The sequence below is a fragment of the Nicotiana tabacum genome, chromosome 9 (assembly GCF_000715075.1).
Source record: "Nicotiana tabacum cultivar K326 chromosome 9, ASM71507v2, whole genome shotgun sequence".
NCBI lineage: Eukaryota > Viridiplantae > Streptophyta > Magnoliopsida > Solanales > Solanaceae > Nicotiana > Nicotiana tabacum.
This window is the reverse complement of record NC_134088.1, coordinates 84,475,493-84,547,581: the sequence shown is the minus strand read 5'-3', so window position 1 is coordinate 84,547,581 and position 72,089 is coordinate 84,475,493. Positions and strand designations below refer to the sequence as shown.

Here is a 72,089-nt window from a genome sequence, read left to right as displayed (position 1 = left end):
AGATCAGGAGTTTTCTGGGTTTAGCAGGTTATTATCGTTAGTTCGTGGAAGGTTTTTCATCTATTGCAGCACCTTTGACCAAATTAACCCAGAAGGGTGTTCAGTTCCGATGGTCTGATGATTGTGAGTCAAGCTTTCAGAAGCTCAAGACAGCATTGACTACAGTACCCGTGTTAGTGTTACCTTCTGGTTTGGGGATGTATACAGTGTATTGCGACGCTTCACGCATTGGTTTGGGTTGTGTATTAATGCAGTAAGGGAGAGTTATTGCATATGCTTCACATCAGTTGAAGCCCCATGAGCAGAATAATCCGGTACATGATTTGGAGTTAGCTGCGATTGTTCACGCACTTAAGATTTGGAGGCATTATCTTTATGGAGTGTCTTGTGAAGTTTATACTGATCATCACAGTTTGCAGCATTTGTTCAAGCAGCGAGACCTAAATTTGAGGCAGCGCAGATGGCTGGAATTACTAAAAGATTTTTATATTACTATCCTATATCATCGAGGTAAAGCAAATGTAGTTGCAGATGCCTTGAGTAGAAAGGCGGAGAGTATGGGTAGTTTGGCTTTCATTTCAGCAGAAGAGAGGCCACTAGCTTTGGATATCCAGTCCTTGGCCAACAGACTTGTACGACTAGATATTTCAGAGCCCAGCCGAGTTCTTGCATGTGTCGTAGCTCAGTCTTCACTATTTGAGCAGATCAAGGCTCGCCAGTATGATGACCCACACTTTATGGTTCTTCGAGAAACGGTACTATGAGGTGGTGCCAAGGAAGTTACTATTGGTGAGAATGGTGTTTTGCAACTCCAGGATCGTCTGTGTGTTCCTAATGTTGATGAACTGAGGAAAAAGATCCTGGATGAGGCACATAGTTTTCGGTACTCTATTCATCCAAGTGCTACGAAGATGTATCGTGACTTGAGGCAGTATTATTGGTGGAGACGAATGAAAAAGGACATAGTTGAGTATGTAGCTAGGTGTCTAAATTGCCAGCAAGTTAACTATGAGCACCAGAGGCCAGGTGGCCTACTTCTGCAGATGACTATACCAGAATGGAAATGGGAACTCATCACTATGGACTTTGTAGTTGGGTTGCTGCGGACTTTGAGGAAGTTTGATGCAGTTTGGGTGATTGTTGACAGGTTGACCAAGTCGGCACATTTTATTCCTGTTGTGACTACGTATGCTTCAGAGAGATTGGCCCAGATTTATATTCAGGATATAGTTCGGTTGCATGGTGTGCCAATTTCCATCATATCAGATAGAGGCCCTCAGTTTACTTCACATTTCTGGAGAGCAGTACCGAGTGAATTAGGGACCCGTGTATAGCTCAGCACAACCTTTCATCCGCAAACCGACAGGCAGTTAGAGCGGACAGTTCAGATTTTGGAGGATATGCTCAAGGCATGTGTGATTGACTTTGGAGATCAGTGGGATCGTTTCCTGCCTTTGGCCGAGTTTGCTTATATTAACAGTTACCAATCCAGCATCGAGATGGCTCAATTTAAGGCTTTATATGGTCGTCGATGCCGTTCACCTATCGGATGGTTTGAGCCCGGTGAGGCTAAGTTATATGGTACTGATTTGGTAAAGGATGCCTTGGAAAAGGTGAAGTTGATTCAGGAGTGACTTCGTACAGCACAGTCCAGACAGAAGAGTTACGCGGATCAGAAAGCGCGTGATTTATCCTTTATGGTAGGTGAAAAAGTTCTCTTGAAGGTTTCGCCGATGAAGGGGATTATGAGATTCGGGAAGAAGGCAAGTTGAGCCCAAGGTTTATAGGCTCATTTGAGGTGTTGAGACGAGTTGGGGAGGTTTCTTATGAGCTTGCATTACCTCCCAGTCTATCAGGAGTTCATCCGGTTTTCCATGTATCTATGCTCCAGAAGTATCATGCTGACCTATCACATGTGTTGGACTTCAGCACAATTCAGCTAGATAAGAGTTTGGGTTATAAAGAAGAGCCATTTGCCATTGTTGATAAACAAGTTTGCCAATTGAGGTCCAAGAAGATTACTGTAGTAAAGGTCCAGTGGAGGGGCCAACCAGTCAAGGAAGCGACTTGGGAGGCCGAGGAGGACATGTGGAGAAAATATCCACACTTATTTAGCACTCTAGGTATTATTCTAAACCCGTTCGAGGACGAACGTTTGTTTAAGAGATGGAGAATGTAATGACCCAACCGGTCATTTTAACTTTTAGAAACCCGTTCCCTAAAATAAAACTCCCCGAACATGCTTTTATTAATTTATGACTTGCGGGGATGGTTGGTTCGGGATTTGGAAGCCTTTGGGTTGAAATCGAAATACTTGGTTCCTTAAGTTAGCCTTAAAAGGCCAAGTTTGACTTCGATCAATATTTTGAGAAAACGACCCCGGAATCGGGATTTGACGGTTCCAATAGGTTCATATGATGATTTTGGACTTGGGCGTATATCCGAATCGGGTTTTGGATAACCCGGGAGCATTTTGATGCTTAATAGTAAAAATCAACTATTTGAAGGTTTAAAGTTCTTTAAATTTGGTTTGGAGTAGGTTTTTGAGAAATTGAAGTCTGTTTGGAATTCCGAGTTTGGGAATAGTTTCGTATAGTGATTTAAGACTTGCACGCAAAGTTTTGTGTCATTCCGGGTAGTTTAAGTACGTTTCGACGTATTGGAAGTAAATTAAAGAACTTGAAGCTCTTAAGTTTGATTCAATTTGGTTTGGGGTATGATTCTTAGATTTGATGTTGTTTTACACGTTCCGTGAGTTCGAGCGAGTCCGTTTTATGATTTCAAACCTGTTGGTATGTTTGGGCGGGGCTCCGGGGGCCCCGAGTGTTAACCGGACGAGGCTCAGATCAATTTTGCAATTTTGAAGATGAGCTGAAGCTTCCAGTTTCTAGTATGATCGCACCTGCGCATAGTCAGCCGCAGGTGCGAAGGGGAGGATCTGCCCGGCCATCGCAGATGCGAAGAATTGGGCGCAAAAGCGGACGCGCAGGTGCGGTCCTTTGGGCGCAGGTGCGGAGCTAGTCCAAGAGGAAAAATCTCGCACCTGCTTTTTGAGATTTCCTTTGGGCGCAGGTGCGGAGCCAGTCCAAGACAAAGCTCAGTCCATTTTTGTTCATATTTCTTCCATGTTTGTGAGATTTCAGAGCTTTTTGAGAGGAGATTTTAACTAGCAATTTGGAGGTACGTTAATTCTACACCCCTTGAGTTAAATACATAGATTATAACTAGTAAATCTTAGAAATCAAAGGTTTAGGTGAAAAACCTAGATTTTTATTAAAAAAAAAAATTAACCATGAAAATAGTTATGGAGTTGGGTAGAAACTATATATTTGAGTTCTTGAGATTATGGTAACGTTTTCATCCGAAAATTTTCAGAATTCAGGCACGTGGATCCGGGGTGAATTTTAGAAATTTTACCATTTTGGATAGGGTAATTTATTAATAGATGTATTTCGAATTTTTGAACATATATTAATTATTTTATATAACTTTTGGACAGTTTTAGATTTTTCGGCATTGAATCGAGAATTTTACGCGACGTGGTAATCGAAAGTGGACTTTGGGACGAGGTAAGTCTCTTGTCTAATCTTGTGAGGAAAAAATTGAATATTGTTGCTAATTGCGGGGGCTACGTACGGACGAGGTGACGAGAGTCCATGCGTAGCTACTATTAATGCTAAAGTCCGAGTAGTTTAGGACTCAAAGCATGAATTACTTGTGTACATTGTATTCTTTGTTTAATTAATATTAATGAATATATATATATATATATATATATATATATATATATATATATATATATATATATATATATATATATATGAATATATTGTGAATTGTTAGATAAAGATATTAAAGGATGGAAATCTCATATACTTAATTTTCTGTTTAAATTAATTTATTGTTAAAAAAATTGTTCTCCTCCCAAATTTATCTTATAATAAAAATACTCTCCTTCCGGAGGTTCATAAGAAAATGTCCTCCTTTTTTGTGGAGTGGGCCGAATGCCTCGGCAGGATAGATGCATCTATGGATCGCGTCGCACGTCCCTCGGCTGTGTACACGACACTCTGAATCGGGTCATACGTCCTCGGCAGAAATCGTGCTTAATAATAATAATTACACGATACTTTAATAGTTTATTTCAACTTGCGAAACTAATTGATAAATTGAAAAATCCTTGGAATTTAATGAATTATTATTCTTGCTTGTTAAGGAATTAATTGTTATTCATGTAAATGATATTTAATTGATAAATTGGAAATTATTTGAATTGAAGGAATTTAATTAATATATTGAGAATTGTTGCATTTGAAGGAATTTGATTATTTTCGCTGATTAAATAAATTATTTTAAATTCTGTAAATCATGCTGATTTAAATATCCTAGTTGTATTTCAATTATTATTATTGATCCATAGTGAGTGTCAAAGTCGGCCATCTCGTCTCTACCACTTCGAGATTAGGCTTGATACTTACTGGGTACACGTTGTTTACGTACTCATACTACACTTGTTGCACTTTTTGTGCAGGAACTGAGGCAAGTACTAGTGGGGGACCTATCGTCTTACACCCACGTTATCCAGGGGCATAGTGGTTAGCTACTTTTCTGATGCGTTCTGCAGCTACTAGTGTCTCTCCTTGTATTTTTCAGTATGTCTATTTTTATTTCAGACAATATTTGAGGTTTTGTATAATCTACTAGATGCTCATACACTTGTGACACCAAGTCTTGGCACACACATTAGTAGAATTTGGGTTTTATTATTTCTCTTGGTTTTTAATTTTATCAATGAATGCTTAATTTATTAAGTTGGCTTGCCTAGCCATAGTGTTGGGCGCCATTACGACCTATAGGTCAAATTGGGTCGTGTCAGTATCCTGTAATTATTATTATTAAGCATGATTTCTGCCGAGGTCGTTCGGCCCGATCAAGAGTGTCGTGTACACTGCCGAAGGATGTGCAGCACGTTCCATAGATGCATCTATCCTGCCGAGGCATTTGGCCCGCTCCACAAGAAAGAAGGACATTTTCTTATGTACCTCCGGAATAAGAGTATGTTTATTATAAGATAAATTCGAGAGGATGAACAATTTTCTTTTAACAATTAATTAATTTAAACAAAAATAAGCATATGAGATTTTCATCTTTTACTATCTCTCACTAACAATTTATGATATATATCAAATAATGTAATTAAATAACGGATACAATTTATACAAGTAATTTATACTTTGAGTCCTAAACTACCCGGACTTTAGCATTAATAGTTGCTACGCATGGACTCTTGTCACCTTGTGTGTAAGCCCCCACAATTAGCAATAATTAATAATTTAATTACCTATGGGGTAATTTCTTCCTTACAAGATTAGACAAGAGACTTACCTTGTCTCAATGCCCACTTCCGATCACGATGTCGTGTAAAAATTCCAATTCGGTGCCGAAAATCCGAAATTATCCAAAAGTTATATGAAATAATTAATACATGTTAAATAATTCGAAATTTATCTATTAAATAAATTACCCTATCCAAAATGGTAAAATTTCTAAAATTCACTCCGGGCCCACGTGCCCAGATTTCAGAAATTTTCGGAGGGAATCGTTACCCATAATCTCAAGAACTCAAATATACCATTTTCATCCAATCCCATAGTAATTTTCGTAGTAAAAATCTAAAAATACCAATTTCTAAGTTTTTTTTTCAAAACTCCGAATTTCTACTAATTTTCATGAATTCTTTGACGCCTAAATTCGTATATAAACCAAGTATTTAACTTGCAATAGGTAGGAATCACTTACCTTGACATAAATGATGAAAATGGAGCTCCAAAATCGCTCCTAGGTCGGCTCCTATGGAGGAAATGAGATGAAATGAGCCAAACCCATATTTTCAAACTTATACACTGCCCATGTGACCCTTCATCGCGTTCGCGAGACACCCATCGCGTTCGCGATGAACAAAATTCTCTAAAGTCATTTTCAAATTCTTCTCAGACAGGCTCTAGTATAATGGTCATAACCTTTTGTACAAAATTCCAAATCATAAATGGTTTAACTTTATGGAAACTAGACAGTAAGGGCTATAGTTTTCATATGTCTTCAATCTCCCAATACTTTATAGATTGTGATATATAAAGATTGTGATATATAAGATGTCAAAGTCAGCCCTGTAAAATACAAATTTCTTCATCTTCCCGGACAGCCTATAGTATATCAGCTATAACCTTTTGTACACAAAGTCAAATGCTAAATGGTTTACCTTTCTACAAACTATACATAAAGGGCTACAATTTTTATTTTTGGATCATCTCTAAATTCTTTATAGATTGTGAGATATGAGCCTCCGAAGTCAGACCTGCGGAACAGAGATTTTCTTCATCGCGAACGCGAGAATCTCTTTGCAAACGCGAACAACAAAATCCCAGAAGCCAAATCCTTTTTCACGAACGCGAGAAGATCCTCGCGAACGCGAAGAACAACATCAGACACCAGCATCAGCTATTGCAAAATAGCTCGAAATGATCTGAAACCACCCCGAAACACACCCGAGGACCCCGTCCAATCATACCAACCAATCCCATAACATAACACAAACTTTCTCGAGGCCTCAAACCACATCAAACAACATCGAAATCATGAATCACACCACAATTCAATCTTAATGAACTTTAGAACTTCAAACTTCTACATTCGATTCCGGAACCTATCAAATCACGTCCGATTGACTTCAAATTTTGCACACAAGTCACATTCGACATTACGGACCTACGGACATTACGGACCCCGATATCAAAAAGTCCACTTCCGGTCAAACTTCTCAAAAACTTTCAAATTTTTAGTTTTAGCCAAATGACTCCAAAATGACCTGCGGACCTCCGAATCCACTTTCGGACGCGCTCCCAATTTCAGAATCACCATACGGAGCTATACCCATACTCGGAATCCCAAACGGGCATTGATAACCTTGAAATGCACTTCAACCCAAATTTATGGAATTCTTCCAAAATATTAACTTCCACAATAGGTGCCGAAACACTCACGGGTTATCCAAAACCCGATACGGACATACGCCCAAGTCCGAAATCATCATACGAACCTATTAGAACCTTCAAATCCTGATTCTGATATCGTTTACTCAAAAATCTAACTTTAGTCAATTCTTCCAACTTAAAGCTTCTGAAATGAGAATTTTCTTTCCAGATCAACTCTAAACTTCCAAAATTTCTATTTCGACCACGCGTGCAAGTCATAATACCTGAAGTGAAGCTACTCGTGGCCTCAAACTACTGAACGACGCGCTAGGGCTCAAAACGACCGGTTGGGTCGTTACAAAAAACTTGGGTCTTGATAGAAATTTTGGATTGAGATCAAATTTAATTTTTGTAATTTAATTTTTTATTATAACATAAAATTTATGTTATTCTATGATGGTTAAATACAATTTAACTGTCTTTACTATTAAATTATAATGAATATTTCGCAGGTATTACTTAGAAAAATATGAGATTTTTTATTTTAATTTTTGGGATCTTGTAGTTTATCTAATTCTGCATTTACTTATGGTATATAATTTATCTATTGAAAATATCTTTTTATTTTTCTTATTATGATTGGTGGAATTTCCTTATTAAAGATGTTATTTTACTTGTGCAAATTTACTTTTAACATACAAAAAAAGATGCAGTTCCCTAGTAAAAATATTGATTTTACTTGTATTGTTAATAATAAAGGTGTGAATCCTTCTTTAAAATACTAATTATATTTTCTTCTTGATGTCTGAGATATAATTTTTGTACAACAACAACAACAACATACCCGGTGAAATCTCACAAATATATTCTCGGAAAGAGATATTGTAATTTTTTAATTTTAAATAAAAAATATCTATTAATTGCCTGAATAAACTAATAAATAAATAAATCGGACAAACATTCCTAACAAACTATATATTAGTTATTTTAAAGTGTACATTAAAAAAAATTATGGCACCCGCCACCTTCAAATCCTAGATCCACCTCTGACTACAGCCCTGGATTCTTGCTCTATGGAGGATCCGTACAGCATTTTCAAGAGGTTAGTGTTTCTAATTTTCGAATTATATCATTATCTAATTTACATGTATGTGATGCCTGAATTATATGGTTGCTTCCGCTGCGCATGTTCTAACAGGTTTGCCTCTCAGTTACCTTCAAAACTTTATTTCTTTTATAAAAGACTACTTCGTTGTTAAACTAGGGCAAAAACAAAGAAGTTGTAAAACTAGTTAAAAGAAAGTTGACGACTCTTTTCTTTAGCATTTATTATTTATTAGACTAGTCCCTATTTTACGACCTACAATACACATAACTAAAAAATTTATATTTGGGTGTCTACATTGACTCAATAAAAACATAGACACCTATGTATCTTCAGTATGGAAAAAGATCCAGCCAAGTATTATTATCTCAAGTAATGTTCAATAGCCATGTAGATGTATGCCATGTAGACCATAAAATAATCAATGGCTAAGATCAATTTAACTCTTATACTAATAAAAAAAGAACTGGCCAAAAGAACTAAAAGTTAGTCTAACTCCACCGTTAAAAATTAACCCAAATTTCTCACTTCTCCTTTTCTTTTCTTTTAATACATCAAAATATGTCTCTTACTTTTAGCAAAATAAAAAAGTACTCAACTTTTACTTTTACCTAATCCAACTTCATGAAATATTTGCAAGATTGCAAAAGTTCCAAATGAGTGTAGGTCACATTAATGACTTGTACTGATGCTACAGAATGTTTACGAACCGCACATCCAATAAAGTTTACTAAAAGCAATACTTCACTTAATTTCATTTATAAAATATCCAGTATATCGAATATCCCAAAAAAAGTCAACATAAAATAAAAACTGGCATAGATCATAATGTATTGTTATCTTGGAATTTTTTATGATCCCTGACTCTCGAAAAGGTTTGCCTGCAAGACGTAAATAATTTTGAAAATTAATAGCTAATTTTTACATTGAAAATAAAAATAAAAACTTTATCTAATAGGTACCTGATCATGAAACAATGAATAAAATTTTGTGCATGTGCAAAAGTATTAAAACTAAAAGGTTCCTGCACAAATATAAATAATGAAGTTAATTGAAAGTGAAATTATAAGTTTAACTTAGATCAAAATAAATTGTTAATATTACCGTAAGCATTTAGTAAAGCTAAGTGTAACGACCCGACCGGTCGTTTTACTTGCTAGAACCTTATTCCCCTAAGTAAGGCTTTCCGTACTTGCTTTTACTAATTTATGACTTGCGGGGATGGTTGGTTCGGGATTTGGAAGAGTTTGGGTTGAAATCGGAACACTTGGTTCCTTAAGGTTGGCTTAAAAGGCCAAGTTTGATTTCGGTCAACATTTTGAGTAAACGACCTCAGAATCGGGATTTAATGATTCCAATAGGTTCGTATGATGATTTCGAACTTGAGCGTATGTTCGGATTGGGTTTTGGATGACCCGTGAGCGTTTCAGTGCCTAATAGTGAAACTTGGTTCTTGAAGGTTTTTGAAATTCTTTAAATTTGGTTTGGAGTAGGTTTTAGTGATTTCGAGGTCCGAATATAATTCCGAAATCGGAAATAGTTCCGTAATGTCATTTAATACTTGAACGCAAAATTTAGTGTCATTTCGAGTAGTATAAGTATGATTCGACACGTTCGGAGCGATTTAGAAACTTGAAGTTTAAAGTTTGATTCAATTTGGTTATGGGGTGTGATTCTTGATTTTGTTGATGATTTACGCGTTTCGAGAGTTCGAGCAAGTCAGTATTATGTTTATAGACTTATTGGAGTAGTTGGACGGGGTCCCGAGGGGCTCGGGTGCATTTCAGACCGCCCGGAGTTGAGTTGAAACACACTAGATTTTTGCTTCTGGTTTCCTTCTTCGCGAACACGGTCAGACCCTCGCGTTCGCGATGAAGGATTTGGGGTACTATGGGCTGGGGAGCTTTTACCCTTCGCGTTCGCGTGCGCAGAACCGCGTTCGCGGAGGTCTGGGCCCTCTAGCCTTCGCGTTCGCGTGACCTGGCCTGCGTTCGCGTAGAAGAGGCTGAGCTGGGTGGCCGCTGTTCGTTCTTCGCGTTCGCGAAGAAGCCCTCGCATTCACGTAGGGTAGGCCAAGCGAGCCTCCGAGTTCACGTTGCTCCTGTCGCGTTCGCGATGGCTAAATTTTCCTGGGCCTAGGTCTGGGCCGTTTGCCTTCGCGATCGCGAGGCCTCTTCCGCGATCGCGAAGAAGGCAGACCTGGGCAATGAGTTTAAAAATCGGGACTTAGGCATTTTTTGGGTCATTTATTACACTCTTGGGCGATTTGGGAGCACTTAAGGAGGAAATTTCGATCTAGCTTAGTGAGGTAAGTAATTTCTACCTCATGTGAGTTTAATACATAGTTTATGGGTAGATTATAAATTGTAAATTAGTGAAAATCATAGGTTTAGAGGAAAAACCTAGGTTTTTGATAAAAATGGAATTTTACCCAAAAAATGGTTATGGAACTTAATTAAAATCATATATTTATGTTCCTAAGGTTATGGGTAACAACTTTTTTCGAAAATTTTGGAATCCGGGCACGTGTGCCCGGGGGTAAATTTTAGAAATCTTGCATTTAGGGTTGGGAAATTACTTAAATAGTAGGGATATATACTTTTAAGCCTGTATTGATTAGTTTCTATACTATTTGGATAGTTTTGGATTGTTCGGCACCAAATTGAGGGTTTGGATATAAGCTTGGACCGGAAAGTAGGCCTTAAATCGAGGTAAGTCTATTTTCTAACCTTGTAAGAGGGAAATTTCCCCATAGGTGAACGTAATTTATATATGATTATTTGTGGGGGTTACGTACACACAAAGTGACGAGATTCCGTACGTAGCTACTATTCTTGTTATGTCCGGGTAGTCCTAGGCTTACACCATGCTTTGTGGGTACCGTTATCTGAACATAATTATTTATTTGCATTGAATGGAACTAAGTTGAGGATTTCAAGATTTCAAAGGTTTCAAGTAAATTAATATTTTGAAAAGAATTGAGAAAAATTACGTTATATTTATATTTAACCGCGTCGCAAGTATATTCCGCAAGCGGGATGAATATTTTCACTACTCTCATGGAAGCGGGTCGTTCGCCTTGGCAGGTTAATAGATGCATCTATGGTTTGCGCCGTTCGACCTTCGGCAGTGCACAATTTACATTTTTATATTGGATCGGGCCGAACGTCCTCGGTGGAATTTGTGTGTGATAATAGAAGTGGAAGCCTTTTTTTATAATTGGTATAAATTTACTGTTTTAGAGATCATCTGTTTAAAATGAAGGAAGTATTTTGATTTCTTAGACATGATGGAAGAATTGTACAATTATTTCTTGTTTTGAGGTTATTGTTAGTTCTGTGTATCATGCTTATTTAGAATCACATATTATTATATTGTTGGCCTTATTGAGTGTCGAAGTCAGCCCCTCGTCACTACTTCTTCGAGGTTAGACTAGATACTTACTAGGTACATATTTTTATGTACTCACGCTACACTTCTGTACTTGATGGTACAGGATTTGAGGCAGGTGCATCTGGCCACCAGTCCGGCGCGTAGACTGATTTCCTAGCTTGCGACTTCCCGGTGAGCAGTCCTTTTGAGCCGTTCTGCAGCAGCTGGAGTCTCTCTTATGTCTTTTATTTTCTGTCTATTTCCTTTCAGACAGTAGGCTAGCATTGTTTTGTATATTCTACTAGATTGCCCACATACTTGTGACACCAGGTCTTGGCACACACACTTAGTAGACTTATGGTTTTGTTTTGCTCATATGATTACGATTAGTACTAATTGTTTCCATTTATTTATGTTAAAATTTAAACTCGTAAATTTTATTTTTTAAAATAAAGAAAAAGCTATCGTTTACAAATTTATCTAGGCAGGAAGTCACTAGTTGATCAGTGTAGTTCACGTTGGTCTCATAAGTTATGGGCAGGCCTAATAGAGTCTTGCGGATCGGTGCGGAGACGTCCGTACTTATCTTCGAGAGGTTATAGGGTGTTAGGAAACTACTCTTTATTCATCTCCTATCGTGCAGTCGATAGTATACTAAGTTTTCTTCTTCTATTCTCTCACAGATAGTGAGGACGCGTACAACGGACGTTCCAGACCCGGGAGGAGCTGCTCCCCCCGTTGCTAGAGACCGAGGCAGAGGCCGGGGGAGGGGCCCAGCCAGTTGCCGCAGCAGCACCTGAGCCTAGACCAGCTACGGGCGGCGATCCGCAGAAGCTACTGGATAGATGGACTAGGCTACACCCTCCTATATTCGGGGGTGAGCGGCATGAGTTCCCCCAGGACTTCATTGATCGGTGCAGGGACAGACTGCCCAACATGAGGATATTGGAGTCCCATGGAGTAGATTTTACCGCTTTCCAGCTGGAGGGCAGGGCCCGTAGATGGTGGCAGTCTTACCTTCTTGGTAGACCAACGGGTTCTCCTCCCATGACTTGGGATCAGTTTACACGGCTTCTATTGGACAAGTATATTCCACCCTCTCAGAGGGAAGAGTTGCGGTGTCAGTTTGAGCAGCTCGAGTAGGGTCAGATGTCTGTGACCGATTATGAGGCGATATTTTCTGAGTTGTCTCGCCATGCACTTATGATACTTCCTACGGATGCAGAGAAAGTTTGGAGATTTGTTGCATGGTTACACCCAGTATTCGGGCTAGCATGGCCAGGGAGGTTGAGATGGGTACTGATTATCAGCTAGTGGTAGAGAATGCGCGGAGGATTGAGGGCTACCGCCAGAGGGGTAGAGAGCAGATGCAGCAGGACAAGAGGACCCGATTCTCGGGAGAGTTTAGAGGTGCCCCGGCTAGGGGCAGAGGTCAGTTTGGGAGGGGTCAGCCTAGCAGGCCCACATATCCAGCACCACCACCACTTCTTCGAGGTGCTCCTGCACGACCCTATTTCAGTGCTATGCCAGAGAGTTCTTATCGCCCACCAGTTCATCAGGGTTCCTCCAGTGCCTACTTCAGTGCCATGCCAGAGAGTTCATACCGCCCACCAGCCATCCAGGTTTCTTCTAGTGGGTATTTAGGCCATCAGGGTCAGACTTCGGGACAGGAGTCTATGGCACCGCGGGGTTATTACGAGTGTGGGAATCCGGGTCATATAAAGAGATTTTATCCCAGATTTTGGGGCAAGGCAGTACAACAGGTCATCAGCCTATGATTACAGCACCAGCCGTCCGACCGCCTAAAGGCGGAGGACAAACAGGTAGGGGCCGTCCTAGAGGTGGAGGCCAGGTAGGGGGAGGTCAGCCAGCTATTGTTCAGCTATGCGGAGGCCAGCCAGCAGGCACTCCAGCTAGATTCTATGCTTTTCCGACCAGATGTAGTGGCCTCGGATGTCGTGATCACATGTATTATTTCTGTATACGGTAGGGATGCTTCAGTATTGTTTGATACAGGGTCTACCTATTTATATGCGTCATCTCTGTTTGCTAATTTCCTGGTCATTCCTCATGAGTCCTTGGGTATCTTGTTTATGTGTCCACTCCTGTGGGCAATTCTGTGGTTGTGGATCGAATCTACCGGTCCTGTGTGGTTACATTCTGTGGTTACGAGACTAGAGCAGACCTTCTGTTACTTGATATGATCGACTTTGAGGTTATCCTGGGCATGGACTAGTTATCCCCATATCATGCCATCCTTGATTGTCATGCCAAGACTGTTACTTTAGCGATGCTAGAGTTGCCGAGATTGGAGTGGAAGGGTTCCTCCGTTAGTACATATAGTCAAGTTATCTCTTTTCTGAAGGCTCGACATCTGGTCGAGAAGGGTTGTTTGGCGTATCTAGCATATGTTCGGGATACCATCGCAGTCTCCGACGATTGATTCAGTTCTAGTAGTCCGGGAATTTGCCGATGTGTTTCTTTCTGACCTTCCAGGCATGCCGTCAGATCGTGATATTGATTTCTTTATTGATTTGGCTCCACATACCTAGCCTATATCTATCCCACCGTACCGTATGGCTCCGAAAGAGCTGAAGGAGCAGCTTGAGGAGTTATTGGCAAGGGATTTTATCAGACCGAGTGTATCACCTTGGGGTGCATCAGTGTTATTTGTGAAGAAGAAATATGGAAGTATGCGGATGTGCATTGATTACCGCCAGTTGAACAAGGTTACCATCAAGAACAGGTACCCGTTGCCGCGTATTGATGATTTGTTTGACCAGTTGCATGGTGCTAGGGTATTTTCTAAGATCGACTTGAGATCGGGGTACCATCAGTTAAAGATACGGGACTCAGATGTTCTGAAGACTACCTTCCATACTAGATATGGTCATTATGAATTTCTAGTGATGTCCTTTGGCTTGACTAATGCCCCAACGTCTTTTATGGATTTGATAAACCGGATGTTCAGGCCTTATATTGATTCCTTTGTTATTGTCTTCATTGATGACATCTTGATTAACTCGCGTAGCCTAGGGGAGCACGAGTAACATTTGAGAGTGGTACTTCAGACCTTGCGAGAACATAAACTATATGCTAAGTTCTCCAAGTATGAGTTTTGGCTAGAGTCTGTGGCATTCTTGGGGCATATTGTATCAGGAAAAGGTATTAAGGTGGATCCCAAGAAGATTGAGGCAGTTCAGAGTTGGCCTCGTCCCACTTCGGTGACTGAGATCAGGAGTTTCCCGGGGTTAGCAGGTTATTATCGCCGGTTTGTGCAAGGTTTTTCATCCCTTGCGACACCTTTGACTAGATTGACCCAGAATAGTGCTCCATTCCGTTGGTCCGATGATTGTGAGGCAAGCTTTCAAAAGGTCAAGACAGCTTTAACCACAACACCAGTTCTAGTGTTGCCTTCCGGTTCGGGGATGTATATGGTTTATTGCGACGCTTTACGAGTTGGCTTGGGTTGTGTCTTGATGCAGGAGGGGCGAGTTATTGCATATGCTTCACCTGTGCACGACTTGGAGTTGGCCGCGATTGTCCATGCTCTTAAGATATGGAGGCATTATCTGTATGGGGTATCATGTGAGGTTTATACGGATCGTCGCAACTTACAATATTTGTTCAAGCAAAGGGATCTCAAGTTTAAAATGAACTTGAGATAATATAAGTTGTGTGTGATAATAGAAGTGGAAGCTTTTTTTTATAATTGGTATAAATTTACTGTTTTAGAGATCATCTGTTTAAAATGAAGGAAGTATTTTGGTTTCTTAGACATGATGGAAGAACTGTACAGTTATTTCTTTTTCTGAGTTTATTGTTAGTTCTGTGTATCATGCTTATTTAGAATCACTTATTATTATATTGTTGGCCCTAGTGAGTATCGAAGTCGACCCCTCGTCACTACTTCTTCAAGGTTAGTCTAGATACTTACTGGGTATATAATTTTATGTACTCACGCTACACTTATGTACTTGATGGTACAAGATTTGAGGCAGGTGCATCTGGCCACCAGTCCGGCGCGTAGGATGATTTCCTAGCTCGAGACTTCCCGGTGAGCTGTCCTTTTGAGCCGTTCTGCAGCAGCTGGAGTCTCTCTTATGTCTTTTATTTTCTATCTATTTCCTTTCAGACAATAGGCTAGCATTGTTTTGTATATTCTACTAGATTGCCCACATACTTATGATACCAGGTCTTGGCACATACACTAGTAGACTTATGATTTTGGTTTGCTCATATGATTACGATTAGTACTAATGGCTTCCAATTATTTATGTTAAAATTGAAACTCCTAATTTTTTTTAAAAAAATAAGGAAAAAACTATCGTTTACAAATTTATCTAAGCTGGAAGTCACTAGTTAATCAGTGTTGGCTTGCCTAACAACGGTGTTGGGCGCCATCACGGCCTATAATGGAATTGGGTCGTAACACTAAGGTATGGCAATGAAAGAGAAAACTCTAAATTGTGGGATAAGCTAGCACAAACCATAGTCTGAGAGGGACTTAAATTAGAATTCTCAAAAATATTTTCCATTGATGTTGGATCCTACCAATTAATAAAAACATTAGTGTAAGTGCTTAAATATTATAAGAAATGATATATATGAGATACTCTAATAGTTGAAAAATAAAATGTGATATACTTGATTGAAGAATTTTTCATTATCAGATAGAGTTGTATCATCGACTCTCGGTCCATCCTGGTTAGCGTAACTTGACTTGTTTTCTCGAGCTTTCTTGCGATTTGCGTTCACCTCGAGGGAAGTTTTGATCCTCTTTTTATGGCGTTTCCCATCTTTATTTTTATAATTTTTGGCTCGTGTGAGGATATTTATGTTATTATTTTCTTCTGGTAAATCTCTTGTTAAACCACTAGTACAAAGAGATGGAGTTATTGCCTCTGTGATTTGCTTCAATTTTGAACTTAGCTCGTTTGCATATGCTACTGCTACCTTATAGCCGTCATCTGTTTCAGAAGCTTTTGCTACCATTCTAACAAATATAGGATAAAGAACTCTATAACGATTCACAGTAATCAACTTCGGATCCTTGATCTCTATTTCTTGCTCATCAACTTCTTTAATATTTACGCCCTTTTATTTTTTGTCCATCTTTTCAAAATATACACAGTTGGAATTCTACTAACTCCTTGCACGAGTCTTGAAATTTTGCATATTTGAGGTATAGACCTGAAATTTTGCATATTTGAGGTATAGACCTCTCTAGCATGAATCAAAATAGGAACTTGTGCTTTTAATACTGGAATTTATTGTGATACATCACAAGTATCTTGCAGCTCATTATATCTCTTATCCTCAATTGCTAGATCATAATGCTTAAAAAATAGTACTAAATTGTAATCAGATTGCAAATAATCCTTTAAATCACTATCTAAACTCTCACTCAATTGTGTGTTGTTTAAACCACCGGTATATTTTTTTCTTTCCATATACTGCAAATAATTTTTCCCTTAATGCATATATTTCTTGCAACCATTCATTTTCATGAAGATTATATTCATCAAGTATTGTATTCCAAGCATCCATAAATTCTGCTTCATCTTCATACTCATAAATGCATTTTCGAAAATCACCACGGAAAGAAGCATACTTTTTATAAATTTGATTGAGATGTTTAGTTGTATTTTGCTCCATGTTCCAGACGCATAACCTGTGATGAACTTCAGCATAACAAGTGAGATGGCCTTACTCATAGCAGCATCTTGATCTGTAAAAAAAAAAAAAAAATAGTTTTTTTCTAGAAACCGCTCCAAAAAACCTTTCAACAACCACTGAAAAGAATCTGCAGTCTCATCATACATTAAAGCGCCTCCGAAAACAACCATTTTTCTATGGTTGTTCAATCCAACGAAACTAGCCAAAGGTCTGTGCTCTCTATTCGTCTGGTAAGTGGTATCGAATAAGAGCACATCTCCAAAAGTATCATAGTCTATTATCATCTTTGAATCTGCCCAAAATATATTTGTGATCATATCATCAACATCCAATTATACCGCAAAAAAAAAAAATGGATCTTCACTTCTCTTCTTCTCAAAATATTCTAACAGTACTCCTAGACGAAATAAGAAGAAAAAAAAGTTACATTATACTTTATTATTTTCTAATATTAGAAAATTACATTAAGAAGTCTAATAGAAATAAGAAGTGATAATATATTTCTTATAGACATTGTGTATAAGTTTATTTACCTGCTTCCCCTCGTTTCATAGCCTTTTGTCGTTTCGTTCGAAGGTAGTTCTTCTAATCTAACTTGGTATAACCCAAATTTACTCGACCTCCAGCTTGAAGACTCATAAAATCAGAAAATAATCCAACATCCTCTGCTAAATCTATTTCATGAGCTTGAACTTCGTTTATCCTTCGGTGAGATGGCAACATATGAACCATAGTCGGTGGAATAAGTGCATGATTATGTTCCAATTCAACTTTAGTAATATGGTACTTTCCCATGGAGTGACGGGTAACAATAATATGATCTTGACATCTTATTCGAGTTTCTTTTCGTAATTTTTAACTTGATCTTTTCGTTTATCATCCCTACGAAAACCCTCCTCGAAACATGTAACATCACGGAAGATTACTTGAAGTATGTAAAAACTCTTATTTGAAGTATGTAAAAACTCCTAAAATTTAGAAATTTGAATGCAACAAAGAATTTGCTATTTTTTCTCTCCTAAGAGCGTTACTATCTCAACATGACATTATGCATACGATTTTGCTTCTTTTAAATTTTTTTGTCTGTTTCTTTTTCGTTGGAGAGTGTTAATAATCAGTTTAACGAAATCATATTAGAATAATTTTATTAGTTAAAGATGTATACGTATGTAATAATAAATATACATTCCATGTTAGATATAATGAAATTATGAATAATATTTCAAAGATTTAATATTACACTTAACTTTTAAATTTTGAATGTGCTACTATCTTGAACTCTGAGTTCAAATATGAATTCACACTTTTACTCTCCTAGATTTTGTGAGGTATTAAAACGTTTCGACTTATATCAATTAATATATATATATATATATATATATATATATATATATATATATATTAAAAGCACGAAAACCCTTAGCAAAATGTCGTTCGCTTTTTTTACCCTTAAAAGATAGAGACTGCACTAGACAAAATAGTCATTTAATTGATTACCTAATACTTAGAAATAGTCATTTATTATTTTTTTAATATTTAAAAATAATTATTTAATTATTTTTCTAATATTTAAAAAAAATTATTTAATTATTTTTCTAATATTTAGGAATAGTCATTAAATTAATTTCCTAATATTTCGAATTGTACAAAATTTTGACCACTTTATATTCTTTTTAGGTTTTAGGCGGTATTAATTACTTGATGTCTTTTTCTATGCTAACTAAATAAAGATTTATTTTATTGGGTGTTTATAAACCAAGTATATTAACTTTTAAAGTAAATGTAGTTGATAATTTGAGAAGAGTAACCTTATAGCAACGATTAAAGTACTGTACTAAATTATAAAGAAACTTTATATTATTAATGTTTATTTTAAATCCTTCTAAATATGCAGACACATAGTGCAACATCTGTTAGAGTTCTAAATCTTTGATTATGGACACTACTCACTAGATAAAATAGTTATTTAATTATTTTTTTAAAATTTACGATTCTAAAATTAATTAAAGCTTTGAATATTAAATTTTTTATTCAAAAAATATACGAATACCTATTTTTAAAATTTTAAATTAAGTATGATTTTACTTACATATATCCTAATAAGCGTTGAAAATTTTCTCCACAAATAACGGTCAATAGCTTATTTTGGTTCAAAGTTAAAAAAATATTTGAAACATATACGAATAACAAAATAGTTCCCTCAACATTTTCTGGTATCGTTGTTTTCTTACAAAAAATATGTGGAGCTGGCTTCAAATACTAGCTCAATTTAAATGCAAGGCATTGGGCACAAAATATATTTTTTGCTATTCTTTTCTCTTTCTTCACCCTTTTACTTTTACGGCTAAATACTAGCAATTTTAATTCTTTTCAGTTATTCAAAATTATTTGATCATCAAATAAAGGCGTTTAAGCAGAATAATAGGTGTGAAATAACATATGTGCCTAATAAAAAAAATAATGTAATTGCAACATCAAGATGCATAGCAGGTCCTAAACCTTGAAATCATTACAAAAAAGCCATGAAAACATATTTATCAGAAGATGACGAAAACTTTGGCTTTGGAAAAAATTAATTTGTATGGGTTGAAGAATTAATTTTGAAAAGTATATTTTTGCTAATTTTTATTTATCACAAATATATCATTTGAATATACCGTTTCTATTATTTTAAAAGTTATTTTCATTAATATGGGTACATGCGCAACGCGCATATCCTAAGACTAGTCTTACAAAAGGCTTCCATAATCTTTCGCTCCCGTTTGGCTATAGATTTTGGTTGTTTTTTTTAATAAAATTTTAAAAATATTGTTTGTTCATGTAATATGACCAGTTTTTGAAAAATATTTGGAAAACAAATTCAAATTCTCCAAAACTAGTTTAGGGAAGTTTTGGGTAAAATAATTCTCCCACTCACAAACTTCAACTTTGTTTCAAATAAAATACACGTTCAAACATAACTTTAACTTCCAAAAGTTATTTTTCAACATAACTTCAAAAACTCTTTTTTCAAGTTTGAACCAAATCTATATTCAAACACCTAGCCTCGTCTCAAGTATGCCCCTCCAACTATTGGTTTCCACCGTGAAAAAATTGGACTTAATTTGACTAATATGGTAGAAGCGGCATAAGAGTATATTTGGACCTTTTCAAATTGTTTAAGGTATATTTGGACCTTTTCGAATTGTTTCAAGTGTATGCTTAATATTATTACAAACCATATATATATATATATAAATCAATTTAATTTCAAGAACTTCTTCCAAGTACCCATCTTTTGCAAAATGACTTTTTTTAAATGGTAAAATTGTAACGACCCGAGCGGTCGTTTTGAACACTTGCATTTCGTTCAGCTGTTTGAAGTCTTGAGTAGCTTCATATGACGTATTATAACTTATGTGAATCGTTTAGTTTTGATTTTCAGGTGATTCGTGATCGATTCGGAAAAAGGATTCTCATGTTAGCACCATTGAGTTGAAAGAGTTGACCAAGTTTGACTTTTGCGTATTTGATCTTGGATCGGAGTTTTGATGGTTCTGTTAGGTCAAGGTAGTGATTTTGGACTTGGGCGTATGCCCGCATTTGTATTTGGATGTTTCTTGAAGATTTTGGCATTAATTGGCGAAAGTTAGCAATTTGTAGTTTTGGAATGTTCATAAGTTTGACCGGAAGTTGACTTTGATGATATCGGATTCGGATTTTGGTTACGGAAGTTGGAATAGATTCATTATGTCATTTGAAACTTGTGTGCAAAATTTGATATCATTCCGAGTTAATTTGATATGGTTTGGCACGTGATTTGGAAGTTGAAAGGATTTAGTTCAATTTGAGATGCGATTCATGGTTTTGATGTTGTTATGTGTAATTTGAGGCCTCGAATAGGTCCGTGTTATATTTTAGGACTTGTCGGTATGCTCGAACGGGGTCCCGAGGAGCTCGGGTGAGTTTCAAACGTGGTTCAGATCATTTCGAATGGTTTTTGCATTGCTGGTGTATTTGCAGAGCATCGAGATCGTGAAGCAGGGAACGCGATCGCGTAGATTAATTCTGGAGCTGGGTATCTTCTTCTTCGCATTCGCGAATAGTTGACCACATCCGCGTAGGTTGCTGGAGCTTGAGCATCGCGTTCGCGCAAGTGGTTATGTGTTCGCGTAGTGTAGAGCTAGGCTGGGCAGGTCTTTATGACTTCTTCATCGCGTTCGCGTTGTTGAGTCCGTGTTCGCGTTAGTCTGTGCAGATGTTCATCGCGATCGCGAGCCTGGGGCCACGTTCGCGTAGAGATTCTTCGAGGCTGTGCATTTTGTGCTTTGCGATCGCAAAGCTGGTCCTGCGATCGCAAAGAATATACCTGGACAGTGCATATAAGTATTCTGTTACGGACCTTTGAGTTATTTTATCACATTTTGAGTTGGAGAGCTCGGATTTGGGCTATTTTGGAGGCGATTATCGCCACATGGATTGGGTTAAGTATTTTTTTACTCGATTTTGATTACATTCTGTGATTCTATTTTCGTTTTTGGCATTTGATTGATGTTTTTAAAAGAGAAATTGAGGGTTTTTATCTAAACTTTCCTAAAGTGAATTTTGAGTTTTGAACATCGATTCGGAGTCGCAATTGAGTAAAATTAGTATGGTTGGACTCGTACATGAATGGGTTATCGAATTTTGTGAGTTTTGTCGGGTTCCGAGGTGTGGACCCGAGTTTGACGTTTTGGTTGACTTTGAGTAAATGTGTAAAGATTAGACCTTTATCGATTGGGTTTGCTTCCTATGGCATTATTTGATGATTTGAGTTGCTTTTGGCTAGTTTCGAGCCGTTTGGAGGATGGTTTGAGTGGGATGGCACTTCTAGTGTATCGATTTGGCTTGTTTGAGGTAAGTGTCTTGCCTAACTTTGTTGGAGAATTTTTTTTTACTAATTTTCATTGTTTGCTACATGCGGGAGTAATGCATATATAAGGTGAGAGCGTATATGCATGTGTCAGGGTTAATCATGCTCGGAGGTAAATTATACGATTAATTGTGCCTTGTAAAATTACGTGGCCTTCTTGTTTCATGTCTTACTTGACTCTTAGATTACTAAGAATATGAAATTAAATGCTAGAAACCAAGATTTAGCTTATTATAACTTGATTAAAATTTGATGGATTTTGTGAAACTATTGATGTGTTTAATTTGGTCACATTATACTTAATCATAAATATATCACTACGATAGTTATTCTTGAGATATTGGGTTCTATACTTGAGTTGAAGATAATTTTTGAGACTTGTTGAAATACTTGCACAATAAGGTTCTTGAAGTTTATTGAATTGTTATTGGCTTGAAAGTTGTGAATGATATTCATTTGGAATATTCGTTTAATCACTCCCCTTGATGTTATTCATGCTTCCTACCTTTCTTGTCATTGATATACATATGCTTGGTGGAGAAGAGTGTAAAGCACGAAGGGTGATGTCGTGCCATTGCATATACATTATCATGTGAGGAAGAGTGTAACGCATAAAAGGTGATGTCGTGCCATTTCATTTACATTATCATGTGAGGATGAGAGTAAAAACACGAAAGGTGATGGCGTGCTATTTTATTTACATTATCATGTGAGGATGAGAGTAAAAGCACGAAGGGTAATGTCGTGCCATTTCATTTACATTATCATGCGAGGATGAGAGTAAAAGCACGAAGGGTGATGCCGTGCTATTTCATTTATATTATCATATTTTCATTTAAATTATCATGTGAGGATGAGAGTAAAAACACGAAGGGTGATGACATGTGATTTCATTTACATTATCATATTTTTATATTATCATGTGTTCATGGCACGAAGGGTGTTTTCGTGTAGGGGAGGACGAGGAACATGCATTATATTGTGATATCTTTTCCTTGTGTATATATTCATGTCTTTACCTTAAGTTGTTACTGTTGCACCAATGTTTTCAATGTGATTTGTCGTTGTTGTTCTGTCTGTGTCCTCTATCTTAATTGTTGTTGTGTTGTTCAAGCCTTCTATATGTTTAACTTGCAAATATCATGTTTTCCTTCTTGCTATTATATCTACATCTATGTCGTTTCTCATTTGCTGCACTTTCGTCTAAGCCTTCTACCATGTTAGTTATTCATGCCTATATTTGTTAGCTCATGAAGATCATGTTATCCCTCTTGTTTGTTATATCTACATCTAGGACTTCTACCATGTTAGTTAGTAAAATTTATGTTCTTCTTTCCTATTTGTTGTCATTACTTCTATGCCTTTTACCTAGTCTGTTACCTTTGTCCATAAGTACTGCCTCGTTCGTTATTGCTACTTGTGTATTTCCCGCTTTGTCATTACTGTTATTGACATTCTTTCACCTGGTTGGTATTGTTATACGTATATTTGGTGAGGATGCGATAAATGCACGAAGGGTGTTGCTGTGTTGTTCGATTTGATATCTTGAGTACATTTCTCACACTAGAAAAGTTATAGATTTACTATTATGGTTTGTTGGGTATCGTTATAAGGAAAGGATTGGTCGTAATATTGAGGAATATTAAATCATTATTTCTTCTAGTAATCATTTAATGCTTCGCATATTCGTTTCTTGTACTCTTTTTTGTTATGTTGTAGTATTATTCTACTGCTAGTCTATTGCATAGGTTATATCAGTGAGTATCTTTTAACTAAAAAGCCATGTCACTATTTCACTGATGTTAGTCAAGATACTTATTGAGTACATGGGGTCGGTTGTACTCATACTACACTTCTGCACCTTGCGTGCAGATCCTGGAGCGGAGCAGCGGTGAATTACGGGAGCTGACTCTGAAGATGTTCGTGCCTTCCGGGTGTGGCTACCACTTGTCCCTGGGTAGTTTTAGAGTTGAATTCTGTTTATGTACATTTCAAACAGAAATTGTATTCATTTCATATCTGTTTTTGCAATAATTCAATCTTAGTAGCTCATGACTTGTACTACCAGTTCTTGGGATATTGTATGGAATCCAGATATATCATTTGTTGATCACCTTTATTTTATTAGAATTGTGTTAATTTAATTGGCTGACCTAACGGGTTGGGTTGGGTGCCATCACGACTAGTGGATTTTGGGTCGTAACAAAAATATTGAGTTAATATCTTGAAACCTTCCTAAACTATCATGTTTTTTCAGTTTCCTACTTAAACAATTCGTTGTCCCCAAAATTCCCCTGAACTATATTGCCCATCATATTAAAACTCCATCGTCGCATTCTTAGAGGTACGTCTAGTACACACTCCTAATTATCTAAAAAAATGTACCATGTGGCACTACATGTGGCTATTTAACTCAACCTAAAAACCCTCTAAACTATTTACCTGCTTAAACTATTTGGTGTCCCTAAAAACCCCTTGAATTATATTTCCCTATATATTGAAACCCCATGTTGAATTCTTAGAGGTGCGTCTGTCTAACTATATTAACTTATGGTTTGTACTAAGTTTTTTATGCAGTTTACTCATGATGTATTATTCTCGAATTACTGATGAATTCTAGAAGTTTTAGCCCAAATAATATCTAATATAATGTATTAATTTTAAGTTTAATTGTTGTTGTACTTTATACTAAACTCCAATTGAATAAGTCCTTATTTGCATTCACTTTATCGCACAATAAAAAAATAAATGAAGGCATATAGTGTTGCATTTTTGATAAATCATCTTATTCTAGATTACACAAAATAAAATTTTGCAAATAAGAAACCAATCGGCCAGCAACTACATTCTCTAATTCTAGATTACACAAACATGGTCCAAGAGACTCGCCTTTAGTCCCTACAAGGTATTGGGTTTAATAAGAAGATTTTGACGGGTGTTCTTTCAACAATATGTGTAAGACATGGAAGAAGACTAAAACAAGAAAGAGAATAAATCATTTCAGAGGAACAAGAGAAGGAAATTTGTTTTCCAGTAGGAATCCATATGGAGAACTGAAGAAAAAAGGTGAAAAAATGAAGAAGAAGATTAAAAACAAAGAAGAAAGAATGGTGAAAAAATGAGGAAGAAAAGTGGATATAAAGGAAATAAGAAGAATATTTATAAGAAATAAATGTGAAAGAGGGTTCGGGCTAATTAGCCATTACATTTTATCATACCATTTTTATGGCTTTTTCGGTCGTCATGCTCTCTCAAGCGAGTTAATACACACGTTATGCCAAGTAAGTAACAATGGAGTTTCAATATGAACGTCAATATAGTTCAGGGAGATTTTGGGGATACCGAATAGTTTAAGTAGAAAACTGACAAAAACGTGATAGTTTAAGAGGGTTTTAGGGTATTAACTCTAAATTTTTGATGTCAAAACTAGCATTAAGAAAGTGTTGTCCAAGCCTTCTTCAGTTTCTTAGAATATAACCCTTTTGTGCCAGCATAATAACAGATCAGCAGGTGCATTGGGCATGACCCGTTTCAGGATCAAAACATTGAAGAACATATGCAAAAAGAGGCTACGATCAGATTCTCCTCCACACATAAAGCCCCTCTTTTGTAAGTTGTCTTGACTAGCCATGTAAAGCTTATCAATTTCCTGGGAGTTCCAAAACTTCTTCACTGGGATCCATAAATTTCCTGGTTGGCTTCTTTTTTACTAACATACTAGTATATTTCATGCTAAATTGCTTGACATGAATAAAAAGAGCACGAGAGATATGCAACACTGTGATAAGTTCAGACAGCACTATGGCAGAAATTTTATCCAAAACATTTGCAGAATTTCATGATCGTACAATGTTAATAATGAGATATATTAGCGAAATTTGTACGCTTAAATCTGCATTGCTCATAGCGTTTTGTGTCATTTAAGTACCTAAAGAGGAACTTTAGAATAATGCCATTGAATTGGTGAAACTCTACTGGTTGCTAATAAAATGTTTAGGGATCAGGTACAATACGCAAGCTACAATTTTAGGAAATTGGGATCGCAGTAGAAGCACATTAAAATTCCTAAAACAGTTCCAATATCTCGCGTACTTGGAAATGAGAAAGGTATATCAATATTAGTCAACATATAATAACTTGAAGCGACGACCACAGAGGGGTTGGTCTAGCATTGAAAAGCTGGAGAAACAACCTTGGAAACCAGGTTAGAATCCTAGCAGAGATGACACTAGATGAATTGTTCCATTTTACCCAAGTCTCGGATGGTAGAGTTACCTGATATTTGTGTTGGTGAAAAGTATAAGGTACTGGTTTAATTAATCGAGCAGCACATAAGCTGACATAGATATCATTATTATACAACAACAATTACGCCTCAGTCCCGTACAGTAACTTGAAGCAACAACTTGCATAATGATACCTGCAAAAAACTGGAATCGAGAGTAATGTTCAAAGCCTAAACTGAGATAGCCATAAACACACAATTGAGTGATAGAATTGCAAGTGATTGGAATCCATACGGATTTGATGCTTCACTCAGGAAGAAAACAAGCAGAACCACTAGCCTTTAAGTGCTGTTCGTCGTGATTAATTAACTTTTGTTCAGATTAATTAATTAGCAATCCGCTCCACAACTTCAAAGTTTGATCGGGGAGAGAAAGATTCAGAAAAACAAAAGTAGAAAACAAAAAGTGATACCTCGTCAAACAGATTTGGGAACCATGTTTGCCGTGCACCTCGTCAAACAAAAAGTGGTACCTCGTCAAAAAATCCATCATTTCCTTGATCTGTCAATCTAACTTAGCTTGAGCTCAAAGACACCTCAAAAATTGCTGAACTTTTATCTGCTGTGACTTCAGCTTTCTTTATGCAGTGCTTCAATCTCTGTGCAAAACTCATATGCTGGATCTTTTAGCTGATTTTGATGAGCATAAATATCATCACCAAGCAGGCTCATCGACAAAATTTTGCAAATATAAACTGCTGCAGTTATCAGCTATACTAAATAAAACTGTGGGCTGGAACCTTGTGTATTCCAGCATCTAACATTGCTTTTCTCAAGGCAGCAGCATGATCCCACCTCTCTGCCCCAGCATAAATGCTTGAGAGTTGCACGTATCGCCCAGAATGACTCGGTTGCGACTTAAGCAATAGTTGTGCTACTTCATTTCCCAGCTCAATGCCTCCATAAAGTCTACAAGCACCCATCAGCGCACCCAAGACAGTGGCATCAGCTTTAAAAGGCATCTTTTTTATAAAGTCATATGCTTCTTGCAGTAGCCCAGCTCTCCCTAAGAGATCAACAACACAACCATAATGTTCCATCTTAGGTACAAGTCCAAATTCATGCGACATTTTTTCAAACAATTTAAACCCCAAATCAACAAGCTTGGCACGCGCACAAGCTGATAGAACTGCCACGAATGTAATATCATTTGGTTGCAGCCCCCTTGCTCTCATCTTCTCATACATCATTAATGCCTGCTTCTCTCTACCATTCAAAGCTAGGGAAGAAATCATAGCATTCCAAGCACAAACCTGCTTGATAACCATTGCATCGAATACCTTTGAAGCATATACCATACAACCCATCTTCCCATAAAACGCAATCAACGCGGTCGTCATGAAGACACTCAACTCCTCATTCTTTACCATGTAAGCATGTACTTGCCTCCCTAAATATAACGCCACACTAACATCCAAAAACGTGAAAGAAGAAAGAACACTAACAAAAGTAGCCTCATTTGGCTTCATTAAACCACACTTCACATCCTCATGAATCATCATTCGCTGGAAAAACTTAACAGCAACTTCAGAGCACCCATTCTTCATGTACCCATGAATCATACTAGTCCATGAATAAACATCTCTGTAAGGCATGCGAGAAAACATCAAAAAACCCAAACCCATATCCCCATTTTTCCCACAGGCATCAAGCATCGCATTATAGGAAACAACGCATGGTTCAGGAATTTCATCAAACATCTTGTGCGCACTCCCGAGTTCACACGCGTGAGAATACAACCCAATAAAAGATGTACACACGTAGGGGTCACTCAACACCCCTCTTCTCAAGACTTGACAGTGAAGGGGTTTGCCTATATGGGAAGCCAAATGGGGCGGGAAAGATGATGCTGCTTTGATAAGGGAAGGGAAAGTATGGCTATTTGGTTGAGCTTGATGAAAAAGCATGTGTGTGAAAAGGATGAGAGTTGTTTGAGGCTGGGAAATGTTGAGGTAAGCTCTGATGAGAGTGTTATAAAGAAGTGTGTTGATCCATTGAGAGGTAAGGAGGAGACGGCCACTGGTTGTGAGAAGGGAATGTATTTGCTTGATTTGGTTTGAGTGTTTGATGAAATGCTGCAGAAGTTGGAGCATATGTTCTGGTTTCTTTGGGTTTGGCATTCCAACAGACTAATCATGTCAGAACCTAAGCTAATACGCAGTCAAAGACATTTTTCACCCAAAGATGCGTACTGTATACCACAAAACAAAAGAGAACAACCATGTTTTCACTGTCCTTCGATACTTCGGTTGCTATGTTGCAATGTTAATACTTTCTGGTTTAGTAATAGCCGCCACAAAACCAATTGACTCCATATTCTACTTCATTCGAAAAGATTCAACAGCATTCTCTTTACTGTCCTTGAATGTGTCCAACAGATAAATTGAGAAAAATGACAAAAATGAACAGGTAGGTTTGAAGTTGTCCAACCACCTCGAAGCAGTTTTAATTTTCCAAATTTGCTAAAAATAACAATTTTAATCTCTGCCAAATATTTAATAAACTCCAGTTGTTATATTCAACAAGAACTGTGAAAAATATAATTATTGAAACTCAGATTTGGAGGTACAATTGTTTCTCAATTTTTGCTGCTTTTTGTGATGACCCGCCACGTCACCTACCCGCCACGTCACCATGCCACATAGGCACCATTTGGCATACATTAAAACCATATGGAAGCTTGCACAGGAGGAAAGCTAGTATTTGTGAGAAGATTCTAGATAAGTATGGACATTTCCTTTGAAAACCCCTAGATGTCTATGGATTTGGTAGGAAAGTCTTTGGAATTTTCTAGGCTCGTAGAGAATTATAGAGAAAGTATTTATCTTGTAAATATTAAGGACTTGTGTAATAATTAATATTTATACTCTAACCCCAAGGAGACTAGTATATAAAGAGAGTCATCTATTTGTAATTCACCAAGAAAAACAATCGAGTTCTCTCTGATACAAAAGTTTTATTTGGCAATTCTCATGTGTTCTAACATTACCTTAGCAATCTTTAGTGTAGTAAGGCTGACCTTGGCATAGCAAGAACGTGAGCAAGTTGTGCAAAACCGCGAGCGAATTGTCAAGTGGCGCACGTGTAATTAGTCAAAGACTAAGGACGTGACATTTTGGTCTATTTTTAGTGTTGTTTACTATATATTTTTTTTGACTAATTCTGGTGTTTGGTGTGTTTTCTTTGTCCAATAACTACCTTTTTGGGTCAATTTCTGGTGTCAGGTACAGTTTTTGGTACTCTAATTCTTAGCTACCGTTTGGCCATAAAATTTGGGAGCTTTTTTTCAAATTTATTTTCAAACATATGTTTGTTTAAAGATTTTTACCATTTTTTGGGCATATTTTGAAAAGAAAATTTTCAAATCCCAAAAACAACTCTAGAGTAGTTTTTGAAGTTTTCTACTCACAAAACTTCAAATTCTTTTTAAGTAAAATGCATGTCCAAACATAATTTCAACTTTCAAAATTTATCTTTCATCTCATCTTCAAAAACTCATGTTTTCAACTTTCAACCAAATCTATGTCCAAAAGCTAGCTTAATTTGACAAGACTTTCCTAGCATTTTTTTTTGGTTAATTTTTTTATATTTTAGAGATTAATTTATACCTACTCCCGTCTCCCAAAGATAAAGATCATTTTTATTATTTTCTCTATAAATTACAATCTTTTTAAATGAAAAATCCTCAAGTATCTGTGTTGCCTAAGCACAAGTCTTCTAATGATTCGATTCTAGTTGCCTGGAGCAAAGTCAAAAATCTTGTTTATATGTAGGACATTTATATGATCGGTACTTGTTTATATGTGGAGCCATTTACCGAAATGTATTTGGTTGATCATATCAAGATACATGTTGTCTATATGCCAAGAAGGAACCAAAGCAATGTTGATTTTAGCTGAAGGAAGGAATCTGTAAAAGGGACATAACGATTAATATTCAAACGACAAAGTTGTTGATCTACTGACCAAGCAATAGGAAGCCGGCTAAGCATGTACCATCGGCTCTGAAGCTCAAATTTCGGACTTTTAAAATTAAATTTAACCTTACGGTCTTAGTTGGTAAAGGAGCAGAGTAAAGGGAAAAAGGCTTGATGTGTATCATTGATAAAGTGCACTTTAAATACAAGTGAATTGTGTATCAGTAAAAATAAATGAATCATATCAAAAATTAAAGTTGTAAGAATCAGAAAAATACAGTAAAGAAATCAAGAATAAAATATACTTATTTGGTAAATATTCTATCCTAATTTAGCTTCATTATGCCCCCACAAGTTAGGGGGTGGTGGAAGACCCCTAACTTGGACACAACAATGTTACATCTCGTACTTTAATATTAGGATGAGTTGTAGTAATCCATATGAGCATTCATGAGATTATAGAGGATTTGTGACTATGTTATTGTAAGACCCCGTAAGTTTAACAACCTTGATACCGTTATATACATTTGATATGGTATTTTGAGTGGAATATTTTTGTAAAAGAAGGTTTGAAAAATATGATTTTATATAGTTATTAATATTACTACTTTCAAAACATAGAATATGAGAAAGTTTATGAGATTTTCTTTATTGTAAAGATAGAAATTATTTTCTCACAAGAAAATAAGGTTATTTTTTACCATTTTAAGAATTAAGCGTACGAAAATTTGTACTCTTTATATGAGATTAGGAAAATTAGAAGTTGAAAAAATATATGTATTTTTACATGTATGTTTTAATAAAATAATAGTGTATGTATTGATTTTATATGGTACCGCATGACCATGATAGTAAGGTGTATAAGTTGTGTAAAAAATAAGTAGTATTTTAAATAATTTGGGATAATTTTTAATTATGTGAATAATTAATTAATTATAGGGATTAAGTGAGAATTTTGGATAAGTACTAGGGGACAACCTCCACGTGGGAGTATGAAATTTTGGCAGCAAATTAGTGACTCTTTACTTACCTTATTAGGTGGCAAAAGCTACACATATAGCATTTAAACTTCTTAGACGTGAAGATTTCATCAAGTGATTGTGGTTAGATGAAATCTATTCTAGACTTCTTTTTATTTTATTTCAATAGGTGTTCATTCCATTTCTCTGTGTATAAAGAATGAATCAAAAACGTTTAGCATCTCTTAATTAATAGCTAATTCCTTCATGTTGAGAATTCATGCCAACACCTTGAGGGTAATTCTTTTGAATGTGATCCAAGTCTAATTCTTCATCTACGACCTTCTCGAGCTCTTATGAGTAATTAAGGTATGTTAAGGCTAATCCTTCTTTCTTTTGGCATGATCCAAGTAACGTACGTAAACGTAATGTTATTTCATAAATAGTTCTACTCTTAGTAACTAAGAAGGTCTACGTTATTCATTCCTGTAAAAGGATATTCAAGCATGTCCAAGTATGTATATAGTTCCCTATTGATGTATTTTATAAAGATATTAATGTTTATAATATAGTGATACATGCATCTTCATTCATTTACCACCGTGCTACGGCCGGTTGGGCAGTCATGCATATTCATTTACCATCGTGCTACGACCGGTTGGGCAGACATGCATATTCATTTACCACCGTGCTACGACTGGTTGGGCAGTTACACATTTACCATCAGGCTACGGTCGGTCGGGCAGTCATGCATTTACCATCGGGATACGACCGGTCGGGCAATTACCACTGGTTGGGCAGTTATGTATCATTATTTACCACCGATTGGGCAATTATGCATTTATCACCGTGCTAAGGCCGGTCGGGCAGTTACCATTGATCAGTTTGGCAGTCATGCATCATACGATATGGATAATAGTCTCAAATATAAGCATTATATATATAAGTATGTTGCGTATGCATATACAGTGGCACTTCAGAGATTCATGTTGATTCTTATATCTCTTTAATTAATGTTGACTTATGGATATGTTTCAGTTCTGCCTTACATACTTAGTACATTATTCGTACTGACATCCTTTTGTTGGGGACGCTGCATTTATGCATGCATGTATAGATAATCAGTTGGACAAGCCCTCATAGTAGACGAGGTTAGCATTCAGCGAAGGATCGGTAAGACTCTACTTCATTCGGAGTGCAGCCGAGTTTATAAGTCATCGTGTCAGAGTTTTGTTACAGATTTATGGGTAGGTTAGTACCCTGTCCCATTTGATGTCAAATAATCTTAGAGGCTTTGTAGACAGAGGTTCATTTTGTACAGTATATCAGAGGCCTTGACGACCTATATGTATTCATGTTTTAAGAAAGATGGTTCATCGATACAATATTTTCCTATTTACAGTTGTATATTACGAGTTGTGGTCATATGGGCCCAAGATAGTTACAAAAGGTATGAGTTCAGCTAACTCAACCTATGTATGTTCTAGTTTTGGTCGAACGATCATGAGTTACAGAATGATTCGCTCAGGCCAGCACGACACCAGGTGCCAGCCACGCCTCCCCAGACTTGGGGCATGACAAAGTGGTATCAGAGCAAGTCGTGTCCTAGGGAGTCTATAAAGCCATGCCTAGTAGAGTCTCACTTATGGGTGTATTGCGAGCCACATTTATAATTGAGAGGCTATAGGGCATTTAGGAAATTTTACCATTCTTTTGTTTCCAGATCGTTCCATAGAGCTGAGTCGTAAGAAGTCAGTATGAAGCTTTCGCCAGATTTTGTATGCACCAGAGGTGCATGTATCACAGTAGAGCTTTAAGGTGTAATTTCCATCTATGTGTAAGGGAGGTTATGAAAGAAACAGAAGATACGATGCGAGATTGAAAAGTGAGTAAGGTAAAGGTGAAGAAAATACGAGATACTCAAGTACAAAAGATTGTGAATAGTTGAGACTTCAGATAGAGGTTGGATTTTAGTTTATTACACAGAGGAGACCCTAGCAAAAGTTTTGTAAATCTCTAAGAGTTAACATTCGAGGACGAATGTTTCTTAAGGGGTGGAGGATATTACATCCCGTACTTTGATATTAGGATGAGTCACAGTAAACCATATAAGCTTGAAGGGATTAAGACCATTCATGAGATTATAGAGGATTTGTGACTATGTTATTGTAAGACCCCGTAAGTTTAACAACCTTGATACCGTTATATACATTTGATATGGTATTTTGAGTGGAACATTTTTTATAAAAGAAGGTTTGAAAAATATGATTTTATATAGTTATTAATACTACTACTTTCGAATATGCTTTAAACTATACACAGAATATGAGAAAGTTTATGAGATTTTCTTTATTGTAAAGATAGAAGTTATTTTCTCACAAGAAAAGAAGGTTATCTTTTACCATTTTAAGAATTAAGCGTACGCAAATTTATACTCTATATATGAGATTAGAAAAATTAGAAGTTGAGAAAATATATGTATTTTTACATGTATGTTTTAATAAAATAATAGTGTATGTATTGATTTTATATGGTACCACATGACCATGATAGTAAGGTGTATAAGGTGTGTTAAAAATAAGTAGTATTTCAAGTAATTTGGGATAATTCTTAATTATGTAAATAATTGCTTAATTGTAGGGATTAAGTGAGAATTTTGGATAAGTATTAGGGGACAACCTCCACGTGGGAGTATGGAATTTTGGCATCAAATTAGTGACTCTTTGCTTATCTTATTAGGTGGCAAAAGCTACACATATTTACACTTCTTAGATGTGAAGATTTCATCAAGTGATTGTGATTAGATGAAATCTATTCTAGACTTCTTTTTATTTTATTTCAATAAGTGTTCATTCTATTTCTCCAACAACTAGTAACGGCAATGAACTTGTGTATAAAGAATGAATTAAAAACGTGTAGCATCTCTTTAGTTAATGGCTAATTCCTTCATGTTGAGAATTCATGCCAACACTTTGAGGATAATTCTTTTGAATGTGATCCAAGTCTAATTCTTCATCTACGACCTTCTCGAGCTTTTATGAGCAATTAAAGTACGTTAAGACTAATCCTTCTTTCTTTTGGCATGATCCAAGTAACGAAACATAAACGTAATGTTATTTCATAAATGGTTTTACTCTTAGTAACTAAGAAGGTCTACATTTTTCAGTCCTGTAAAAAGATATTCAAGCATGTTCAAGTATGTATCTAGTTCCCTATTGAGGTACTTTATAAGGATGTTAATGTTTTATAATATAGTGATACATGTATCTTCATTCATTTACCACCGTACTACGGTCGGTTGGGCAGACATGTATATTCATTTAACACTGTGCTACGGTTGGTTGGGCAGTTATATATTTACCACCAGACCACGGTCGGTCGGGCAGCCATGCATTTACCATTGGACTATGGTCGTTCGGGCAGTCATGCATTTACCACCGGGCTACGGCCGGTCGGGCAGTTACCACCGATCAGTTGGGCAGTCATGTATCATACGATATGGATAATAGTCTCAAAGAGAAGCATTATATATATAAGTATGCTAAGTATGTATATACGGTGGCACTTCAGAGATTCAGGTTCATTCTTATATCTCTTTAATTAATGTTGACTCATGGATATATTTCAGTTCTGCCTTACATACTCAGTACATTATTCGTACCGACGTCCTTTTGTTGGGGACACTGCATTTATGCCTGCAGGTATAGATAATCAGTTAGATGAGCCCTCATAGTAGACGAGGTTAGCATTCAGCGAAGGATCGGTAAGACTCCACTTCATTCAGAGTACAGTCGGGTCTACAAGTCATCGTGTCAGAGTTTTGTTACATATTTATGGGTAGGCCGGTACCCTATCCCATTTGATGTCAAATAATCTTAGAGACTTTGTAGACAGAGGTTTATTTTATACAGTGTGTCAGAGGTCTTGACGACCCATATGTATTCATGTTTTAAGAAAGATGGTTCATTGATACAATATTTTCCTACTTACAGTTGTACATTATGAGTTGTGGCCATGTGGGCCCAAGATAATTACAAAAGAAATGAGCTCAGCTAACTCGATCTATGTATGTTCTAGTTTTGATCGAATGATCATGAGTTACAGAGTAGTTCGCTCGGGCCCGCACGACACTAGGTGCCAACCACGCCTCCCCAGATTTGGGACATGACAAACACATTGGGTTTGTGCTTTGGATAAGGGCTTTGTAAGTGGATCGACAAGCTGGTCAATAGAGTGAACATGAACTACGCGGAGTTGTTGACGCTGAACTTGATCTCTAACAAAATGAAAATCAATGGCTATGTGTTTCATTCGACTGTGGAAAATTGGAATTTGGCACAAGTAGGTGGTGTCAATTTTGTCACAGTGGATAGTTGGTGTATTTTCAATAGAATTATGAAGCTCTTTAAATAGATTGGTGAGCCAATTTGTCTCAGCAGCAACATGAGCAATAACACGATACTCAGCCTCAGTTGAAGATCGCGCGACTGTTCTCTGTTTCTTTGACGACCAACTGATGGATGTTGAAACAAGATAGATAACATAAGCAGAAGTAAATGTATGATCATCTTGGTCACCTGCCCAATCGGCATCGGCATAGACATGGAGGGCAATAGTCGAGTCAAGGCGAAAAAAAAGTTTGTGATGGATAGTTGATTTGAGATATTGAAGGAGGCGCTTCACTGCTTTCCAGTGTGTATGAGATGGTTGATGCATTAATTGGGAGAGCTTATTAACAGCAAAACTTATGTCGGGTCTAGTAAATGCAAGGTACTGGAGTTTGCCAATTGCACTTCGATAGTGTAATGCATCTGTAGAAGAGGATCCATCATTCAAATCGAAATGAACTTATGGAGGATAAAGGTGTAGAGACACCATGACATTCCTGCATAGAGAAATCCTGCAAGACATCCATTATGTACTTGGTCTGAGAAAGAAATAAGCCATCCGGGTGAGGAATTGCTTCAACGCCTAAGAAAGAGTGTGTGTGTGTGTGGGGGGGGTGTAGGGGGCCAAGATCTTTGAGAAAGAAACGGTTGGAGAGTGCCCCCTTAATATTGTTAATGGCCTGCAAATTATTTTATGTAAGAACAATGTCGTCTACGTAGACGAGCAAGAAAATAATAGTGTCCTGAGCATGTAAGATGAATAAAGAGTGGTCAGAATGAGCCTTGCAAAAACCAACAGAGATAAGAAAATTTGTAAGCTCAGTGTACCAAGCACGGGGTGCCTGCTTTAGGCCATAAATGGCCTTGTTCAATCTGCAAACATAATTCGGGTAATTGGGATTCTCAAAACCTTTAGGTTATTTCATGAAGACTTACTTTGTCAGTGTACCTTGTAAAAAGGCATTGTTTATATCTAATTGATGAAGGGGCCACATGTTTTGTGTGGCGATGGCAAGTACTGTTCGTACTGTTGCTGGTTTGACAACGGGACTAAAGGTGTCAGCAAAATCGATTCCAGGCCGTTGAGTGAAACCTTTTGCAACAAGACGAGCCTTGTAATGTTCAATCGAACCATCAATTTTACGCTTGACATGAAATATCCATTTATTATCCACTATTTTTTGGTGATCCGATGGTGGGAAAAGATCCCATGTTTTGTTGGTCATGAGAGCTTCAAACTCACTTTGCATAGCTTTTCTCCACTAGGGGTCCTTGGATGCTTGTTTGACTGTAACCGGTGGTATTTGGGATGTAAGGGTGGCCATGGACGCATACTTTGGGTTGGGCTCAATTATTTGATATTGGGAGCGAGTGACAGGGCGACGTGGTGGTGAAGGCTGTTTAGTCTCAGAAGAGATGTCAAGTTTAGTTGACTCGTACTATTGGGGAATGGAATCTGAAGAAGAGCGTGTGTGTGAAGTAGCATGGGGAGCACACTAAGTAGTAGGGGAAGAAGCATCAAGAGGGGAGGAATTTACCTGATTGTGTTGGACACCATTGTATTCTGACTAAGGGCACACAACTATTTGAGAAGAAGATAATGAATCTGAATTGGATGTGGAATTAAACCAGGAGATATTATGATAAGATCCTTTATATTTGGAAAAAAATATTTTCATATGGAAAAATATTTTCCAAGAACTTGACATCTCTGGAGAAATATATTTTTGAGGATTCGGGATCAAAGCACTGATGACTGTGAGAGTGGGTAGAAAATCATAAATAGACACATGGTGTAGATCTTGGTTCTAGTTTATTTTTGGTATATGATTTTAGCCAAGGATAGCATAGACAACCGAACGTAAAAATTGAGAAAATATTAGGAGAGGTACTGGAGAGAGCTTGATATGGGGAATATTACCAATGGATGGTGTAGGAAATCTGCTAATTAGATAAACAGCAGTTTGGCAAGCAAAACTCCAAAATTGTAGCGGTAGAGATATTTGGTGAAGCAGGGTTCTTGCAGTTTCAATAATGTGCCTATGACGTCTTTCATCTAAGGCAATTCTTTGAGGGGTACATAGGGGAGAGGATAAATGTTGAATACCAAATTCAGCAATGAGTGATTTTAATCCTTTAAATTCTCCTCCTCCATCCGAATAAAGGGTGAGGATCTTAGTATTGAAAAAGTTTTCAATGAGTTGTCGAAATTCTGAAAAGGCCTTGAAGACATCAAATTTTTATTTAAGTGTATAGAGCCAAATGTATTTGGTAAATTGATTGACAAAGATAACGTAATAAAGCTTTTTATACAGGGAGAGAAGGGGTGAAGGACCCCAAACATCAGTGTAAAGTATTTCAAAGGGCTTTGAACTGCACAAAGAGTTATGCGAAAAAGGAATCCTGTGGCTTTTATTACAATTGCATGAATTACAAGAGTATAAATTTTCAAAATAAGACAATTGATGATTGCTTAAGAGAAACTTCAAAAGACGGATATTAGGATGTCCTAAACGACAATGCCACATAGATAAAGGAACTTTTGATGTATTTGTCGTGTAGGCTGTTGGAGATGAATGTTTTGAAATTGTAAGCTTTGGCCATTCGTACAAATCATCTCTATTCTGGCCTTGTAATAGCGGTTCCCCCGTAGTCAGTGCCTTCACAACAAAAGTCGAAGGAAAGAATTCAATAGATGTTTAGTTTTGTTGACAAAATTTTGAAACAAATATAAGATTCTTTGTAATAGATGGAGCACATAAAATGTTATGTAATGAAAAAGAATGAAGTGGAGTGTTTAGTGTAGTAGAACTAGTGTGGGTGATCGGAATACCATTACCATCACCCATTGAAACTTTTTCAGAACACGTGTATTCATGTGGAGATACTATGCTCTGAGGATCAACACTAATATGATGTGAGGCACCAGTATCCAGAATCCAATGAGCAGTGTTGGGAGAATTCCGAGAAAGCATACATAGCCTTCGCTTCAAAATGGTTATGTGATTTTGAATGACAAATATTTACAGTATGGCCAAATTTTTGACATAACTGACATTGAATTGGCATTTTGGCATGCAACGGAGTCGAGGGATGCCATGGCTGGGAAAAATTTCCATTGCTTTAAAAATTCTGGGAACACCATTGTTGTTGTCCAATAGGAGTAGTTCGCAGACACCATTGAGGCTGGCCAAACTAACGATGAGTTTGCCTGTTGCTATTGTTATTATTATTGACTGTTCACTGTGCAACTTGAATAGCCATGGGAGTTACTGATTTCTTCTTTTCAGCTTGCTTGAGATAAAGTTCATGATATGTGAGCTTGTATGCCAATTCTTCGTATGATATAGGCGAGTCCCTTGATCGAATAATAATACTCAGTGCTTCGTATCCGGGTCCGAGAACGCTCCGTATTTTCACAACTAATTCTTCATTAGAAATGCGAGCACCGGCAGCAACTAACTCATCAGTGATTGTTCGTGATCTCGCTGAACTTTGGCTAGTGCATCTCCAAGACTATAGATCCGGGTTTGAGATCTATTCGCATATGTGGTATGCAAATAATCCCATGCTTCTTTTGAAGTTTTAGAGGAGGCAACATATGGTGCAATAGTGGAATTGAAAGATGCCATTAAGGCATTGCCGATGAGATTATCTTGCTGAAATCAAATTTTGAAATCTGAATTGGCAACATCTTGAGGTGGTGTTATAAATCCATCAAGAAAACCCATCAAGTCAAAGTAATTCATGACCTTTTGAGTTTGAGCTTTCCATGTTGCAAAGTTTGCACCACCAACAAGTTTGATAGGAAGCTGTGCAATTGGGTTGATGTTAATAATATGTGTTTTGGTTGCAACAACATCAATAACTGTGGGAGAGGTATTGTTTTGAAGAACAAAGGGGTTGACTGGATAATTGTTGTTTGGATTAGTGCCTGAAGCAAATGAGTCACCCATTGATTTTTTGGTGGTTTAGAGGGGAGGGAAAAAAAAGGATACTTTGTGAATAAGATGGAGAAGATGATTTTGGAGTCTATACTCGTTTGAGTGTTTGTTGCCCTGATATCATAAATGAGCAGAGTAAAGGGAAAAAGACATGCTGTGTATCGTTTATAATGTGCTCTTTAAATACATGTGAATTGTGTGGGAAGGAATCCCACAATATCAGTAAAAATAACATATAAAAAATCAAAGCTGTAAGAATCAGAAATATACAGTAATGAAATCAAGAATAAAAGATATTGATTTGGTGAATATTCTATCCTAATTTAGCTCTATTAGTTGGAAGCTGGCTATAAAGGTCTGCAGTCTGAAGTTCAAATTAATTTCAAGCTTTTAAAGATTTGAAGTTAGGCCCGGTAAATTTTCAACTTCAGTCTCGCATGTCTGATTTTGATTCTGAAGCGTTAAAGTTAAAATACTTTATAAATTTTAACTTAGCAAAGTATGTTGGGTTAACATTTTTAAGACCAACATTTATATTTTAACCTCATTAAAAAAATCTTAGATGTTTTAGCCTTTTGTTATATTTTCTTCTTCTTCTTCTTCTTACCTCTGCATCTTCTTCTTATCCTGCTTTATCCTTCTGCCTTTTCTTCTTCTCCTTTCTCCCTTTTCTTCTTCTTCTTCTTCCAATAAATTATGCACACAAAGCTATACAAAAAAGGTATTAAAATACATGGTATAAAAAGTTAAAACTTCATTACTTATATTATCTATCTTTAATGATTTGAATTGGTTTGGTCGGAGAAACGTAAAAAATATCATTTGTTGGTTTTTGTTTCAGCTTGAAAAAAAAGCTTGTTCAATAAGACCAAATAGGTGTATTAATTTTGAAGGTTTAAGTTGAATCTAACCATTGAAAATCATTGAAATTGATATTAGAAGGCTGTATATCAAACTTTGAGTAATTTGTATTGGTATGGATCGATTTTAAAGCAAAAACATAATGGTAATTTTTTGCAGGACAATTATGGAAATGGTCAGAATTTATGGCTAACTATGACGATTTATCAGGATTTTTGAAAATCAGTTATGGAGATGGTTAGAATTTATAGCCAATTACGACAATTGCAATGATTGTTGCAAGTCAGTTATGACGATGGTCAGAATTTATAGCTAATTGTAAAGAATTCATACAAATCAGTTATAACGATGGTCAAATTTTATAGCCAATTATGATGATTACTAGTTTTTTGCAAATCAATTATCGCGATGGTAAGAATTTATGGCTAGTTATAATAATTGGTTAGAGATTTTGATCATCGACATAAGACAAGAAATTCTGACGAGTGTACTTTAAAATTTTGACATGAGGCTATTCTCTCAAGAATGCTTTTAAAGAGGTCAAAATTCATCGGTGGCACCAAATGATCCTATTTGTGCAAATCACTGGTCCTCTAAGCGGCTATTCACTTGCAACAATAAGAAGCTGAGCTGGCCGGCCCAGTTTCACTATGGTTTAGGGCCTTAGACCAACTTAGGCCAAAATATGGGCCTAAGCCCATCCATTACGAGTTCAAAATCAATAGAAAAACAAACGTATTAAAGGTCTGTTTGGCAAAAGAGGTTATACACACAGAGGAAGAGAACTTTAGAGCTGCCGGTTGATTTTCACTTTCTCTTTCTCTTGGAGAAGAAGTTTTAGTTTTTCCGCTTCAGATTTCGAAAGAAGCAAGCAATAATGGACGTAATCAAGTCGCAGCAAATATCAGCTCGGCCGATTGAGAAAGTGATAGTACATCCGCTGGTACTTCTGAGCATCGTAGACCACTATAATAGAGTTGCGAGAGACACCAGGAAACGTGTTGTTGGGGTTTTGCTTGGGACTTCTTTCAAAGGCACCGTTGATGTTACCAATAGCTATGCAGGTCTCAGATCTATATATTCACTTTTGCCCTTTTATGGAATTTTAAGTTTTTCAGTTGTGTTTTTTAATTACAGAAATAAAAGTTTGTTAGGTTTCGTATGAGTTAACTAGTAAAAGAAAAGTAAGGGCAAACTATGTGAACTACATTGTGAAATAACAATTAGTTTGCTTTTATTTATGGGATTATGTTTTACTTGATGGGTTTTATGTTTTTTCTTGTGTGGCTCTCTGTGTCATTTCTGATCTTTCCTTTGTATTTGGATAGAATTGACCTGAATAGAGTGAAATTGACGCGAAGATTGTATAGCTGACCTAAACTAGTTAACAATAAAGTAGTTGATTGTTATTTTTTTTCTGTCTCCTGATGGAAATAAAAGTTAATTAGTTTAGGTTTTCTTCTGAGCTAAGTTACGGAAAGAAGATGGGTATTGCTCGAAAAAAGAAAAAGGTAAGAAAAGATCAAAAGAAAAAGGGTAAAGTTCTTGTCTTGAATTAGGTATACGTAATTGATCGTGCATCCAAGGGTGTGACCTAGTAGTCATTGAAGAGGGAGAATAGAACTATGAGGTCACAAGTTCAAATACTAACGGAGGCAAAAAAACGCTAGTGATTTTTTCCCATCTGCCTAGGCCTTGGTGGTAGAGTTACTTAGTGCTTATGCTGTTAGAGGTAGCATAATAATAGTGGAAGTAGAGGAGATGCGTGCAAGTTGGTACACCATCGTAATAATCAGTGTTTTAAAAGGCGTGGGCATAAGGCGAAGCGTTTTACATTTGGCTCAGCGAGGCGTAAGCCTCACAGGTATTTAATTTTTAATATTTTATAAAATAATATAATTACAGTAAATATTTATAAACAGGTAAAATTGCATAAAAATTGAAGAAAACTATAAATATGTGAAAAATATGTATATAGATGTGTTCCATACTCACAAAAAAACTAGTCAAAACAATCTATTATACGCTACTTACAAGCAAAAGTAACTTGAGTCGAAAAGAATAAAGTTTTCTACATGGAGGAACAAAAAGGATGACTAACCTGCAATTTGAACTTTGAACTTGCTCCTGTGAAGGAGAACGTAGTTCTTTTTGTATTTGTAAAAAGAAAAATTGAATATTCATTGCTTTTGGGTGATATTAGCAGACTAGCGGACAAGATAAATAATTGGCAAAAATTATAAATTAGGGCTTCAATCAATAAAAAAGGTTTTGACTTTTAAATTTAATATATTTCAGTTCCTTTTTAAAACTTTTGAGTAATTACAAGTTGACTTTTGAGAATTTGGGTATTATATGAATGACTTATTCAACTAATTTTGTTTTAATTTGAAAAAGTCTCTTGGGCTTACGCCTCACTACAAAAATGCGCCTCAAACGCCCGGGCGCACGCCCTGAATTAGCCTCTTGAGACTTTAGCCCCACACCATCGCCTCGGAGCATTTTTGGTGCGCTTTGCCTCGGGGTTCGCCCCGAAAACGCCTTTTAAAACACTGGTAATAATAATAATAACTACCTAATCACCGGGAAATTGTAACATGAAATTCAATCTGCCTAGTTATTTTGGGTGAATACATCAAGGAAATAAACTGAAGTGGAGCTAAATATAGTTGAGTTGGCCCTAGAGCCAAGAGGCTTTTGTTTGGTGGTCAATGTTGACTTGGCGTTTAGATGTATGCTTACAATTTAGAGAAATATATGGTTTTTTAAAGAGCGGATCTGTTTTTTCTGTCTGTTGGGAGGTCTTGCCTGGAGCTTGGAAAAGTAATAAGCTTTTGGTTGTCTAGAATGGGAAAGAGAAGCTAGAAGTAATATAAAGTGGCTTCTTTTTAGTTTTTAATGTTTCACATGAATTATGCTACATTTCTGGAAGGAGGAATTGGTGTATTCTTTGTTCTGGTAATTACTTAGATTTGTCGCTTTATTCTTCTTTAGTAGAAAATCATATTTCTGTGTAGGTTTTCTACAACAACAACAACAACCCAGTATAATCCCACTAGTGGGGTATGGGGAGGGTAGTATGTACGCAGACTTTACCCCTACCCTGGGGTAGAGAGGCTGTTTCCGATAGACCCTCGGCTTCCTCCCTCCAAGAACTCCCCACCTTGCTCTTGGGCGACTCGAACTCACAACCTCTTGGTTGGAAGTGGAGGGAGTTACCATTAGAGTAACCCACTAGAAAATCATATTTCTGTATAGGTTTTCTACTGTTTTGGTATACTGCTTGTATACGCGGTTTTTCCCCATCATTAATAAAATTATTACTTCATCAAAAAACTTAGATTTGTCGCTTTATTGTAAAATGTTCTTGCCTCTTTGCAAAGCTTGTCAAGGAAAGACAGAATACTCATGATAAAAGGCTTTTAAAATGTGTGATAATTGGCTTTATATTGTAAATCTTATTCTAGAAAAGTAAGGAAATTTATGTTGGCTTGGGGAAAGATAGAATACGGCTTATCCTATCAACTCCTCAAAATTATTTTTACTGAAGTGAATGAAAATAAGAAAATTCTAAACATACTTTGGTAACTGACACAGTTAAGCTGATTGCTGAATTTTGAGGGAAAGACTGGCATCTAGCTTTCCTGTGGAGATACAGTATCAGTTAGACGGTCTATATAAACTCATACTTAGTGGAATGCCGTTATCACTGTGAAACCAATGCAATATCTTGAGGTTCAAATGAATAACCTTCTTTAGATGGGTTCATTTAGTCACCAATGTGACAAAGTAGTCACTAATACGATAGACCCTTGTGGTCTGGCCCTTCCCTGGACCCCGCGCATAGCGGGAGCTTAGTGCACCGGGCTGCCCTTTTTAGATGGGTTCATTCTGCTGGAATACTTTACCCTTTTCCATGTTTTCTTCTGCCTAAATCAAGAGCTTTGTCCAGCCTTTATCTATTTAACTGTTGTGATTTTACCTAACATCTTTTGTTGTTGCATGCAGTGCCCTTTGAAGAGGATGACAGGGACCCAAGTATCTGGTTTCTTGACCATAACTATCATGAATCAATGTTTTCCATGTTCCGTAGGATAAACGGTATGTTTATTCCGTACGACGTGGTTTTCAGTTCATGATTTTATTTAGAAGTATTATCACCTGTAAGGTTCATACTATTTTTGACTTAATTGTTTCAGCCAAGGAGCATGTTGTTGGCTGGTATAGCACTGGTCCAAAACTTAGGGAAAATGACCTGAACATCCATGGGCTTTTTAATGAGTAAGGACATTACCTTTTTTTTTTTTCCGGTTCGGAGATCCTATTTGACCTTTAGTTTTTTGCTATGTTGTTCGGACTCTCCGAAAATGTTGCCGGATGCGTGTCGTATTCTCCAAAAGCAGTGTATTTTTGGAGAATCCGACACGGGTGCGGCAGTATTTTGGAGAGTCCGTGCAACATAGATTTTTTGAGAATTATTTGATCTTTAGTTTGTCAACATGAGAATCTGTCGTGATCGAATATGCCTGGATGCTTTTTTCAAGCTACAAGCTTTACTTATCAAATGAATCTATTAGAGGGAACGGGAAACTACAAAAAGAGAAATTGGGGACAGACTGCTTACATCACAAATGAGGGGTACACCTAAAAAGAAAAGAAATTAATAGACTTGCAGGCAAAAAGCCAATGTCACAGGAAATGGTTGAAATGCGCAAGTCAAACTAGTTTACCTCCCTGTTGATCTTGTACTAGTCACTTGATTGAACAACTTTCCTTGTTGACTTCCCAACCCCCATTAAGGCAATTTAAATAGCATCTTCATGGATGTACAAAACTTTCAACTCAAAACTCCTTTTTGGGGGGATAAGGTACTTTCAACTCTAAACAATTTTTTTTTTTTAAGTCGAATTTCATGGAATTAAATCGCCTTGATGGTGCCAAACTCAAAACAACTTTACACATGATTATTTTCTAATTAGTTTGCAATACTAGATTTGTAAGATAACTTTGTATAGATTTTGATAGTAGTATTAACATTGGCAAAAGAGGTGTTAAGTGTATGTGGGAGTTGTGGCTTGTTCTTTCCCATTTGCTACATTTTAAGGAAGCAACTTATATGCAAAAGTTGGGTAGATGTCTCCAATGGGATATTTTATCTATTGCTAAGAAAGGTTCCCATTATATGAAGGTGGGTATGTGGGGAGTACCATTCCATATGCAATTTTTTAAAAGCCCTCCCGAACTATATCAGTGCCTCACATCCTTTTTTTTTTGTTATTTTTCGCACCTTATCTAATAGCCTGTTTGGCCAAGCTTCTAAAATCAGTTTATTTTGAGAATTGATTTTTTCAAAAGTACTTTTCAAAAAAGTGATTTTTGGTGATAAGCAATTTGTGTTTGGCTAATTAATTTGAAAAGCACTTTTGAACAGTAATTAGTGTTTGACCAAATTTTTAAAAACTACATCTAAGTGTGTTTTTCTCAAAAGTGCTTCTCAGAAAAGTGCTTTCGAAGAGAAGCTGCTTTTTTCTGCTTTTCAAAAACTGCTTCTGCTTCTACTCAAAAGCACTTTTTTCCTTCTAAAAGCTTGTCCAAACACCTCACTTTTTGGAAAAAAGCACTTTTGGCCCCAAAAAAAGCTTGGCCAAACAGGCTATAAGTCTTCCAAAAGTCTTTGGAGACTTGCCATGTTGTGATATTTCAATTTTCAGAAAGCTCCATTATTTTTCTCTAAGCTGAACTGCTGTAGGAACAAATAGTAAAAGCCAGAAAGCTTTTTGGGTTACTGAAGGCGGTAGTAACATAGACTTCTCTAGTGCTAAAGTAAATAAATTCTGTACATCTTATGAAGAAATGGCTTCCCGTTCTCTTTAGGTTCTATTCAATGTGTCTTTTCTGTTAAGGCCATGTGATTGCTGTATGAATTTTCACGAAAATTTTCATCCTCGTTTTGCTCACTTTTTCACCTGCTATAAGCCCTGCTCTGCGCTGATGCACCTTAATGAGCCAGGTGGCTTACATTAGAGGTATAACTTCTACTCAAAGCTGTCTTCTATGAAGCTACCAAGTTTTATGTTGGTCATCCTAGGAAAAATTATTTCTTGTCTCCTGGATTGATTTTCTCTGAACAAGCTAGTCTTAAGGGCAAGCAAGAACATTGCTAAATCGACCTGCCCAAGCCAAAGAAACCAAAATTCCAGCTATGCTAGCAGTTAAACCTTTCAAAACCAGCCTAAACTGAACTAGCCATGAGATACAGACTACATTGTAAGCAGATATATATATATATATATATGATGCAAAGTACGGGGTACACTGTAAAGGGAGCTACAATTCTTATTTTTTCTTTTTTCTGCATTTCATTACTTTTGTAACTTGCATCTCCTTGATGCCTTTTGCTAATGGAACACCTTATTTCATCAATATGCTGCTTATTATTGCTGGTGTTATTGCAGCTATGTCCCCACTCCAGTCTTGGTTATAATTGACGTCCAGCCCAAGGAGCTCGGAATACCAACTAAGGCATACTATGCAGTTGAGGAAGTTAAAGAGGTAACGACTTAGATTAGCAGTTGATTATTTCTAAAAGCGTTTGGTGCTTGTTGACATTCATAAGCTGGTTGTGCTATGAACTTGATGTGCTGGACGGGTAAATTTGCAGAATGCAACTCAAAAAAGCCAGAAGGTGTTTGTGCATGTACCTTCAGAAATTGCTGCTCACGAAGTTGAAGAAATCGGTACAACTTCAAGCTTGTCTTTTTGTTCTGTAATTTACTATTGTTTTACTTGTAAAATTTTGACTTAAAACTTCTATTCTTTTTCTTGATTTTGTAAGTAGTTTCCCAATCTTCTCCATTGCAAGTGACATTTACATGTTGTATATGCATTGAGCACTTGCTAAGGGATGTGAAAGATACTACAATCAGTACTCTTGCAACTGAGGTTTCTTTCTGAACCTTCTTATGAACTTTTTACATTAAAAAAATAGACAATGATAAGTTTGGCTTCTTAACAAGTAGAGGGCAATAAGAACTTTGAACACTTCCAATCCAGGTAACTGGGAAACTGGCAGCTTTGAAGGGATTGGATGCTCGACTTCAAGAGATACGAAGTTATCTAGATCTTGTCATTGATGGGAAGCTTCCTTTGAACCATGAGATTCTATACCATTTGCAGGTTACCATTGCTATAAACTTTCCTTCTCTTTTTCTGACTTCATAGTCAGTCTTTTAGTTGCTGATTTCTATTTTTCTAAAGGTTGTTGATATTGGTAAGGAATTTTTTTTGTAAAAAGTTTAATGAATTTGTAGGTCTAGTTCAAGCAGCTTTCTCTGTTTTTTAAAATACAGTTTTCACTGCTTAAGGACCTTATTTAAACAAATTAAGCTGCTAGATTTTGGAATATCTTGTCCTTGGCTACAAGTTTACTTTAAGAATTTTCTGCATGGCAGTTTGGTTGAACAGACGGCGATTGCTTGTTGCAATCTTCCCGAATCATTCTATGGTGATTTTTCTTTTAGTAATATGTTGGAAATAACTTTAATGCTTTTGGCACTTGTAATATTAGATCGAGTCTATTGCTACCACATGAATTTTAACCTAAAGCGCTGAAATGACTTTTGTTCTGCACTTAAACGAAAGTGTTTCTATCTCTTGATCCGGCAGCTGCTGCCAATGTTTTGTTCATTTTATTGTGGTGCGGATAGTCTGATTTTTAATCAACTCTCCATCCAATTCCAAGATGCTAACATGTTGAACTTGAAAAAACTTCTTGCAGGATGTCTTCAACCTACTGCCAAATCTAAATGTTGCTGAATTAGTTAAAGCATTTTCAGGTAAATTAGCTGGAATGCCATCTCTGTTTCAACAACAGAATCTCTACCATATTATGTTGTCTTTTAACCTTTTGAGTTTCCATTCAATTCCTTCTTGCAGTGAAAACGAATGATATGATGTTGGTCATATACCTATCTTCACTTATCCGAAGTGTAATTGCTCTCCATAACTTGATCAACAACAAGGTACATTTTAATCTGTAGTTTCACTTGTTTGTTTGTCATCAGTTTTAGAAAAAAATCTGTTGTGCAAAGATTAATACTGATCTAAATGAGTGTTTATGACTTATAAATAAATAATAAAAAAGAGAAAGAGAGAGTTCCAGCGACTAGTTCAGTTTGTCAGTGGCACGGCTTTTAGTTTCCACAACAATCAAGCATATGGTTAGAAACAGATGCAACTGTCAATCTTTCACTGAGTCGTAGCTTCTGCTATTGTCCTGCTTATACCTAGAATGTTGACGTTGTTTCCTGCTACGTTTTAGAGCATATTATATTGTGCATCAAGTGCTTTATCTATTTTCTATAGTAACTGAGGCTTGTGGTATCCATTTCAGATGCTTAACAAGGAACATGAAAAGGCTGAGGATTCAAAGCCTCTTGCAGTGCCAACTCCAGCTGGAAGCTAAGCACTCAGTTCCCCTTCTTCCCCCTTTTGGTCATTCACTGCACAACACTTGCAATTGGAACCTGAATCTGCCCTGTGACAATCTTGCGCGTGGAGGAAATCTCTTAATGTTTTAGCATGTCTTCCGTTAGCATTGTTCCTCCAGATTTTAGAAGTACTTGTCCAGTGGGATTTAGATCGACTGACAGAGAACATATATTTTTCTTTGTATTAACTGATCAAACTTCGTCCCTTGTTTCTTTTTCTAAATTCAGTTAAAAAACAGGCTCAACAAGAAGGTACATGTTGGTGTGTCGTGTATGAATTAATCGCTTGGTACCTAAAATAGATGAATGTGACTTCTTAATTGCACTCTCAGCTACTTGTATGTATAGAGAGTTCTTTCGTGCATTAAGTCTCCCCAAGATTGCTAAAATTATGTTTTTCACTTGGGGAAGTAGATGCAAGCTCTTTATTTTGACAGTTGGCTAAATAGATACAAATCATAGGCCTATTTGACCTTAATTCACCATTTCGAACCTTTAGTGAGGCTTTTTATACTGCCCACCTTTATCTCTGAGGTATTGGAGGAGTGGAGTATTGGAGGAGTGAGCGTATATTGCAGACTGACGTTTGGAAAGAGTGAGCATATGTTGTAGACGTTCTTCTGCTTGCATTTTTTAGGACAAAAGTGATATTTCCGTAGTTAACCAAAAGCTATGGAACAACTTAGGTGTGGGGCTTTTGTAGAAATGGAGCTTTTTATCCTTTTTATTAACCGTCGTGAATGGAGAGATCATTACACATGGTATGCTTGATCTGTGTTGCGGAGTATTTTTTTTTTAATTGTTTTTGCTTTACGCCCAAAGCGTCCTTGGGCCTAGGGTCTTCGGAAGCAGCTTCTCTACCTTCACGAGGTAGGGGTAAGATTTGCGCATATACTACCCTTCCCAGATCTCACTTATGAGATTATACATATTGTTGTTGCTTTATGCCCATAGCCTAAATAAAAAAAGCCTTCTTTGTCATTAATTTTGTACGGTCGGCAATTGTGAATTTGTGACCTCTCAAAAGAATTGGTAACTGCATAAAAAATCAGTGCTAATATATTTAAGACTCCTCAATTGACATTGTTCGTGACTTCTCAAGAGAATGGATGACTGCATAAAAATCAAGTGTTAATACATCTACGACTCCTAAATTGGCTAGTTGTAGCACAAGATTATCTTGGACATAGGCCGATGCTTTCATGGTGAATTTCCAATTTTTGAACACAACGTGATAGACGAGAAAAATTGCAACAAAACCAAAGACGAGTGACCTACTTTTAATGGGCAAAGCGAGCTCCTTTACTCAGAATCAACCCCCCACCCAACGTGTGCGCTCATCTGTGCGTTTCACATCTTAATCATCCTTAAATATATGCTCCAAAATTCAAATTTTGGGGTCAATGCTCCCTGCAAATTTTGGCTGTTGTAGCTCTCTTGTAACGAATTCATTACTATGCTGGTAGCACCCCTCATCCCCCAAAAAGGTTTTAACAAACAACAACAACAACAACAACAAACCCAATAGTTTCCCACAAGTGGGTTCTTGGGAGGGTAAGATGTACGCAGTCTTACCCCTAACCCTGGAAGGGCAGAGAGATTATTTCCAATAGACCCTTGGCAAGAGAACGACTAAAAAAAACAGGTAATTGCAACAAGTAGGAATAACAGCAAGATGAAATAAGATCGAATCCTAGAATATAGTAAAACTCTAGGTAGTAATAGCCATTTATGAATAAAAAATATCATACTAACACTAATGCTAGCGAACTAAGTAAGACAAAGAGAAAAAAAGGTTTTAACAAAAAGAACTAAAAATCACAGGTATTAAAGGCGTATAGAAGTTGAAACTGAAGAACTGCATTCTCCCTAGATTCAATTTAATTACTAACCTACTTAGCTTGCAGCCTCAACAATACGCCTTCATTGACCATGTTTAATCAGGAAATCAACTTTCTTATATATCCATTGATCCAGTAACTTTCTTATCCATCCATTGATCCAATTTACCCCCTTACATTACCAAATTCAGCCTATTACATCTGACTTTATAACTTTTGACTGACCATGCTCATCTTGCACCAATCAATTAAATAATCCTCAAACTAATTAAGTGGTTGATCCAGTAACTTTCTTATCCATCCATTGATCCAATTACTCCTTACATTACCAAATTCAGCCTCTTACCTCTGACTTTATAACTTTTGACTGATCATGCTCATCTTGCACCAATCAATTAAATAATACTCAAACTAATTAAGTGGTTGACATATAACTCATTTGTATCCATCCCCCTCTTTCTAGACCCGCTTTATTCTCAAAGACAGACATTCTGCTATTGTATTTGAATTGTCTAACAATCCCCTTGCATCAGCTATTAATGGAGCAGGATATCTAGATATGTAGGTATATCCATACAGTCTACACTGTTATCGAAATAGAAGATCAGGCTACCAGCAAAATGCTAAAAAAGTTACCGGTATTAAATTTGTAGGGCAAGACCATCATTCACAAGCACTCATATGCTGCATCTTAGAAGCAACCCAAAAATGTCTTTTAACAATGAATATATGTAGAAGAGAGCATGAACATAGCATCACATACAGAAATGAAACCACATAGTAAATGCACTTACCACACAATGTTAAGGTAACTCCAGCACAGAGGGAAGAAGGAAAAAAATGATATAGGTAGAAACATCCAACAACATTCAATCATCTCAAATATTATTCGTTACAAACTTCCTAAAAGATACAGCAGTACAAGCTACTCTTTCTGATATTTCAGGGGCCAGGCCGCCAGGGCGCCTCAGTCAGTTGCCAAGAAAGGTGATGTCTTCCTTGCTAGGACTTGACTCAATTTACATAATGAAGGAAAGAAAAAGAGTAATATAAGTTTCTCTATCACTTATCTTTGGTGGAAACACCATACTTCTCCTGAAGCTTCTGTAACTCTTCCTCCTTCTTCTTCTGGTCAAATTTCTTACTCATCTTCGCTTGCTGGTAATACAGAACTATCAAGTATCTGCCCAATAACAAAAACACCAAATATACATCAAAATAAGTATGTCAGTAGAAAAAAAGAGAAACTCTAGTGTTAAAGAAGCCCTAAATTTCTTGAAAAAGAAGTCCAAGTATAAACATCTATTATCCGAAAGCACTAGCCTGACTAATCCATATTTGCGTCCGTAGGGCCCACTAAAGGGGGAAGCACTCCCTACCACTAGTTTCTCCATTCCTAGGGCTCGAAGAACTCTGGTTAAGGGGGAAAGATCTTATCCATCCCACCATAACCCTTGATGGTAGCAAGAATGGATACACATTCATATGACTGATCCTAACTAGTTTAGAACTGACACCAATTATATGTCAAAATAAATAGGTCTGTACCTCTAGTTATAGAGAACTCCTGATCTCTATTAAAAGCCAATTTACTGATTATTGGAATAAAAACTAGTCAAAATTGAGCACAATGGAAATTAGTATTCATATAGCAGACTCCAACTAGTTCGCCTACTTGTTGTTATTGTCAAACACTTTTTCTAACCATGAATTCTACATGCACAATTTAGATAGTTTTAATTATAGAAAAATTACTAGTGCAAACTTTATTTTAAAATAAACTAGCGATATCTGACATGGGACCAAAAAATAAATGAGTAAGTGATAGACAGCGAAAAAAAAACCCTAAGTGATAGTCATCCAATCACATTGAAGCAAATAAAATTAACACAAGTGAGATAGACAACAAGAGGTTTTTACCGATTAGCGACATTGAAGCCGGAGAGGTGATCGACGGCGGTTTTAGCATCGTAAATATCCTCGTAGACGATGAAAGCAGTACCACGGGTATCCTTGTTTGTGCCGATGCGAATCTGCCTAATAGCACCGTACTTGCCGAATATATCGTACATCTCCTCGCTCGTTATGTTGAACGGAAGGTTCCGAACGTATAGCACCCTGTTCACCTCCGGCGGTAGCCGTGTATTGCCCTTTCGGAGACTTATCGCCGCCATCTATTCGCCGGAGAAAAATTGAGAATTTTAGCCTTTAAGGCTTTTACCTAGATTTTTATAGTGTTATTTCAGGTCACTCGACTTTAATTTGGTTTTTGTAAGGAAAAGGAGAAATAGCAAAAACATCCATAAAGTATGGGGTAGGTCTAAAATAGTCCCTTAAAAGTATTTCTAAGCAATTCTGGTATTTTAATTTGTTAAAAGTGAATATTGTTGGACTCCATCAAATATTTAATAAATTCTGATTACTAAATTTAACAGAAACTGTGAAAGAAAAATTAAAATACAATATGTACCTAAATAATTATTAAATAAGTAGTTTATTTGGTTCAATTTTTTTGATTTTTTTATTAAAATCAAATCAAACTAAATATTCCTGACTTTTCAAAATTCTAAACCAAAAATAAATAAATTTTCAAGTCGGTTTGATTCAGTTTCGATTTAATTCAGGTTTTTGTTTTGAACACCTCTAGTTAAAAGTGAATATTTTTGACTCCATCAAATATTTAATAAATTCTAATTATTAGATTTTGACAAAAACTGTGAAGAAAAATTAAAATACCATATGTACGTAAATAATTAAAAAATAAGTAGTTCATTTGGTTCGATTTTTTGATTAAATCAAATTAAACCAAATATTGTTGACTTTTCAAAATTCTAAACCTAAAAAAAAAAAAATTCAAGTCGGTTTGATTCAACTTTTTTATTTGATTCAGGTTTATGTTTTGGAACACATATGGTAAGTTACAAAAATTCAACATTTATGAAAAGAATTTTACCAAGTTAAATTGACTACAACTTCAAACCTTAACTTTATCCTCACGAGTCAACGATAGCAGGGTTCAATCCTAGACCAACGTCCACTACCTCAATTAGGACCGTTCAAAACCAAATCGTAACCGTTAATTGAATCGAAAAAACGGTTTATTGGCTTATTGATATCGGGTTATTGGGGTAACGGTTGGTGAACGGGTTGAGATTTTATAATTAACGGCTTAATGGTTTGGGGCGGATTACTCAATTTTCTTATCGGATAAACCGTTAACCCGTTAAGAATTTTTATGTTTTTACTTTTACTCCTATGTGACACATTCTATGTATCCTATCTATTTATCTATCTATGTATGTTCACCAGGTTAATTTCACTAATGGTCATTGAAAATTTCACTAAAGTCATATAACTATTTTTTGTCACTTAAAAGTAACTAAACTTTATCATTGTCACTTAAAAGTCATTTTGCCTCAAACTCCTACCATAAATATGACATGACATTAAATTTTATGATAAAAATTCAAAAATAAATGTCACATAAGCTAATATGGGTAATACCCATTTTAGATCCATTTATCCTTTAATGTGATTTGATCCATAATCCAAATGATTTTTGATAAAAAAAAATATTAATTCCATATTAGTTTAAAATGATTATCCTATACTATAAGTTTTGCCTTTTCTGTCACAAGCATATTCATAATTATTCTATACTAAAATAATCTATGTTAGAAAATTCTTATCTTATTTGTATGCCCCATCTGAGTTATTTTATAACTCGCCAATAGTTAAAATAATAGTATTTTAAAATGACTCGGATGGGGCATACAAACAAAATAAGAATTTTCTAGTATAAATTATTTTAGTATAGAATAATTATGAATGACTCGGATGGGGCATACAAACAAAATAAGAATTTTCTAGCATAGATTATTTTAGTATAGAATAATTATGAACGTGCTGTGACAGAAAAGGCAAAACTTTGTAGTATAGGATAATCATTTTAAACTAATGTAGAATTTATATATTTTTTTTTATCGAAACTCATTTGGATTATGGATCAAATCACATTAAAGGATAAATGGATCTAAAATGGGTATGACCCATATTAGCTTGTGTGGCATTGTTTTTGGATTTTTATCATAAAATTTAATGCCATGTCATATTTATGGTAGGGGTTTGAGGCAAAATGACTTTTAAGTTACAATGACAAAGTTTAGTTACATTTAAGTGACAAAAAATAGTTATATGACTTAAGTAAAATTGAAATATATTTCAATGACCATCAGTGAAATTAACCATATGTTCACCATTTAGCGAGTACTTGTTGGTTTATCAGCTTAGCAGGTTTTATGATGTTAAGTCGTCCTGACAACTGTTTGTTATCAAGATATCTGGTCTCTACAGTAATAAAGTTTATCTAATGAAAGATGTTATCTACGATTGTTGTTAGGCATGTCATGTAAAGTTCTCTTTGTCTTTCTTGCAAAACAAAATGGTTTATTTTTAATGATTGAATTATGTTTCTGCTATACAAGTAGAAGGTGCCGTAAGGAAAATCTAATATGTTTGTTGTTTTCCTTCTCATTTATCTGGGATATAATGAGTTAATAACCACCATGTGTTGGTAATTATGAAGTAAATTTTGATATGAACTGCACACATTTTCTCATCAGCATTTCCTTCTTACAATTGATGTGTCAATTATGTAACAGTTCTAAGTGAAGTGCGAGCTTACTGTTTTCTTCTTGAGCTTGTCCTGCTTGATCATTTGTCCCGGCCTCAAGCACTGTGGCTTCCTGAGGCAACATAAAATTTTTATTCTGAGTGAAAAGGAACTTTAGAGGCGCTTTCATATGTCGGACAATATAACATTAGCTTGCTCTTATGTTAACTAAGATGTCAGTTACAGTTGGTTCGGTCATTGCAAATCATGAAATCTTTTCTGGACACAATTTTTTCCTGTTTCTGGACATTAAGAAAGAAAAAGCTCCTAGTTACCTCGCTATCTAAGTCATCAAGAAATTCTGATAAAATATTCTTAGCTATGCAACCCAAAGAACTAGGGTTCAATTTTTTTTATTTGATTTAGCCGATAAATCGCCCGATAATCGTTAATCCGATACTAATCCGCCCGTTGTCTTATTGGATGGCTAGCGGATTACTACTTTATAATCCGTAATCGATAAACTGAACTATTAAGCATAATAATCCGCCCGATAAGCACCCCTAACCTCAACATAAGTCCTCTTCCTCACCTCGGGTAGGGATGGGCATAAAATTCGAAAAATTGAATTTCGAATCGAACCGAATTAATTTGGTATTTCAATATTGATGTATTCGATATTTCGATATTTTTCGGTATAATTTTTTGATATTTCGGTATGATACTCGATATTGAGTTTTCGATATTTCGATACATCGAAATATTTCCTATAGTTTTCCAGTCCTAGACCTTGTCCTACACTTGACCAGCCTGCCAACCCACCTCTATAATTATATTTTCCAGCCCAATAAACTAAGCCCAACATCCAAGTCCCAAACAATCGTTCCCCTTCCCTAATTCTCGTTAATATAGCACGGGCTAGTCAACTTTCGGACTGGTAATTGAAAAATAACCAGCATTTGCAAAGTCATTGAAAAATAGTCATTATTTTGCTGCAATACGAAAAGTCAAAGCATAATATACTGGAGATTGGAGCATCTGTGTATGAACTTCCAGCATATTATGTTAGAATTCCAGCACGCGAAAAGTTCCAGCATAATATAGTGGAGATTGGTGCACCTGTGTATGAACTTCCAGTATATTATGTTGGAACTCCAGCACACGAAAAGTTCCATCATAATATACTGGAGATTGATGCACCTGTGTATGAACTTCCAGCATATTATGTTGGAATTTCAGCACACGGAAAGTTCCAACATAATATACTGGAGATTGGAGCACCTGTATATGGACTTCCAACATATTATGTTGGAACTCCAGCACATTATGAAATTCCAGTATGTTATGCTGGAAGTTCATATGTAAAAAATTTGAACTCCAGCATATTATGCTGGAATATTTCCTGATTATAAATAGTGTTTTTGTTCAGATTTATCTTTTACATGAAAAGTGGCTAAATTTCGATTACTTTTGAAATTGTGACTATTTTTCAATTACTACTTGTAAATCTGGCTATTTTTGAATTTCTCCCCTAATTCCCTATTTCCCTTAGTCCTTTCTCCTTTCCCTAATTTATTTTCTGCTGAAATTTTTTGATTTGTTAATTTTCTTCTGAAATTTTCTAGATATTTTGAAGTTCTTGTATAAATTTTATCAGTAGTCAGGTAGATACTGTACTTATTTTGAAGAGGCATGTATGCAAATTGCCACTTAGCTATGCTAGTTTTAACATAATAATATGTATCTTAATGCAAGTAACATAAATTATCTTTATTATGTCTCGGCTGAACTACGATTTGTTGCTTCCTTTTACACTTCATTCTTTCTTAAAAGATCTTTTTACTTGTTGGATTGTGTATACGGTCGAAATAGATTTCGGCCTTATCACGTCCGATCAAGTTCGAATGATGATCTATTGAAGTAAGATCTCGAAGGTGGAACAAATTAACCTCGAACCCGGGGAGGCCGATCCGTGTCGAGTTCGATATCATTATCAAGCTCGAATCGAAATCGAACCATGATGCAGAGTAGATCTATCATGCTGATAATCTAGAGACCAACCAACATTGACCTCGAATCAATTCGAGGGCTCGAGCCAGGATCGGGCTCGAACCGAGATCACGAGCTCGAGTCGAAATCAAGCTCAAACCAAAATCGAGGGTTCTAAGCAAGATCAGCTCGCAGACAAAAACCGTTGCAATCCCACTAGAGACAATCTTGGTAGAAATTGTAGAAAAGCTGACTTATCATGGGTCTCCCACTGAATGTTTATTTTATTATGCTTAGAGCCAAATCCCTCCACTATAAAAGGGCTTGGTTACCATTTCTGTAAGAAAAGTTTTTCTCAGGCTTACATTGTAATAAAAGCGCTATGTTCTTCTACAGTAAAGAATCGTTCTTTCAGATTTCTTAGATTGATTCTATTTGTTGAATCCTAAGATTCATTGTTCCTAACAACCTTATCTATTTCGCATTCTCTGTAATCTATATTTACATTTCTATTTATCCTTACATTTTGTGTTAAGTTACGCCACATATCCTCAGAACTGCGTATAAATTCAACTCTATCCATTTTTTCGGGTAAACAGTTTGGTGCCCACCGTGGGGCCGAGGATAACAGTGGTTATTTGATACAAATCTGAAAAAACACGCCATTGTGCTTTGCGCTTATTTCCGAAAATATCTTGAATTTCGGATCAGCTACGAATAACCACCAATCAAATGGCTTCACCGATCGATAACGAAGCCGGCCTTCAAGATGAAACCAACAACTTGGCACCCGGGGCCGGGAGGCCAATTAACGATGGCACGGAGGCTCGAATCGAAGTACCCGAAATTCAAGCCGAAATACCATTGGATGTCAATTCACAAATAGCCTTGGAGGCGAATCAGCGTTCCGAACCGGAAAGAAGCATTCGGGGCGGTACTCGATTTGTAGCCCGAGACACCCAAAACACAGGAAAAATCGGGGCCAGCTTACGTATGATCTTCGAGATGCTACAAGCCCAACAAGTAGTGATAGCTCAGCTACAGAGCCAAACTCGCGCACAAAGCAGGCCTAATTCCAATCCACTTCGAGAAGTCACCCCCAGAACAGAGCCCGCCATAGTGAAATCTAACGAGCAAGAATCGGGGACTACTCCCGGAATTACTAAATTGCTCGAGGAACTCACAAAATGAGTCGAAGCCAACGACAAAAGGGTGGAAACATACAATGCCATGGTTGATCGAATCCCGGGGGCTCCACCAATGATAAAGGGCTTGATTCGAAAAAATTCATACAAAAGCCTTTTCCGTCGAGTGCGGCGCCGAAGCCAATCCCCAAAACATTCCGTATGCCCGAAATTCCCAAATATAACGGTACGACTGATCCTAATGAACATGTCACCTCTTACACATGTGCCATAAAAGGCAACTATTTAGAGGACGATGAGATCGAATCCGTGTTGTTGAAAAAGTTCGGGGAGACCCTCTCGAAGGGAGTGATGATCTGGTATCACAATTTACCATCGAATTCCATCTATTCTTTTGCCATGTTAGCAGATTCGTTCGTAAAGTCATATGCTGGTGCCATAAAGGTTGCAACAAGGAAATCAGACCTCTTCAAAGTAAAGCAAAGGGAGAATGAAATGCTGAGGGAATTCATATCCCGATTTCAAATGGAACGCATGGAATTACCACCGGTCACAGACGATTGGGTCGTACAAGCTTTCACCCAAGGGTTGAACGAGCTAAGCTCGACATTATCACATCGGCTGAAACAAAATTTGATCGAGTATCCAGCGATAACTTGGGCAGATGTACACAACCGATACCAATCGAAAATTAGGGTCAAGGATGATCAGTTGGGAGCTTCGTACAGACCCTGCATCAGAACAGGACAATTACTAAAAACGAAAAGGAGATCGACAGAGAACAAAGGTCAAACAGAGACCGATATCGATCGTACGTCGCAGAACGGGTGAACAACGGTTCAGCACGCAACGCAGTTCGGAACAATCGAAGGATTGATCGAGGGAAAAATTCTCGGGGACTTATGAGTAAGAGCGGCTTCGATAAATATGTCGATCCTATAGAAGCACCTCGATTATCAGAATATAACTTCAGCGTTGGTGCATCCGCTATCGTGTCGGCCATCGGACGCATCAAAGACACTAAATGGCCTCGACCCATGTATACCGATCCTACCCGAAGAAATCCCAATCAAACGTGCGAATATCATGGTACCCATGTCCACAGAACGGAAGATTGCAAGCAACTAAGAGAGGAAATAGCCCGCTTATTAACAAAAGGCACCTTTGGAAATTTCTGAGTGATAGGGCGAAGGTCCATTTTAAAAACAGGGATTTCAGCAAGCAAAACGAGCAAGAAGAACCGTAGCACGTCATCCACATGATCATCGGCGGCATCAATATCCCTCAGGGACCAGTGCTTAAACGCACTAAAACATCAATTGTGAGGGAAAAGCGATCTCGGACTCAAGATTACGTACCCATGGGGACTTTGTCCTTTGATGATGAAGATGCAGAAGGGGTCATCCAACCTCATAACGACGCACTGGTAATATCCGCACTCATGAATAAAACTAAAATTAAGCGTGTATTAATCGATCCAGGTAGCTCGGCCAACATCATCCGATTGAAGGTAGTAGAGCAGCTTGGCCTACAGGATCAGATCGTACCCGCAACTCTAGTTCTTAACGGGTTCAATATGGCATGTGAAACCACCAAAGGCGAGATAATCCTATCAATAAACGTGGCCGGAACCATCCAGGAAACAAAGTTTCACGTGATCGAAGGCGATATGAGATACAACGCCCTTTTCAGAAGGCCATGGATCCACAACATGAGAGTTATACCTTCTACCCTACACCAGGCCCTCAAATTCCCGACTTCGAGAGGTGTCAAAACGGTGTACGTAGAACAGCCAGCCGCGAAGGAAATGTTCGCCGTCGAGGAAGCTAAACCAATGTCCTCACCTTCGCCGATAAAAGGATCGGGCTCGGAAGGAGAACGAGACACCAAATAGCAATCACAGACATCGGCTTTGACCCATCCAGACAACCAGAAAATCGAAGAGGATGATGATCAAAAGGTCCCTCGATCTTTCGTGATTCCCGAGGACTCCGACGCCACCAAATCAACAATCGAGGAACTAGAGCAAGTCACATTAATTGAGCAATGGCCCGAGCGAAAGGTATACTTGGGAACGGGGTTGAGCCTCAAACTCAGGAAGAAACTCGTTCAATTTCTTATCGATAACATCGATTGTTTTGCCTGGTCCCATTTAGATATAACAGGGATCCCGCCGGACATAACGATGCATCGGCTAAGTTTGGACCCCAGGTTCAGACCGGTGAAGCAAACGAGAAGACCCCAGTCCGAAGGAAAGCACGCATTCATAAAGGACGAGGTAACCAAGCTTCTCAAAGTAGGGTCCATTCGGGAGGTAAAATATCCCGAATGGTTAGCCAACTAGTTGTAGTCCCTAAAAAAGGGAACAAACTTAGAATGTGTGTGGACTATAAGGATTTAAACAAAGCATGCACAAAAGATTCCTTTCCGCTGCCCAACATCGCGAGATCCTTACTTTTCTCGATGCCTATTCCGGGTATAATCAAATCTGGATGAACCCGGAGGACCAGGAAAAGACTTCATTTGTCACCAAATATGGAACGTATTGTTATAATGTGATGCCCTTCGGGCTAAAGAATGCAGGGGCTACTTACCAACGCCTAGTAAATAAAATGTTCGAAGAACAAATAGGAAAATCAATGGAAGTTTATATTGATGACATGCTAGTTAAATCCCTGTGCGCAGAGGACCATTTGACCCATTTGCAGGAAACATTCGAAATTTTGAGAAAATACAACATGAAGCTCAATCCCGAAAAATGTGCTTTCGGGGTCGGTTTGGGCAAGTTCCTCGGCTTCATGGTGTCACATCGGGGAATAGAGATTAACCCCGATAAAATCAAGGTCATCGAAGACATCGTCGTTGTGGACAGCGTGAAGGCCGTACAAAGGCTAACGGGTCGGATTGCAGCCTTAGGCCGGTTCATTTCAAGATCATCTGACCGAAGTCACAAATTTTTCTCTCTACTCAAAAAGAAGAACGATTTTGCTTGGACCCCGGAGTGCCAACAAGCATTAGAGGAACTAAAGCGATATCTATCAAGCCCACCAACTTCACACTCCAAAAACAGACGAAAAACTTTGTTTGTACTTGTCGGTATCGGAAGTCGCCGTAAGTGGTGTCCTAGTTCGAGAAGAGCAAGGTACGCAATTTCCCGTTTATTATACGAGTCGAACCTTAGAAGAAGCGAAAACTAGATATCCGCTCCTAGAAAAATTGGCACTTGCACTAATAAGCACCTCAAGAAAGTTAAGGCCGTACTTTCAATGTCATCCCATATGTGTGTTAACCACTTACCTGCTTCGTACTATTTTGCACAAACCCGAGTTATCAGGCCAACTGGCCAAATGGGCCGTCGAACGCAGTGGGTACGATATCGAATATCAACCCCGTACGACCATCAAGTATCAAATTTTAGCAGACTTCATGGCTGATTTCACGCCAACCCTCATACCCGAAGTCAAAAAAGAACTCCTGTTGAAATCAGGTACATCATTGGGGGTATGGATCTTTTTTACGGACGGGGCTTCGAACGTGAAAGGGTCCGGACTGGGTATAGTTTTGAAACCACCCACAGGTAATACTATTAGGCAATCTATTAAAACTATCAGGTTGACTAACAACGAGGCCGAGTATGAAGCCATGATTACAGGTCTCGAGCTAGATAGAAACTTGGAAGCAAAAGTCATTGAAGCCAGTTACGACTCCTTGCTGGTGGTGAGTCAAGTAAACAAAACCTTCGAAGTTCGAGAAGGTAGAATGCAAAGGTATTTAGATAAACTGTTTGTCACTTTGCACTATTTCAAACAATGGACTTTACGGCATATACCACGGACTAGAATAATGAGGCCGATGCACTTGCGAATTTGGGGTCGTCGGTCGAGGTAGATGACTCGGGCTCGGGGAATGTTGTTCAACTTTCGAGATAGGTAATCGAAGAAGGTCACGCCAAAATAAATTCTACAAGCTTAACCTGGGATTGGAGAAACAAGTATATTGAATACTTGAAGAGTGGAAAACTCCCATCGGACCCTAAAGATTCCAGAACCCTACGGACTAAAGCTGCTCGATTCACGTTGGCTCCGGACGGAACGCTGTATCGAAGAACATTCGATGGACCGTTGGCAGTATGCTTGGGTCCGGGAGATACCGATTACATCCTGCGGGAAGTGCACGAGGGTACTTGCGGGAATCACTCTGGAGCCGATACATTAGTTCGAAAAATAATCAGAGCAGGGTATTATTGGATCGATATAGGCAAAAATGCGAAGAAATTTGTTCGTAAATATGATAAATGTCAAAGGTTTGCACCGATGATCCACCAACCCGGAGAGCAACTCCACTCAGTCCTATCCCCATGGCCGTTCATGAAGTAGGGAATGGATATCGTCGGCCCTCTGCCATCGACCCCAGGTAAAGCCAAATTCATTTTATTTATGACTGACTATTTTTCTAAATGGGTTGAAGTGCAGGCGTTCGAGAAAATAAGAGAGAAAGAAGTTATAGACTTTATTTGGGATCATATCATATGCCGATTCGGGATACCCGCCGAAATAGTGTGTGACAATGGAAAATAATTCGTTGGCAGCAAAGTAACAAGATTCCTTGAAGACCACAAAATAAGAAGGATACTATCGACGCCAGACCACCCCAGTGGGAATGGACAGGCCGAATCAACGAACAAAACTGTCATTCAAAACTTAAAGAAGAGGTTGAACGACGCTAAAGGGAAATGGAGAGAAATCTTGCCCGAAGTCCTTTGGGCATATCGGACGACGTCAAAATCCAGTACGGGGGCGACCCCATTCTCCTTAGTATATGGGTCTAAAGCATTGATACTAGTCGAAGTTGGGGAACCTAGTACCAGATTTTGATTCGCGATGGAAGAATCAAATAACGAGGCTATGAATACCAGCCTCGAACTATCGGACGATAGACGAGAAGCTGCTCTCGTCCAATTGGCCGCCCAAAAGCAGTGAATCGAAAGATATTATAATCGAAGAACCAAGCTCCGCCATTTCAATCCTGGGGACTTAGTGTTAAGAAAAACTACCATCAATACCCAAAATCCGAACGAAGGAAAACTAGGACCGAATTGGGAAGGAAAACGGCAAACAGCTATCAAGCAGCTGGAATATATCACATCTAAAATGGTACTACTGCTAAGGTACGACCTTTCCATATTCATTTATAATTCAAAACTGACCCCTGCAGAAGTCCGAACAAGGGCTAAGATGGATCTCTCGTTTGAAAGCACGCGTTGCACTCTTTTTTTCTTAGACCGGTTTTATCCCAAATGGGTTTTTCGGCAAGGTTTTTAATGAGGCAACCATTGATCGTGCAGCATTTACAACAATATCCGAGGCTTCGCAAGAGAGTGTGATGACCCAAAATGTCATTTTTAAATTTAATAAGTAATTCTATGTTCTAAGACCTTGAAAAGCACCATTTATCCTTCCTCGACTTGCGTGCACAATCCGTAAAATTTTCTGAAAAGTTTTTATGTGAAATATGAATTAAAATGTGAAATAGAGCTTTAAAACTCAAGTGAGTTGACTTTGGTCAACATTTTTAGCAAACGAACCCGGATTAGTGTTTTGACAGTTCCGGTAGCTCCGTATCGTGATTTGGGACTTGGGCGTATGCCCGGAATTTAATTTGTAGGTCCCTAGCTTAAGTTATGACCATTTAACGAAACTAGCAATTTAAAGGCTAAAGATTTTTAAGTTTGACCACGGGGTTGACTTTTTGATATCGGGGTCGGAATTCGATTCAGAAAATTGGAATAGCTCCGTTATGTCATTTATGACTTGTGTGCCAAATTTAAAGTCATTCCGGATTCATTTAACATGTTTTGGCACAAGATTTGTAAATTGAAAAGTTTGGAAACTCAAAAGATCGAATCGAGGTGTGAATTATAATTTCAGCGTCGTTTGACGTAATATGAGACTCCGAGTAAGTCCGTATAATATTTTAGGACTTGTTGGTATATTTGGTTGAGATCCCGAGGGCCTCGGATGGATTTCGGGTGGTCAACGGAATTTAATTTTGGCATTTCAAGAACGTTCGACGTCGTTTCTTCAAGAATAAGTGGTATCCCATTAAGAAAATGAATTCCAAATTCAGTTTTGATGGAAGCATTAGATCCGTATTGAAAATTTGGAGCCATAGCAAAAAGAATCGTCGAATTCGGACATCGTATGAGAGAGTTATGCCCATTTTCGTGTCGGGAAAGATTTTTCGTAGCCGCCAGCGCCCAGGGTAGCGTGGGGCGCTAGCCCTGGCGCTGGGAATTATTGGTGTTCTGGAAAGTGCGCCACAGGCAGCGCCCCACGCTACCTGTGGCACTCGAAAATGCCAGAAATCCCATAAAACGGGGAGTTTAGCCATTTTACTCATTTTTGAGTTTGGGGAGCTTGATTTAGGCGATTTTTGGGCGATTTTTACGGGAAAAAATTGGGGTAAGTGTTACCCTATCCTATATTTATTATATTTTATGATTTCATACTCATTTACATCATGAATCCATGAATTTATGGAAGAAAAATCAAATTTTTACAAAACCTTCCAAAAAATGTAAAACGAAGATTCGAAGGTCAATCCGATGTCGGAATTTGATAATTTTTGTATGGTTGGACTCGTCTCGGAATGGGTGTTTGGATTTCGTAAGTTTTTTCGAGATTTGAGATGTGGGCCCCACTGTCAATATTTAAAGTGAATTTTGGATTTTTATCCGAAAAATTAGTAAATTTATATGGAATTAATTCCTAAGATTTGTATTGAGTATATCGAATTATTTGTGAATAGATTTGAAGCTTTTGGAGACAAATTTAAAAGGAAAAGTTGTGGTCGAGTAATTTATTGAAATTTGCATAGCGAGGTAAGTGTCGTGTTTAACCTTGACTTGAGGGAATAGAACCCTTAAATTATTTATTATGTGAAATGCATGTGAACGACGTATAGGCGAGGTGACGAGTGTCTATACGTCGTCAAATTAATTATTTGCATAATTATTTGAAAATCATTAATTGTTCTAAGACACGAATTAATTGTTATAATAATTATTTATTTCCTTTTTCTTGACAAATATTAATTCTTGAATTCCTGTAATAATTGTTACATGTTATTTGATTTATGTGTATTAATTGCTACTTGACATTTAGCATATTAAATATTAAATAGTCTATTTTCTCCCCGATTTTTATAATAAATTGCTAATTGTCATTGCTTGTTTCATAATTAAATCATAACTATTGAATGCTTGTTGTTTTAAAATTTTATATTAATTGTTGCATTTATTGGGGCAATTTATTCTATAAGAATTGGTAAATGAATATATTGGAAGAGCGGGTTGTGCGCCGCAACAGAGATGATTGAAATGAATATATTGGAGGATCGGGTTGCACGTCGCAACAGACTTGTTTAAAAGTCCATATTGGAGGATCGGGTTGCACGCCGCAACATACTTATTTAAAAGTCCATATTGGAGGATCGGGTTGCACGCCGCAACAGACTTGTTTAAAAGTCCATATTGGAGGATCGGGTTGCACGCCGCAATAGATTTATTGAAAAGTCAATATTGGGGGATCGGATTGCATGCCGCAACAGATTTATTTAAAAGTCTATATATATACTTGACTGAAATAAATATATGACATACTTGATTAAAAGGAAAATATTGGGAGAGCGGGTTGCACGCTGCAACAGAATTGAATGTGAATATATTATGAGTGCGGGTTGCACACTGCAACAGAATTTATGGAAATGATAATTGGTTATAACTGCTGAGTTGGCTTCAACCATTATAAATGAGTTACCTGATTTATTTCTATTATTGATGTTGTTACTAATATTACGTACAGGTTAATGTAAGTGAACTGCCTTAGCCTCGTCACTACTTCGTCGAGGTTAGGCTCAGCACTTACCAGTACTTGGGGTCAGTTGTACTAATACTACACTATGTACTTCTTGTGCAGATTTTGGAGTTGGTCCCAGCGGCGTACCATAGACTTGCTCGGATTTCAGCTACTGAGAGGAGACTTGAGGTATAACTGCACGGCGTTCGCAGTTCTGAAGTCCCCGTCTATTTTACCTTAGCTGTGTGTTTATTTCCAGACAGCTTTATTTTATTCAGACCTTTATTTTTAATATTTTAGAAGCTCGTGCACTTGTGACACCAATTCTGGGATGGTATTTAGACGCCGTTATTTTTATGGATTATTCACTATATTTCAGACCTTACTTCCGCATTTGTTTCTTTATTATTAATAAATTTAAAAATTGTTTTAAAATGGCTAATATTATTTTAACGTTGGCTTGCCTAGCAAGTGAAATGTTAGGCGCCATCCCAGTCAAAAGGTGGGAATTTCGGGTCATGACAGTTGGTATCAGAGCACTAGGTTACATAGGTCTCACGAGCCACGAGCAAGCTTAGTAGAGTCTGAAGGATCAGTACGGAGACGTCTGTACTTATCTCTCAGAGGCTATGAAGTTTAGGAACAATATCACTTCTTTCTTATTCTGTCGTGCGATTTTATTCTATCATCGATGATTGAACCATTCTACTCTTATTCACTCGCAGATGGTGAGAACGCGTAATACCTCTACCGATGGACAGGGACCAGAACCCCCGGTGGCAACTATGGCCAGGGGTAGAGGTCGAGGCCGAGGTCGTGCTAGAGGCTGAGGTAGAGCTCAGTCCAGAGCTCGAGCAACTGCACCTATTGAAGAACCTCAGGTAGACCTTCAGGAGGAGGTTCCAGTTCAGAATGTACCAATTGGACCAGTTTAGGTCCCGGAAGGATTCATAGCCACTCCAGCGCTTCAGGACTCTCTAGTCCGATTGGTGAGTCTTATGGATGGTGTGGCTCAGAATGGTACATTTCTAGTGGCACCAGCCATCTCACAGGCTGGGGGAGGAGCACAAACTCCCACTACTCCCGCCCCAGAGCAGATGGCTCCCCAGAATCAGGCTCTAGTAGCCCCGCCAGTTGGGGTAGTTCAGCCAGTTATTGCGGCACAGACCGGTGATAGGCCCGCCATGTATTTTGAGGCCTTATTGAGACTGGATAAGTTTACTAAGCTCTTTCCAGTTCATTTCAGTGGTACACCTTCTGAGGACCTACAGGATTATCTTGAAGGCTGCCACGAGGTGCTGCGAAACATGGGTATAGTTGAGACCAATGGAGTTGATTTTGCCGTATTCCAGATGACGGGTTCCGCCAAGAGCTGGTGGAGAGATTATACATTGACCCGACCAGTCAGATCACCTACACTTACCTGGGAGCAGTTCTCTCAGCTATTTCTGGAGAAGTTCCTCCCTATCACACTGAGAGAGGAATTTCGCAAGCAATTTGAGCGTCTACAGCAGGGCAGTATGACTGTTACTCAATATGAGTCCCGTTTTGTGGATTTGGCCCGTCATGCTCTCCTTTTACTACCTACGGAGGGAGAGAGAGTGAGGAGGTTCATTGAGGGACTCACTCACCCTATCAGACTTCAGATGGCCAAGGAGACCGGAAGTGAGATTTCTTTTCAGGCGGCTGCTAATGTCGCAAGGAGGATCGAGATGGTCCTTGCACAGGAAAGAGGGCAGAGGTCCGATAAGAGGCCTCGTCAGTTTGATGGTTACAGTGGTGACTCGTCTGGAGGCAGGGGTAATTTTGGTAGGGATCATCCTCCCAGACCGTTTCATTCAGCACTCCATGTATCTCCCGGTGCTTCAGGGAGTAACGGTCCTATTATGCCTTACTCTAGGCAGCCAGTATTCAGTGCACACTCAGCTCCTATCAGTGCACCACCACTCCAGAGTTACTACAGTGGTTATCCGCCCATCTGGGTCAGCTTCAGCTTCAGCAGCCACGACATCAGGATGGGTGTTATGAGTGTGGGAACATTGGTCACATCAGGAGGTATTGCCCTAGATTGGCGAGTAATAGATCTCGGCAAGATTCTCGTGCCATCATACCGGCACCGGTTGCTTCACCGCCTGCTCAGCCAGCTAGAGGTAGGGGTCAGACAGTTAGAGGTGGAGGTCATACCATTAGAGGTGGAGGTCAGGCCATTAGAGGTGGAGGTCAGACTGTTAGAGGTGGAGGCCAGCCAGTTAGAGGCCGTCCCAGAGATGCAGTTCAGAGTGGTGGGGCCCAGCCCCGATTTTATGCTTTTCCAGCTAGGCCTGAGGCCGAGTCATCTGATGCTGTGATCACAGGTATTATTCCAGTTTGCCATAGAGATGCTTCAGTTTTATTTGATCCAGGATCTACTTATTCCTATGTGTCCTCCTATTTTGCTTCATATTTGGTTGTGCCTTGTGATTCTCTGAGTGCTTATGTGTGTGTATCTACACCGGTGGGAGACTCTGTGGTAGTGAATCATGTCTACCGTTCGTGTGTGGTTACTATTGGTAATCTTGAAACTAGTGTGGATCTTCTACTTCTTGATATGGTAGATTTTGATGTCATCTTGGGTATGGATTGGATGTCTCCTTATCATGCTATATTGGACTGTCATGCCAAGACAGTGACCCTAGCTATGCCGGGGTTACCTCGATTAGAGTGGAAAGAAACTCCTGGCCATTCTGCCAGCAGGGTTATTTCTTATATGAAAGCTCGGCGTATGGTAGAGAAAGGGTGTCTAGCCTATTTGGCTTATATTCGCGATCCTAGTGTGGATGTCCCTTCTATGGACTCAGTACCAGTTGTTCGTGAATTTTTGGAAGTATTTCATGCAGATCTGCCGGGGATGCCACCCGACTAAGATATTGACTTCTGTATTGATTTGGCTCCGGTCTCTCAGCCCATTTCTATTCCACCATACCGTATGGCCCCGCTAGAGTTGAAAGAATTGAAAGAGCAGTTACAAGCCTTGCTTGATCAGGGATTTATTAGACCCAGTGTCTCGCCCTGGGATGCACCAGTATTATTTGTAAAGAAGAAAGATGGCTCGATGCGGATGTGTATAGATTATCGGCAGTTGAACAAGGCCACTATAAAAAAACAAATATCCGCTGCCAAGAATTGATGACTTATTTGATCAGCTTCAGGGTGCCAAGGTATTTTTGAAAATTGATTTGAGATCTGGTTACCATCAGTTGAAGATTAGGGCATCTGATGTCCCTAAGACAGCTTTTTGGACTCGGTATGGGCATTACGAGTTCCTAGTGATGTCATTTGGGTTGACAAATGCTCCAGTAGCATTTATGGATTTGATGAATCGAGTGTTCAAGCCTTATTTGGATTTTTTGTGGTTGTATTTATTGATGATATCTTGATTTACTCCAGCAGTCGAGAGGAGCATGAGTGGCATCTTCGAAGTGTGCTTCACACCTTGAAGAATAATCAGTTATATGCCAAAATTTCAAAATGTGAGTTTTGGTTAGACTCAGTTGCCTTTTTGGGACATGTTGTATCGGCAGAAGGCATAAAGGTGGATCCTAAGAAGATTGAGGCTATTCAGAATTGGCCTAGACCTGCTTCAGTTACAAAGATCCGGAGTTTCCTAGGTTTGGCAGGTTATTATCGTCGGTTCGTGGAAGGGTTTTCATCTATAGCAAGCACCTTGACCAGACTAACCCAGAAGGGTGTTCCATTCAGATGGTCAGACGAGTGTGAGTTGAGCTTTCAGAAGCTCAAGACCGCTTTGACTACGGCGCCAGTGTTGGTATTACCCACAGGTTCAGGATCGTATAAGGTATATTGTGACGCATCTCACATTGGGCTTGGTGCAGTATTAATGCAAGATGGAAAGGTAATTGCATATGCGTCGCGGCAGTTGAAAGTTCACGAGAAGAATTATCCTGTTCATGACTTAGAATTGGCAGCCATTATTCATGCGCTGAAAATTTGGAGGCATTACCTCTACGGTGTCTCGTGTGAGGTATTTACTGATCATCGCAACCTTCAGTACCTGTTCAAACAAAAGGATCTTAATTTGAGGCAAAGAAGATGGATGGAGTTGTTGAAAGACTATGATATCATCATTTTGTATCACCCCGGAAAGGCCAATATGGTGGCCGAAGCTTTGAGTAGAAAGGCTATGAGTATGGGCAGTCTTGCGTATATTCCGGTTGGTGAGAGGCCATTAGCTGCAGATGTTCAAACTTTGGCTAATCAGTTCGTAAGGTTAGATGTTTCAGAACCCAGTCGGGTTCTAGCTTGTACAGTCATTCGGTCTTCTTTATATGAGCGCATCAGAGAGAGGCAATATGATGATCCTCACTTACTTGTCCTTAAGGACACGGTGTGGGTTGTTGTGGGGGAAGATGGAATTCTGCGAATGCAGGGCCGTATTTGTGTGCCTAATGTGGATGGGCTTCGTGAATTAATTCTTGAAGAGGCACACAATTCCAGATATTCTATTCATCCAGGTGCCGAAAAAATATATCAAGATTTGCGGCAACATTATTGGTGGAGGAGAATGAAAAAGGATATAGTTGCACATGTAACTCGGTGTCTGAATTGTCAGTAAGTTAAGTACGAGCATCAGAGACCTGGTGGTTTGTTTCAGAAGTTAGAAATTCCTGAGTGGAAGTGGGAGCGTATCACAATGGATTTTGATGTTGGGCTCCCACGGACTCAGAGAAAATTTGACGCAGTTTGGGTCATTGTGGACAGGTTGACCAAGTCAGCCCATTTTATTCCAATGGCAGTTACCTATTCTTCAGAGAGGTTAGCTGAAATTTACATTGGTGAGATTGTCCGCCTTCACGGTGTGCCTGTGTCTATTATTTCAAATCGAGGTACGCAGTTTACCTCACATTTTTGGAGGGCTGTACAGCGTGAGTTAGGCACGCGGGTGGAGTTGAGTACAGCATTTCATCCACAGACAGACGGACAGTCAGAGCGCACTATTCAGATATTGGAAGATATGCTTCGCGCTTGTGTTATAGACTTTGGAGGTTCTTGGGATCATTTCTTGCCACTTGCGGAGTTTTCTTATAATAACAGCTACCAGTCGAGCACTCAGATGGCTCCATATGAGGCATTATACGGAAGGCGATGCCGATCGCCAGTTGGTTGGTTTGAACCGGGAGAGGCTCGGTTGTTGGGTACCGATTTGGTACAGGATGCCTTGGATAAGGTCAAGATTATTCAGGATCGACTTCGCACAGCTCAGTCTAGGCAAAAGAGTTATGCCAACCGTAAAGTTCGTGATATTGCATTCATGGTTGGAAAGATATAATGAGGTTCGGGAAGAAGGGCAAGTTGAGCCCTAGGTATATCGGACCCTTTGAAATTCTTGAAAGGGTGGGTGAAGTAGCCTACAGGCTTGCATTACCACCTAGTTTATCAGCGGTTCATCCGGTGTTCCATGTGTCTATGCTCCGAAAATATCATGGTGATCCGTCCCATGTATTAGATTTCAGCTCAGTCCAATTGGACAAAGATTTGACTTACGAGGAGGAGCCGGTGGCTACTCTAGCCCGGCAGGTCCGACAATTGAGGTCTAAGAGTTATCCTTCAGTTCGAGTGCAATGGAGAGGTCAGTCGGTAGAGGCATCTACCTGGGAGTCCGAGTTGGAAATGCGGAGTAAATATCCACACCTTTTCTCCAGCTCAGGTATTTGTTTTTTTTTCTAACTCCGTTCGAGGACGAACGTTTGTTTTAGAGGTGGAGAATGTGAAGACCCAAAATGTCATCT

The 72,089-nt window shown here is 37.8% G+C and overlaps 3 protein-coding genes and 1 long non-coding RNA gene across 4 annotated transcripts; 2 read left to right on the top strand and 2 right to left on the bottom strand.

The window, feature by feature from the left end:
- Nucleotides 1-26,076: 26,076 nt before the first annotated feature.
- LOC107805665 (putative pentatricopeptide repeat-containing protein At1g10330) lies at nt 26,077-28,771 on the bottom strand. Its single transcript, XM_016629738.2, has 2 exons — nt 26,717-28,771; nt 26,077-26,448 (listed from the first exon to the last, which is right to left on the bottom strand). The coding sequence occupies exon 1, from the start codon at nt 28,421-28,423 to the stop codon at nt 27,020-27,022; it is 1,404 nt and encodes a 467-aa protein (XP_016485224.1). The 5' UTR covers nt 28,424-28,771; the 3' UTR covers nt 26,077-26,448; nt 26,717-27,019.
- Nucleotides 28,772-31,328: 2,557 nt separating this feature from the next.
- Nucleotides 31,329-36,118, top strand: LOC142164378 (uncharacterized). The gene is made up of 3 exons (XR_012695154.1): nt 31,329-31,547; nt 34,528-34,756; nt 34,880-36,118. It is a non-coding gene; the product is annotated as an uncharacterized LOC142164378 (long non-coding RNA).
- A 5,004-nt stretch (nt 36,119-41,122) lies between these two features.
- On the top strand, nt 41,123-49,180 carry LOC107805666 (26S proteasome non-ATPase regulatory subunit 7 homolog A). The gene is made up of 10 exons (XM_075221800.1): nt 41,123-41,435; nt 44,380-44,472; nt 44,571-44,652; nt 46,827-46,923; nt 47,033-47,108; nt 47,255-47,313; nt 47,425-47,547; nt 48,149-48,206; nt 48,307-48,392; nt 48,764-49,180. Exons 1-10 carry the CDS (start codon nt 41,249-41,251, stop codon nt 48,833-48,835), a joined length of 933 nt encoding a protein of 310 aa, XP_075077901.1. The 5' UTR covers nt 41,123-41,248; the 3' UTR covers nt 48,836-49,180.
- Nucleotides 49,181-51,549: 2,369 nt separating this feature from the next.
- LOC107809274 (splicing factor 3B subunit 6-like protein) lies at nt 51,550-52,940 on the bottom strand. The gene is made up of 2 exons (XM_016633880.2): nt 52,622-52,940; nt 51,550-51,884 (listed from the first exon to the last, which is right to left on the bottom strand). The coding sequence occupies exons 1-2, from the start codon at nt 52,873-52,875 to the stop codon at nt 51,764-51,766; spliced, it is 375 nt and encodes a 124-aa protein (XP_016489366.1). The 5' UTR covers nt 52,876-52,940; the 3' UTR covers nt 51,550-51,763.
- Between the last annotated feature and the right edge of the window lie 19,149 nt (nt 52,941-72,089).

Bases quoted from the DNA above. Each gene is read 5' to 3' on its own strand.
- LOC107805665 (XM_016629738.2), bottom strand. From the start codon at position 28,423: ATGCCAAACCCAAAGAAACCAGAACATATGCTCCAACTTCTGCAGCAT.
- LOC107805666 (XM_075221800.1), top strand. From the start codon at position 41,249: ATGGACGTAATCAAGTCGCAGCAAATATCAGCTCGGCCGATTGAGAAA. The intron at 41,436-44,379 runs GTCTCAGATCTA...TGTTGCATGCAG, and splicing joins TGTTACCAATAGCTATGCAG to TGCCCTTTGAAGAGGATGAC. The intron at 46,924-47,032 runs GTAACGACTTAG...GTAAATTTGCAG, and splicing joins CAGTTGAGGAAGTTAAAGAG to AATGCAACTCAAAAAAGCCA.
- LOC107809274 (XM_016633880.2), bottom strand. From the start codon at position 52,875: ATGGCGGCGATAAGTCTCCGAAAGGGCAATACACGGCTACCGCCGGAG. The intron at 51,885-52,621 runs GTAAAAACCTCT...GTTATTGGGCAG, and splicing joins GGCTTCAATGTCGCTAATCG to ATACTTGATAGTTCTGTATT.